We start from the raw sequence: 72,089 nt of genomic DNA, 5'->3' as shown, positions 1-72,089 counted from the left end.
TAGGATACCTATGTTATTATTATTTTATCATATATTTTTACAAATTATATATCGGTCAAAACATTATTTTATGTACTTATTTACGTATATAAATAGTGTCTTGTGGCTCCGAGACTCATGTGGACTCCACATAGTCTTGTGGGCCCCACATATGATACCTATATTATTATTATCTTATTATGTATTTCTACAAATTATGTCTGTCAAAACACTATTTTATGTATATATACTTATTTATGTGTACAAACAGTGTCTATCCTGTTTATCCTATGAAATTCCATTTTGACCAGGCCAACCTCTAGGGAGCGATTGAGCCGCAATGGTCTCTGAGCACTCGTTTAGATAAGGTCTTTCTTAAACATCAAACATGGAATCAAAGATCCTACAGAAAAAAACACTTCTGTATTGATATTAACTTAATGACCATTTTTATTATTTTATTATTATTGTGCTTTAATCGTATATATATTTTTGGGTCATCACACATAATATAATATACTAAACATGATTTCTCTGTATTGTTTAACATAATATTCATAAAATCATGGTTCTTGTACAATTTCCCTGAAAATTATCATATCATGCTTGTTATGGGAAAAACATATTAATCTGATATACATAATTACATGGAATTTAAACTCATGCCACATAGAAATGAGTAACGTTCTGTACATAAAATCTGCTCTAAAAATCATATTTCCTTATAAACATACTTAAATCATATCCCCGTTCATATTTCATAAATGACTCCTTGAAACCGTCGACGATTTGACCCTGTGCCAAAATGATTTGCTTCTTTTCTTTTCTTGGTTCGGGTTCCTACAATATAGATATGATGTTACTATGTCCATAACATGAATACTCAGTTGTTCAGCGACTGCAAGCCAAATTAAGAATTTAAAAGTGATTCCATCCATTACGGGAGAATATGTTTCCTCATAATCAATTTCGGGTTTTTGCAAGAAACCTTGTGCCACAAGCCTTGTTTTATACTGAATAATTTCATTATTTTCATTTCGCTTATGCACAAATACTCATTTGTATTCAACAGGTTGGATATCTTCTGGTGTTTGGACTATAGGTCCAAAAACTATTCTTTTTATAGAGAGTTTAATTCCGATGTGATTGCCTCTTTCCATTTTGGCCAATCACTTCTATATCAACATTCATTAACAGATTTAGGTTCAGGATCTGCATTACTTCTGGTAATGTCATCATTACTTCTGGTAATATTAGTACAGGATCCTCATTACTTCTAGTAATGGTAGTTTGGATCCTTATTACTTTTGGTAATATCAATAGCTATCGCATATTCAAATGTGTTTTGATAACAACTTTATTTCTATCCCACATTTCTCCTGTCTAATGAATTGAGATCTCATTATTATTTTTAGGTACCTGTCCCTTTTCAAGGGATGTCTCTTCGGAGTTTTCTCTTCAGAAGATTCCTCTTCAAGAGGAGTTTTCTCTTCAGGAGGTTCCATAATAGGAATTTCATTTTCAGGAGAAATGAGTTTATGAATGTCGAATGGATTATCCACCTATGTGACCTCTTCTAGAGTGTTTACATATTTCAATTTTCTCCTTCTAAGAGTTTTATCTTTTGCACCAACAGACCTTCTACCCTTAACTTGTGGTTTAAGTTCATTAGCTGGCTGCTGATACGTGTTGGAATATATGCAGTAGGTATATGAGATTTCAATATAGCCTTGGTATTTGCAAAAGAATCTGGTAATTGATTTGCAATCTCTTGCAAATGGATAATCTTCTGAACTTCAAATTCACTTTGATTTGTGCGATAATCTAAATGAATTAAACTCATGGCATTCCATGTGATTTCATGTTGTGCTTCAGGCACTGATTTTGCTCCCCCTAATGTAGGGAATACTGTTTCATTAAAATGACAATTACTTTCTTTAAAAGTAAGTAATACACATGAAATCATTTAATAAAATAATCTTGTTTGTTAGTGGATGACCATGTGAATTTTCAATGATTCTATACATCATTGCATCTTTAGGGATGTCCAAAGATATTCAGGCCAAAGTGTAAATAACTTTGGGTCATTGCACTTCTGGTACAAGACAATATATGATTCAACTGCTTTAATTTTTGTATAATATAAACTAGAAAATAAAGTTGACAATTTTTCTAAAATTTGTTTCTTCCCTATAAATAATATAAGTAATATAAAGAAATTCTTTACTACCTTCATTTCTAGTTTCAATGTAATATCATTGATTATCCTGCTTCTGGGGATATCGCTCTTCTGGGGGTTATTCCTCTTCTGGGGGATCGTAACCTCATGTCTCGATGCTAGTGATTATTTCAATCACAGTCACAACCATGCCCACGATCATACCTTTAACCTTGTCCTTGACCATGAAATATGTTCATATTCACTTCAGGGAACAGGGTCGAACCAGTTGGACGAGTTTAGTAATATGTTATCAAAAGCTTGTTATTTTGCTTAGCAATAAGAAGACATGATATGAATTCAGAAAATTTACTAAATTTCCTATCCTGTATTGCTATTGTAGGAGCATATTAGTGGGATGAAAAGTAGTAAAAATCTTTTCAAGCATGTCTTCGTCAATAATATTTTCACCGCATAGTTTTAGCTTCGAGCTAATTTTATGTAAAGTTGAATGATATTTACTGATTGTTTTAAAATCTAGCAACTTCAAGTGCAACCATTTATATCAAGAGTTTGGTAAAATCTGATGGTCAAATATATCATTTAAAAATTTTCCGTAAGATAAGTGGGTCTTTAGTAGTGAGGTATTCAATATTTAATTCTTCCTCTAATTAGAGATAACAATGATAAGAGAAGAATTATTAATTAGATGGGAAGCTAAATATAAAATACAATAGCCAAATACATTTGAGCCCATGCATGATTAAATATATATAATAATATATAATATTTTCTTAATAAGCCGCCTACTCCATACACCTTCCACACACCATCATACATACATGCATAAAGAAAATCATGACTTTTACGCAATCCTACAAGAATGCGGTATTTCCATCTAAAATAGTATTTTCCAAATTCATTACACTTTGACATCAAGAATATATTATTTATAATTATTGCATTTTGATGTCAAATAGAATAAATTCAATTTTACTTATATTTGACATGTAAATAAATTAACAATAATAATAAGGTAATTTGTAAAAATAGAATGTAAAAGTTGAAATAAAACTATAATAATAATAATATAATATTATTTTCACCCTTCCGAGATTACTTAAATATATTTCTTCCGGAACATTATTTTATTTTTCTCAATTTAGACTCTTGAGGAGTATGATTCCAATGTACAATATTAAATTGGGTAATAAATTATCACCTCTTCCGGAGGTTAAATATACTACCTCATTTGGAGGATAAACGTTTTACTTCTTTAGGAGGTGAATTTTAACATCTTTTCGTGAGGTTAAATATATACCCTCTTCGGGAGGTAAGTATTTACCATATCTTTTAGAGATTAATTATATAGTCTCTTTAAGACATCTATCTTTTCGAGAGATTAAATATGTAGACGAGAAATTTATATATATTACTTTTTCAGGAGAACTATCTCTTCGGGAGATATATATATATATATATATATATATATAAATATATATATATAGGTGGTACAAAAATAAAACTGGCCATTAAGGTTGTATGAATAGAAATAAAACTGTCCATTAAGGCTGTATAGATATATAAAAATGTGTCAGTTGGTTATAGTCTCGTGCTGATAACGTGTTATAAAATGATGCAAGAATTAATAATAAAATAAATAGAGATGAACAGAAAAATAAATGAAGACGACACAGAGATTTTACGTGGTTCGAATATACCTACTCCATGGGTGGATTTGATCAAAGTTTCACTATTTCGGGAGGAATCACAATATGACGTGGATATGACCTTATACAAAATAACTCTCTCCTTATTTATTTTATATCTCTCCCCTTTCTTTCTACTTCTATCTTTCTCTCTTCTTCTTTTTCCTACTCCACTGGCTATGTGGGAGAAGGTATTTATAGCCTTCACAAGTTACCTAATGCTAATTTTATTAGTGCAAACATATAGGGCAGGTTCGTAGGGATATGAATTAGTGCAAACATATACGATAGGTTCATAGGGATATGAAAATGTGGACATGATATGGATGAATGGCAACCACATTCGTCCATTCATAATAACTTTTTTTTTTTATTTTTATTTTTGGCTTTTAAGCTCTTGATTAAAATGTAAATGTTGACTATGTGTCGTGAGTCAAACTTATCGACAAAATCAGGTCACTTGTCGTGTGACACTGATCCTAACGCATGGCATCAACTCTACGACATATAGAGATAATAAAAATTTTATCATATGCATGTGTTTATTGATCTCTCTATTTGAATTTTAGTGTAAAATTATGTAAATTTTATTTCACCTATATTTTGTCTAAAAATTCAAAAACTCTTGAGTCAATATGTATGCTCTTCTAAAAGCAGCATTAGGATTTTCAATGTGCATATACTTTTAATCACATCAATTTCATTTTCATATTTTGCTTATCTTTTTAATTCGTGTTTCCTCCATATTTATGGTCTAATCTTGACATAAGACTTAAGAAATTTCAACATGAGAAAATATTCTTCATTAATTTAATTAGTTCCTCAACCATCAATTCAATCACATCTCCACATTATATATAATAGTAATAGGTAGCTTATCTATTGTTTTAGGGTCCCTCTAGATTATGGACTTCATTTGATGTAAGAAAAATAAGGAATAAATTATTTTTCAATATATTTGTTCACGACATTAAATACTATTAAAAATAAAACTTATTTATAATATGATTCAATTTTTTTTTTAAATGTTAATGATGTGCAAATCAAAATTTTTTTATTAATTTACTATGTATGCTTTATTTTCTTTTCACTTCCTTTGATAACCAAATATGAAAAAATTCATTCATATAAATTTTTGGAATTTCTTAATATTTTTTGAAGTTTCCTTTAGTTTTTTGATATTTTATTTATTTCTTTTTCTTAAAAAAATTATAGTTGGGCTTATTAATCTCAATTAGTATATGTGTGTTTGTTTACTATTGGTAAGATTTTTTGATTGATGAGAATATATATATATATATATATATATATATGAGCTTATGCATGTGGCTTTTGGTAGGTTTTATTTGGAAAGTGTATAAATTATTTGAAACTTAAAATGGTTAAAATAAATCAGTGGTAGAAGATAGTTTTAAAGTGTAGAATTTCTTGTACATGTCATTTTTACTTTTTTTTTAAATTAAATTTAAAAATTATAATTTTATAAATTTTTAACTGGGTTTTTAAAAATGCATAGTTTTTTAATTTTTTTCTAATATTTTTTATTTATTTTCTCATTTAAAAGGGAGATAAGTAGACTGTTTGCGTCTCATTCCAAATGCCAGCCCATGACCAAAAGACCAATCATGTAGCTCAAACTTTTGATTTAGGTTTATATTCATTCAAACAAGAGTGCAATATAAAATTGAATTTAATTTTTTACCAATTTACATAAACTCAAATTCTAAGATCCAAAATGTATTCTCCTAAACACTACTTTTGTATACTTTTGATTGGTATTTTTCTTTTCATTATATTTGGATTAACAAGAATTTTTTATCACCACATAACTTGTTGACCTTAAGAAATTTGAGGTGTCAAATCATGAGCATGAATATATTTGATGAATTTGTGCAAAGGTATTATTTTTATTATTAGGAGTGTATAATGGCCTTGTTAATTATACTCAATTTATTTTTTTGAGTATAACAAGGCGGTTTAAGTTTATTTTTGTTTAAGTGCAACACTTTAGATTTCTTGTAATAAAATGACTGAAAAATATAGTCAAGAAGAAAACTAGGCCTCCATCCAATAAAGTCAAAATACTATACGATTTCTTTTAGTCCATCCCCGCAAAATTTTCAAAATAATTTGTTTGGCAATAATTACATCACTTTTAATCTAAAAAAAAAAAAAATACTTAAAATGCACTTTTCTTAATTTTTATTGCAACAAAATCTAAAAGATAGTCCATTTAAGCTTAGTTTGGCCCCTCCCGACTTTTAAAATAATATTTAAAAAAGAACCAATGAAAAAGAGTTTATTGTTATTATTTTAAAAATATTTACAGAAAAGGAGTTAGTAGAAAGACGAAGTTAACTTTGAGTGTTTGATAAAAAAGTTATAAGGTGCCTAATGTTGCGTTTGAGAGCATGAATTTCAAACCTTAGATTTAGATTTGGATAAATTTTAAAAAAACTGTGTATCACATCTTATATAAACTAAATACAAATTTAAATCCAAAGTCTGTCCAAACATAGGGTAAAAATATTAAAATAACTAAAATGAATTTATATTTTAAAATATATATATAATTAATACTTTGCTAATTTTATAATATTTGAAAAAATTAAGAACAACGATTGAATAAAATAATTTATTGGAGATCCTTTTAAAAATTCCAAATTTTTAACTTTTAAAAATACCCCAAAAAGATAAAAGATGACTTTTAAAAGTTAAAAAAATTAATTACCAAACACTTTAAATCCATTTTTTTGCTTTTAAAAAGGAGAAATTGAGACAAAAGAGGATAACCACACTCTCCCTCAATTCCCTTTTAACAACTAAAATTTTATTCTTTTTTTTTTTTTATTATATAGGAACTTTAGCCACCAACGAGCCCTTTGCACCCCCTGGTAAGACACCAAACCTACAAATTAGCGTCCTCTGCCCCCAGGTCTCGCTGACCAGGGCATTATTCTTTTCATTTTAAACTTATTATGGCACAATATCAACATAGTCTTAGCCCAATTCTAATAAAGTATCATGGGAATCGGTCTATTAAGCCTCGTGATTTCATCGATAAAAGACCTCCCCCATGGTTGCATTACATTTTTTTCCAATTTTATTCGATAGTGTTGTGCTTCCCTTTCCAATTGTACTAATAGATGCTTATATGATGTCTAAATATGTTAGGACTGGAGGAGCTCATGGGTGGGTTTGATATACATGGGTGAACACCAACTTGACCCAAAAGCTCAAGCCATTTAGGTCTTGGGTCGATCCATGTATATAAACACCTATCATCCACTTTAATTTTTCAATGTGGGACAATCTCACAAGTGGAATTCTCAACAATCTCCCCCTTACTTGTGAGTTCCAGTTGCTCCCCCTTGAATGAAAATCCTCTCCCTTTTAGGACAATTCTCCAATAGTTGCTCAAGTGGGCCTTACCACTAGCGCCTTACGTGCGTCAGATTGCATTCCATGTGCCTCCGAACCAATCCTACCTCTCACGTCTTGACCCTATTCGGATCCATCAACAGCCCAGATGATCCTTATTGGCTTCAGCCACACACTTGGTCGTCCAACTGTTAGCACGTCAGGAGAATTAGCTTCCCGTCTCGACTTTTACGATATCGCTCACCCAGAGTTACGAACCGTCAACTCTAATACCACTTGTTAGGACCGGAGGAACCCATGGGTGGGCTTGATACACATGGGTGAACACCAACTTGACCCAAAAGCTCAAGCCATTTGGGTCTTGGGTCCATCAATGTATATAAGCACCTACCATCCACTTTAATTTTCCAATGTGGGACAAGCTCACAAGTGGAATTCTCAACAATTAGCCGGCGGGTCAGATCCATCCGACCCGGTACACACCCATTGTAGTGACCCAAAGAATAATATTATTTTAATAATAAAGAGGGAGGAAAATGGAAACAGGAACAAAAGGAGGTAGTAGACTTCGTTGACGAATACATGGGTTCGTCGACGAGTGCATAAGGAAATTCGTCGACGAATACAGGGTTTCGTTGACGAAGGTCTTCAGCACCTCGTAGACGAAGGTAAGATTTCGTTGACGAGAAACTACCGAGCGAAGAATGGACTACTCTGAATTTCGTCGACGAATACAAGGTTTTGTCGACGAATTTAATTAAAGACTCATTGACAAGGTGACGTGTCTCGTCAACGAATCTGACCCTATAAGTAGTGAAAAATCGGATTTTTATCACATTTCCACAGCTCTCTCTCTCTCTCTCTCTCTCTCTCTCTCTCTCTCTTTCTCTCTCTCTCTCTCTCTCTCTCTCTCTCCTACGGATCCTCTCACTTCTCTCTTCGTTTTCGGCCCCGTCAAACGGCGGATCGATGATCCGAAACCACCACGACGCTCTTGGAGAAATTTTCAACAAGTCTGCCAGAGCGGATCGTTGGTGAAACGAAGTTGGATTTCATCCCAAATTCAGGATAAGACCTTTTAGCTCATTTTTTGCCTTCTGACAGTTATAGGAAATGATATAGCTCAAGAAATATTGATGTTTTGTTCTGGAATTTATGATTTTCAGGATGTTGTGTAGGAGGCCCTGCAGGTGTTAAGCCAGTAAACTATAGGGGCTTTCCAGTAGTCAAGTAAGGAAAATATGTTATACTAAAAAATTTTAAAATATTATACAGTTTATTAAATTATGAAAATGATGTATTTAAGTATGGGGTGACTTGAGAATATGGTTATAGTACAGAGATATGTTTTACGAATTTTAGCATCATGATTTTACGAATTTCAGTACCATAATTATACGAATTCTAGTATCATGATTATACAAATTTCAGTACCATGATTATACGAACTTCAGTATTATGATTATGCAGTTCTCAGTACTATGATGTATAGATTACAGTTATGGTTATTTTAGAATTATGGTAAATCAGATAGTTGTATATAGAAATATATTATATGGTATCAGACCTTATTGGACTATGCAGTTACAAAGCACGGTATCGTTGCTACAGATATTATGTTATGTTATGAGTGCAACCACTTATTTAGATAATACGTGATAGTAGGTCGATCACCTAGGCCCTTAACGTGGACAAGCTCCCCATCAGATATGGGTTGAGGTGGGCAGATCAGACCAATGGAGTATAGTGATTTACCCTGGTCGGTCAACCAGTGTAGATCCCGCCTACAGGCTGCCCAACCCTGTCATGAGGGGTTAAATCATGACACACAGCTATCCATAGGGAAAGTTTTCAGTTAGTATTACGTACATACAGATTTACAGAAACTGGGAACATACTTATATACTTTAGAAGTATTTTGAATAATAACCAACAATACTGTTATGTTAAGCAACATGGAAAGGAGGTGAATTTTATTACTTATACTGTATTTACATAGTCAGTTATACTTGTTTATATGAAAACAAATTTTCATAACATTATAACTCATTTGTCACACACTAGTAATAGCATATTTCGTCTTATGGAGCGTTGGCTCATCCCAGTGTTGAATAATTTTTCAAGTGATCTAGGTAGGCGAGCAGACTAGGCTCGCAGATAATCAGTAGTGCCCTGTCAGTGAAGTGAGTATTGTGGAAGATTTTTGTATATCCCAGCATAGTTGAGGGTATTTTGGGAAACTGATATATGTGTATATTTTGGGGAAACATGTTAGTACGCTGGTATTGGTATTGTATATATATTTACATATGGTTATGTTTAATTAATTTCTGCTTCTCGTTGCTTAGGTTAATGATTGGGTTTACCCCAGTATGGTATTAGAGCATGTAGATTATCATAGTATAAAAATAAAAATAAAAATAAAAATAAAAACTAGTAAATTAAGCAGGTCGTTACACCCATTGTTGTAGTTGGAGCCAGAAGACAGTCAGGAGCTGGAGCTGAGTTGGAGACGCGGTCCATTCATCGAGCTGAGTTGGAAAATGCAGTGCATTAATCTCCATTTTATCTCTCCATTGTAACTTCCCATGTTTTGATTGATTATGTATTAATTGTGTTTTAAATTTCAGCTCTATAAATAAAGAGCTGAGAAATGTAATAGAAACAGTGAGAAGCTCAGAGAGTCGGAGAGCAGAGAGGAGAAAGAGGAGGGAGAGGGAGAGAGAGAGAGTGAGAATTGTAATTTTTCGGCGAAATAATGAATATTTAGTGTGTACTCCGTGGATGTAGGTTGATATTGACCGAACCACGTTAAATCTTTGGTGTCACATCTTTCTGGATGCTCACAAGTTCCTAACAAGAGGTATCAAAGCCAAGTTGGAGCAGAAAAGCCAAATTGGAAGTGATCCCGAAATCAGAGCTCTGTCCAATGGCTCAAAACTAAGTTTTGAGGCCACTATCGCATTCAGCTCGCCGAGACGAAGAGAACGGTGCAAGCCGAAGCTCGAACGGAGTCCAGACGAAGCCTTACATGCCCTCACTCGCCTTGCCGAAGCAAGACGCCTCGCCACGCGCTAGTCACACGCCGCACGCGGTTGCACGCGTCTTCCTTGCCCGGACCGTCTCAACCCGACCCGAAAGATGACTCAGATCGGATTAACTCAATACCCGGTCCACAAGAACCGGATCTGACCCGCGCGGCCACGTTAGCAACGCTGAGTTAGCCGCCGTCAGAGTGCCACATCAGCCAACCGAGTGCCACGTCAGCAGGTGGGCCCCACCCCTGCCATGACAGCAAGTCGACCCCACTGCCATGTGAACAGGTGCCATGTCATCTGCCACGTCAATGGGGTGACACGTCAGCATCTGCCACGTCAATAGAGTTGACCGAGGTTTGACCAAACTTTGATTGAGCTTTTTGAAGTCATTTTGGGTCTATTTTTCGAGCGACTTGAACCATTTCTAGGGTTTTTTATCAATCTGGATCCAACCGCCCTATCCATTTAAGCTAATTCCATCTCTAGATTAGCGAATCGAGATGTCGAATGAAAAGAGCTCAAAAATCGAAATGTTTAATGGCAACAATTTCGGTTTCTGGAAGATGCAGATAGAAGATTATTTGTTTGGGAAGGAATTGCACTTACCGTTGAAGGGTAAGCCAACATCCATGAACGAGGACGAGTGTGAGTTGCTTGATCAAAATTCCCTCGGTACCATTAGAATGACGTTGTCGAAATATGTGGTGTTCAATATCAAGTATATAACATCCACCAAGTCTTTGATGAATGCGCTCTCTAATATGTACGAGCAGCCTTCAGTCACAAACAAGGTACATCTCATGATAAAACTATTTACGATGAGCAAGTCTGCAGGTGAAAGTTTCAGAAGGCATTTAAATAACTTCAATGAGTTGTCTAATCAACTCGCCTCAGTCGGGATAACGTTTGATAATGAGATTCGGATCCTACTAATTCTCAGTCAGTTGCTTGAAAGTTGGAATGGTATCGTTACTGCCATCAGTAGCTCCGCAGGAAAATCGAAACTTGTATATGATGAGGTCGTTAACATGATTTTAACGAAGGAAATCAGAATGTAGTTGAACCATGGCTACACTTCGAGTTTAGCCTTGAACATGGAGAGTTAAGGCAGAGGAAACATGCATGCACAATCAAACAATCGTAGCAAATCTAGGCCCAGGCGGTCTAAATCCAGAAATCCTAGAGGTACTCAAGACACAGGTTCCCAGAGTACAAAAGTTATTAAGTGTTGGAACTATGAAAAAACTGGTAATTACAAGAACTAGTGCAGGAGTCAAAAGAACGAATATGAGACGAGGGCAAAGATAGAAGCAAATATTGTTTCCAAAAATGATGAGATGTTGATCTGCTCTTTGGAAAGCAAGCAGGAGTCTTGGGTCTTAGACTCCGGAGCCTCATTTCATGCCACTTGCTGCAGAGATTGCCTAGAGGAGTACACACCAAGTAATTTTGGTAAGGTGTACCTTGCCAACAATCAACCTTGCGATGTAACCGACAAGGGAGTCGTGAAGATCAATATAAACGGGTCAGTGTGAAAGCTGAAGGATATCAAATATATTCCAGACCTGAGGAAGAATTCGATCTCAGTTGGTCAGCTGGAAGATAAGGGATACACGACGAAATTCATTAGCGATAAATGGAAAGTTTCAAAGGGTGTACTAACGATTGCACGAGGTAAGAAAAGCGGAACACTTTTTCTAACCTCCAATGCCTCCATGTCTATTTCAGTTGCTGCAAGAAATGACGACAACAACATCTGGCACCAACGACTTGGTCACATGAGCGAGAAGGGACTCAAGGTGATGCACTCAAAGGAAAAATTGAGTGATCTACAGTCAGTGCAAATTGACATGTGTGAGGATTGTATAGTCAGGAAACAGAAGAGGGTTAGTTTCCAGATAAACATTCATGCCCCAAAGAAGAAGAGACTAGAACTAGTCCAATCCAGAATGTGTCGGGACACAACAGCAAAATGCCGAGAATCCTCAGGTGGAGGAACTAGTGGAGCAAATCGTCGCACTACCGTCTCCTACTCCAGCTCCGGAGCTTAGGAGATCTACTCGATCTCATGTACCAAACAGAAGGTATATTGATTACTTACTTCCTACAGATGGAGGAGAACCCAAATGCTATGATGAAGCATTTCAGGTGGCAGATACAAGCAAGTGGGAGCTTGCGATGAAGGATGAGATGAAGTCCCTCACCTCCAACAGAAAGTGGGGACTAGCTGAGTTGCCCAAAGGCCTTCACAACAAGTGGGTGTACGGAATCGAAGATGAGCATGACGGCTCTAGAAGGTACAAACCTCGGTTGGTAGTCAAAGGCTTTGAGCAGAAGAAAAGGATTGACTACACCGGCATCTTTACACCAATTGTGAAACTGACAGCCATCAGATTAGTCCGCAGGAATCGAGCAGACAAGAAGATGGTGACTACAGAGAAACTGAAGTTGTGTTCAACTTCAGTTGGTCTTTATGCCTGAAGACATATTTTGAGCACATCACTTATTCATGATACTGATTGAGGAGGCGTCTCTATCTCCAAGTGGGAGATTGTTGTAGTTGGAGCTAGAAGATAGCTAGGAGCTGGAGCTGAGTTGGAGACGCGGTCTATTCATGGAGCTGAGTTGGAAAACACGGTGCATTTATCTCCATTTTATATCTCCATTGTAACTTCCCATGTTTTGAATGATTATGTATTAATTGTGTTTTAAATTTCAGCTCTATAAATGGAGAGCTAAGAAATGTAATAGAAACAATGAGAAGCTCAGAGAATCAGAGACCAGAGAGGAGAAAGAGGAGGGAGAGGGAGAGAAAGAGAGTGAGAATTGTAATTTTTCAGCGAAATCATGAATATTTGGTGTGTGCTCTGTGGACGTAGGTCGATATTAACCGAACCACGTTAAATCTTTGGTGTCACATCTTTCTGGATGCTCACAGGTTCCTAACAAAATAGAGATGTTTATGGGTCAGATTGAGCCTAAAATTTCAATCAATTCAATCTTATCAGTTTTACAAGAAATCAATCCTTAATCGAACCGTCAAGGATGTGGTTTAGTCGGTTTGGGTCAAACTGAATATTGGTGGGTTGGTTTGGGTTGACAGTTTAATTTGTATTAAAGCAAAGTAGAAAAAATATATAAAGGAATATGTGTAAGAATTTTTGTCAAACATAATAACATATATTACATTGAAAATACTACTTAAACTAATGGGATTAAATATATTAAATTAATAAACTTATTATAGGAAGAAAAAAAAAAAAAACAATAGTATCAATGTAACAGTATAACAAACTAACTACTTGTCAATTTTCAATTTTCATTGATAATATAATATAAAGAAGGTTTGAAACTAGTAAAAAATAAACTGTCTATTTTCTAACACACATACCATTAACAACATAAAATTCATAAAGTACAAAATATATCTATTATGTTCTAAAATGACTAAAACATCATATCCATAAACATTTCTACAATAAAAATAAAATTAAAAATATAAGAGTTAAAACATTCCAAAATACATGTGCCAATTTCATAGTTTATCTCATTCATTATTTCTCAAGTCTTGAATACTTGTAGACATATATATATATATATATATATATATATACATAAAGAGACGATTCGGGTCGGGTTGGGTGGATTAGACACTAAACTCGCAAGCCAACCCATACGATCCAGTTATGCAAAATAGGAAACAGCCAAACGACCCACAAACCATTTGAAAAACCAATTTTTTGGGCCGATTCAATTTGGATTGGTCGGGTTAGGCAGGTTGGTCGGCTTGTTGAACACCCCCACTATGTCTGAGATTTCAGAAACATGCTTGTACCGGCACTTAAGGTTTCTCAAGCCAACATACCAAATGCTTTTCAAAGTAAAATCTTCAATGGATCAAAAACAACATCGTCAAGATCAAGTATCATCTAAATTTCATCTCCATTTGTAGCATTCTCTATTGTATCAATACAGAAACCAACTGACCTTCCAGATGCCATGGCATCTGCCAGCCTTGTTCTAGCTGCATGATTACAATGCAAAATTAATATGGCATTCTGTACAGCCCATTTCACTCGAGAATCCATTTCTCCCTCTGCGAGGCCTGACAATTTCAGCATTCTGTCCAACTGTGTCATCAGAGAAGAATTAGCAGTTAATACTTCTAGCTAATTTTGGGCAACAATGTTTCAGAAAGCACATCTTAAGTTCCCAACCTCTCGAACATCAGAATGAAATCCCTTGGAGAAGCCAAATACCAGATGCTCTGCCACCAGTCCTCCTAAGATTATGCAACAAACCCTGTTTAATGCCTGAAGAGGAAGAAATACGATGTCCATAATTATCATAAAGCAACTTGAGTTTATAAGGATGCATTTGGTAAATTAAGAGTAAGTGCTGAACATTGAATTTGAACTTGATTTTATGAACTAATTCTAAAAATTAAACCTGAGTCAGTCACTGAATCTAAATACTACATAAGTATCTAATATCTTAATATGTGTTGTTTTTCAATTTTAGCTTTCTCAAACTGTCAAGGGCATAACCATTTCGTTAAAAAATTTAATATGCAATAACATAAATCATAGTTTTTAATTTAATAAAAAACAATATTTTCGTGTCATATACTTAATTAATGATTATAAATAAAAATATAATTTAATGTTAAGAAAAATAAAATGTGTTATTTTAAAAAATTTAACCACTTAGGTGTTTTTTTTTTTTTTTGGTTATTTTCAGTTTTCATTAAAGATAAATTAGAAAAGAGACCTTTTGAGTTTTCTACTTATCAACCATTTTTTATTCAGTCTGATGAATTAATAGAAAGGAGCTGTCCTCAGATGATACTGAACCAGTTTAAGTATTTAATGATCTGGTCAGACATAGCCATTTAGAAGTAACAAATGCCCCATAAAAGCTCAAAGTAAAAGTGAATAAATAATAGAAAATATTTTCAATTTAGAAAGCTTACCGTTAATGATTTTTTGTCTTTATTGACCTGCATGGTATACAAGTAAATTATAAATAGGAGGTCAAGTTTAGCTTCAAAATAACTCAATGTATTCCGCATTCACATCAAGAAAACACAAATCAATAACATTTAGTATTCCTCCAAGCTTACTGCATTTGTCTTTGCAATATGGTAATAGATGATTGCTATGTAGCAAACTAATTTTAAATTAATCCTATCCCTGTACTGGGAAAGACTAATAATTTTTTTTTTTCACAATTAACTGATTCAACAGTTGCTTTGCACCAAAACCAAAAAATTTCTTGAGTTTCCCAATGATGTATAGACACTTAGGCGACATTTGATTTGCAAAATGGAATTGGCTAGAGAAGGAATACCCATAGGAAGATGATAGTTTACAAAAAGAACCATTCTATGGCAAATGAACGTACAAAAGTTTCTATTCTTCTAAAATAGACAAGGAATGTCTATTCCCAAATCTCGCCATGGGAATAACTATTTTTATCATATTCCAAAACCAGCTTTTATATGTTTATTTGCTCAAGAAAATTATTGTTTTGTTCTCTTTGTAAACTATTATATTCCCATATAATATTTAGTCCATTCTCACCGTATTCATTTTTGCAAACCAAACATAACATTTCAAGAGAAAATCCATGACACTTGAGGCAAATTTTTGGGCCACTACTTAGTGTCTTTTGTCTTCCAAATTTGGACCTTAATGCTCTTGTTGGTCAACTGTACAGCCTACTGCTCCAGCAGTGCCTTAAGGTGATGATTTGTTATGAACAGCATTTTCTTTGGTTACAGGTAAGTGCAAAGCACACTGGTATGCGGTGAGTCCAACCCAATACCTCAGGAAAATAGCCCACCAGTGAACAGCATTTCTCCTTCTCCTTCTCCTTCTCCTTCTCTTGTTGGTTGACCATGCGAAGTTGTGTACGGAAGCTAGGTACTCATAACTCACGCTTCTTGTTTCTGAATTTCTTGGTTTTATTGTCCAAGATTCTAAGATGTCCTTTTGTAACATAAACCAGATGGCACTTAATAGGGCAAAAATGATCCAGGCTGACATATAAACAACTCTGTATCATGATTTCCATCTTAGTTTCAATCCTTTCTCCTGGCCCAGATTTTCTCTTTATAAATAAGAGGTTTCAGTTAATTAAAAAAAAAAAAACACAACATGTGTAAACTAATATTTATTATATCATAAATTGGAACTGGTAAACATAATTAGTTTGCAAGTTGTGGGAAAATTGCGCATATATAAAATAAATAGAAGTAAGAAGAATTATTGAAGTGCCCCACTCAGCTTATTGCTCATTAATCATTCACACGCTCTTCTCTATCAGTCCAAACCCTTTTTCCATGACCTGTCCATGCACGCGCACACACCTAAGAACACACACTACAACTTCACAAAGGAGACCTGATGCAGGACATGTCCCGCAACTTTGATTCTCAATTCAAGTGAATAATTAATACATAGGTGCCTTTTGTAGACTTATAGTTCTTGGCAGTTAGGTAAACTACTTTTAGAAACCTAAATAAACTAAAATACCAATTTCCTAAATAAAACTATCCTGAAATTTTATAGCTATGATCATAATAAATACCATAACTGAAAAAAAAAAAAAATGGACATGCACTCTAGCTAACATTATCCTCCTCATATTCATCCCCATAATACTCAAATTAATTTGCAATCATATCATCATGGGAGCTCTCTCTAGGCTTCGACTCAGTTTCTGAATATCAAAGTCTCCACAAGGGCAACCTGAGTCTTTGTTGGAGAATTGCAATAAGAGAATCTTTTTGTCCACAATAATAAGTCACCTGGAAAGCATCAGGCAGCTTGGTAGGGGCAGGAGGTGGCTCACATAGAGTAGACATTTCATACAAGTATCTTTCCAGTATTTATTCTTTTTCTCTGCATTCCAAGCAAAGGAGAATTTAATGAAATTTGGGGCTTGCGAGAACTGTCCGCTCCATCTCCACCCCATCTGCTACAGCAACACGGGTGCTGCTTCTTCAACTTCTGCAAGTCAAAGATGACTTTTGAAGCTTCTTTGAAGGCCAATAATGACCATTGAGTCTAGATCAAAATCATCGGTTGCATACACGTCACAGATGATCTGCTAGTGCTAGAACAAGAACGAGAAATCATAGATGATGGAATGGGCTGCAAATGAAGACAAGGTCTAAAGTCTGAGGTTGACAACTAGGAACATCAGTTAATTGACAATGAAAGGGAAGGACTTTCGATCCAGCGATCCTTGCAAACAATGGCAACTTTCAGTCAAGATGGAGGCAAATTTGAAAAAATTTGGGGCCGAACTTGGATTTGGTTAGGATTCAGAGTCTAATTGTAAAGAAGGATGAAACCTTGTTGGCTGTGTTGATCAGGAAGGGACGGCTGCTGAAGAACATGAGCCATGTAAGCCATGGAGGCTTTTTGCCATTAGGGGATACAGGCTACTAGGTGATGCGGGAACAGCATCAAGGATGTGCAGCCATGAGAGAATGTAAGAGAGAGAAGGGAAGAAGAAGAAGGAAGGAAGAGGGAAGAGAGGAGAAAGGAGATAAAGGAGGGAAAACACACGTTCACTTTCAAATTCAAATTCAACTACCTACTTCTACTGTTCTACATGGCTTTCACACACTATTTGTAAAAAAGTCTCTTAACATATGAAATTACACATATACCCCTAAAACTACATGAGATTGCACACGCCCAATATACACAAATATACAAACAAGCCCCCAAATACACATAATCCTCTACTAATTATACAAAACACACATAACAAACTAATTAATTAAACACAACACTCGTCCAATTCTTCTCCATTATTCTCCAACAAGGGTCAACCAATGGTTTGTCTTACTGTGCTACATCAAATCTCCCTCAGTTAGAAAAAATCGGCCATGAATATTGGAAAATGTTGCAGGATCAGAAGCAAGAGGCAAACTTGGATTCTTTGAAATCCAGCACTTGAGAAATACAAGAAACCACGTTCCACTAGCAGCACCATAAACTTGAGTTGAGAATTAGCGTCAATGAACATATTGAGGATGATAGACTCAACAATAGGAATGTCTAAAGGACTCTGATGTCTTCAAACGCATTCATTTCCTTGCTTGTATCTCTTCAAGTTGAGTAACTCTGACTGATTCTTTGTCTTGGTTGGTTGGTTGGTAGAGAGGGCTTCAAAATGATCTTCTTACCATTGTAGTGGAAGACAAACATGTTCTCATATCCTTGAGTCACACCTAAATCATCTAACCAAGGAGGACCAAGGAGCAAATGGCCAATATTCATGGGTATGATCACACTAGACATTATCAAAATAGTCACCCATTTGGGTTGGAAGTTGAGAACCAAACATCTTTTATAAACATGTAAGGTAGTGTTATTAATCCAAGACATCTAATAAGGCTCTGGGCGAGTTCTGCATGAAGTTGCATATGAATGACCCATTTATAGAAACCACAACTCATAGGGCATCTTCCACCAATGATCATTTTTGTAAACATTTTCTCCACATTTGAGAAAGGTGTGAAAAAGCTTGAATTTGTGCCCTAAGTATGACAAATGGAGTTCCTTTTTCCAACAATTTGTCACCATGTTGCTGGATTTATGCAAGTGTATTGCAACAAATGCTTAACACAATTTTCTAACCATCCTCAATCTAATTATGCAAACCACAAACAACTCCCAAATTTTCAACAACCATCTTCAATTCACCTTTGATCTTGAATGTCACGCAGAAACAGAACAAATTCACTTTGAAAATTTACAAAATGCAGCAACAGAACCTGATTTTTTATGCTGGCAGCAACAGTTTCTCGGCTCTTGCTTTTCATATCAAATTATCGGGCTTGCAAATATCAGGTCCAACTCAAAATATCACTCTGCAGATAAAGGATCGTGGAAGAAACCCAAAATATCGTGGCTGGAACAATTTTTCGTGAGTCTGGCAAATACAGAGGAAACTGGGAAATTTCCTCACGCACGTCGCTGGTGCATGGGGGATTTGAGCCTCCGGTGAGGGGCCTCCAGCAATGGGATTTCAGAAAAAGTTAGATTTGAGGGTGGGTATTACAGTGTTGGTGATGATGTGACAAGAAAAGAAAAACACCGGAAGTTCAGTAGGTGCATGGAACACGTGAACCTTCGTTGAGGGGCATCTAGCGATGGGATTTCAGACAAAGGTGTATTAGGGGGTGGGTATTACAGTGGTAGTGGCGGTGTGACGAGAAAATAAAAACACCGGGAGTTCGGCTTCCTTACTGATTAATTAAACACAACAAGCCTTGTCCAATTCTTCTCCGTCAATCTCCAACAAGGGTCAACCCATGGTTTGGCTTCTTTACCTACACAACTAGGATTTCAATATGGGGCTTATAAGGTTTGTTGGATCTGGACTACAGACCTAAAAAAAAAAAGAAATGGTGATTACTGCTGTTGTGAAAGATGGATTGAGTGGAGAGATAGCAGAGGCAGTTCCGCAAAGCGATTCAAGATAAAATCATGAACCGTCTGTTGAATTCCGCAGGTGTGGAGCCGCAGACAGCCGCACCAAAACCAGCAACCATCTTTGACACTGGAGATGGACGGCCACCTGCTCTGCAGGCTTTGCTGAAATTGCAAGCCACCATATTTGAATATTGCTCCCCCCTCTTGTATATATATATGTGTGTGCAGCAGAGAGTTGTTAGAGTGTGTGTATTGCAGAGTGCAGAGAGCAGAGAGTTGTGGTGAGAGAGAGAGTTGAGCAGTGGCTCCTCCGTGTGTTATTTCTCCCAGATTATAGTGCAGTGGTGTGCTCCCGTGGACGTAGGTCAGTTTGGACCGAACCACGTAAATCCGGTGTTCCTTGTGGATGTGTATGATTTTTTTTGTGCGTGATTATTACTCCAGGTCGGTTTATTCCCCAACAACTGGTATCAGAGCTTTGGTCGGAGTAAAAATAGCCAGATCAAGAAAAATTTCGGTTTTTTGAGCCTCTGTCCAGTACCTCAAAATTTAATTTTGAGGCTACCATCGAAGTCCCCTCGCCGAGACGAAGCCAACGGCAGTAACCGGAGCTCAAACAGAGCTCAGACGAAGCCGCACGCGCCCACACGCGCCGCCAACGTCCAAAGGACGTTCCCACACGCCCTCACGCGCTCCCACGCGCCGGCGACAGGAAGGGAGTGGTCCTCACGCGCCCCCACGCGCCGGCGAACGTCCGGCGACCAGAAGAAGCTTGAAGACGCTGACGTCAGCGTCCACGTCAGCGCCGCGTTAGCCAGGCCCGCCACGTCAGCGCTGCTGCGTCAGCGCCACGTCAGCTCCAGTCAGCGCCACGTCAGCGCCAGTCATCTGCCACGTCAGCCGCCACGTCCACGCCACGTCAGCACCACGTCAGCGGTGGGCCCCAGTGCCACATCAGCAGTGGACCCCACAGTGCCACGTCAGCAGTGGGCCCCACAGTGCCACGTCAGCAGTGGGTCCCACGTGCCACGTCAGCAGGGTTGACCAGGTTTGACCAAAAGTTTGACCGGGTTTTTTGAAGCCATTTCGGGTCCGTTTTTCGAGCGGCTTAAGCCATTCCTAGGGTTTTTCGACCGTTCCGGATCCAACCGTGCTGTCCGATTGAGCTAATTCCATCTCTAGATCAGTGAATCGAGATGTCGAACCAGAAAAGCTCTCACATCGAGATGTTTGACGGCACGAACTTCGGTTTCTGGAAAATGCAGATCGAGGATTTCTTGTTTGGTAAGGAGTTACACTTACCACTGATGGAGAAGCCAGAATCCATGAAGGAGAGCGAGTGGGAGTTGCTTGACCGAAAAGCCCTCGGAGTTGTGAGGATGACGTTGGCAAAGTCTGTTGCCTTCAACATCAAGCACTTGACAACCACCAAGTCCCTTATGGATGCGCTATCGAACATGTATGAGCAGCCATCAGCCGCAAATAAGGTACATCTAATGAAGAGACTTTTTACCATGAGCATGTCTGCAGGTGAAAGCTTCAACAGACACTTGAATAATTTCAACGAGTTGTCGGATCAACTCGCCTCGGTCGGGATTACCTTTGACAGTGAGATCCGTGCTCTATTAATTCTCAGCCAGCTGCCTGAGAGTTGGAAAGGTATTGTAACTGCGATCAGTAGCTCTGCAGGAAAATCAAAGCTGAAATACGACGAGGTTATCAGCATGATTTTGACAGAGGAGATCAGAATGCAATCGAACAATGCCTCCACTTCAAGTTCAGCTTTGAATGTGGAAAGCCGAGGAAAGGGAAGCGGGCATGGAAGATCTAACAATCGTGGCAGATCCAGGACTAGGAGGTCCAAATCCAGAGATTCCAGAGGTACTCAGGACACAGGTTCTCAGAGCAGAAAAGTTATTGAGTGCTGGAACTGTGGAAAGACTGGTCATTACAAGAACCAGTGCAGAAGTCAGAAGAAAGATACGAGGGCAAAGATAGAAGCAAATATTGCTTCCGAGAACGATGATTTGTTGATCTGCTCTTTGGAGAGCAAAAGGGAGTCTTGGGTGTTAGACTCTGGAGCTTCATTCCATGCCACTTGCAGCAGAGATTGCCTGGAGGAGTATACATCAGGTAATTTCGGTAAAGTATATCTGGGCAATGATCATCCTTGCGACATTGCCGGGAAGGGGACAGTAAAGATCAAAATGAACGGGTCAGTATGGAAGCTGAAGGATGTCAGACATATTCCAGACCTGAGGAAGAATTTGATCTCAGTCGGTCAATTGGCAGATGAAGGTTATAACACATCTTTCATTGGTGATGAATGGAAGATTTCGAAGGGTGCATTGACAATTGCTCGAGGTAAGAAAAGTGGCACTCTTTATGTAACTCCTGATACATGTATGTCTATTACAGTTGCTACAGAAAATGATGATAGCAACCTATGGCATCAACGACTTGGACACCTGAGTGAGAAGGGACTTAGGGTGATGCACTCAAAGGGTAAGTTGAGTGATTTACAGTCGGTGAAGATTGACACATGTGAGGACTGCATATTTGGGAAACAGAAAAGAGTTAGTTTCCAGGCAAATATCAGTACCCCGAAGAAGGAGAAACTTGAGCTAGTCCATTCAGATGTATGGGGACCAACAACCGTTTCGTCTACAGGAGGAAAGCATTACTTCGTCACGTTTATCGATGATCATTCACGGAAGGTATGGGTTTACTTCCTGAAGTATAAATCTGATGTTTTCAATGCTTTTAAAAATTGGAAAGCGATGGTAGAAAACGAAACTGGTTTGAAAGTCAAAAGGCTGAGAACTGATAACGGTGGAGAATATGTTGACACCGAGTTCAAGAATTTCTGCTATGAGCACGGCATCAGAATGGAAAGAACTGTGCCAGGTACGCCTCAACACAACGGCGTAGCCGAGCGGATGAACAGAACGTTGACAGAAAAAGCCAGAAGCATGCGTATGCAGTCAGGCTTGCCAAAGATGTTTTGGGCACATGCAGTCAACACAGCAGCTTATTTGATTAATAGAAGTCCTTCAGTACCATTGGACTATTGCCTACCAGAAGAAGTTTGGAGTAACAAAGAGGTAAGACTTTCACATTTGAAAGTTTTTGGTTGTGTTGCATATGTACATATCAATGATCATGTCAGGGATAAGCTGGATCCGAAATCCCGGAAATGCACTTTCATCGGTTATGGTGGAGATGAATTTGGATACCGCATTTGGGATGATGAAAACAAAAGGGTGATCAGAAGCAGAGATGTGATTTTTGATGAAAAGGTGATGTACAAAGATAGGCACACAGCTGAATCCACCGAACCAGTTCAGAGAGAACCAACCTGTGTAGATACGGATAATGTCCCAGAATGTATGGGAACACAACAGCAGAATGCCGAGAATCCTCAGGCAGAGGAACCAGTGGAGCAATTCGTCACACCACCGCCTCCTACTCCAGCTCCGGAGCTTAGGAGATCTACTCGGCCTCATATACCAAACAGAAGGTATATAGATTATTTACTTCTTACAGATGGAGGAGAGCCCGAATGCTATGATGAAGCATGTCAGGCAGGAGATGCGAGCAAGTGGGAGCTTGCAATGAAGGACGAGATGAAGTCCCTCACCTCCAACAGAACGTGGGAACTAGCTGAGTTGCCCAAAGGTAAGAAGGCCCTTCGCAACAAGTGGGTGTACAGAATCAAAGAGGAGCATGATGGCTCCAGAAGATACAAGGCTCGGTTAGTAGTTAAAGGCTTCGAGCAGAAGGAAGGAATTGACTACACCGACATTTTTGCACCAGTTGTGAAGTTGACAACCATCAGATCTGTTCTGAGTATTGTTGCCTCGGAGGGCTTACATCTTGAGCAGTTAGATGTGAAGACGGCATTTCTTCAGGGTGATCTTGAAGAGGAAATCTACATGCATCAACCAGAAGGATTCTCAGAGAAAGGTAAAGAGAATTTGGTGTGCAGGTTAAAGAAGAGCTTGTACGGTCTCAAACAAGCTCCCAGACAATGGTACCGGAAATTTGACGGCTTTATGCACAGGAATGATTTTACAAAGTGTAACGCCGACCACTGCTGCTACTTCAAGAGGTATCAGTCTAGCTATATCATTCTGTTGTTATATGTGGATGACATGTTGATCGCAGGACCAGATATAGAAGAGATCAGGAAATTGAAGCAGCAATTGTCAATGGAATTTGACATGAAGGACTTAGGCTCAGCGAAGCAGATACTTGGGATGCGAATCTCCAGAGATAAGCGACAGGGAACATTGCAGCTATCTCAGTCGGAATACATTGGCCGTGTTCTACAGAGGTTTAACATGAGCAACGCCAAAGCAGTAAATACACCTTTGGCAGGACACTTTCGCCTCTCCAAGGATCAGGTTCCCCAGACTGATGAAGAGAAGGACTTCATGGCTAAGGTACCTTATGCCTCAGCCATTGGAAGTCTCATGTACGCTATGGTTTGTACGAGACCGGACATTGGCCAAGCAGTGGGAGCAGTCAGTAGATTCATGTCTAATCCAGGGAAGACTCATTGGGAAGCAGTGAAATGGATCTTCAGGTACCTCAAAGGCACTATTGATAAATGCTTATGTTTCGGCAAAGGAGACTTGAAAGTCAAAGGATATGTAGATGCCGATTTTGCTGGTGAAATTGATCACCGCAGGAGCACCACCGGATACATATTCACTGTTGGCACAACAGCTGTTAGTTGGATGTCGCAGATACAAAAGATTGTTGCCCTATCCACTACAGAAGCTGAGTACGTAGCAGTGACAGAAGCTAGCAAAGAGATGATTTGGCTTCAGGGTTTGTTGACAGAGCTTGGGTTGAAGCAGGAGAGGAATGTTTTGTACAGCGACAGTCAGAGTGCGATACATCTGGCAAAGAACTCAGCATTTCATTCCAGAACCAAACATATCGGATTGCGTTATCACTTCATCAGATCTCTATTAGAGGATGGAGTACTGGCACTTGAAAAGATTCAAGGCAGCAGAAATCCAGCTGACATGTTGACAAAGGTGGTAACTACAGAGAAACTGAAGTTATGCTCAACTTCAGTTGGTCTTCATGATTGAAGACATACATGAGCACAACATTTGCATATACACTGGTTGAGATGCTGTCTCCACCTCCAAGTGGGAGATTGTTGAATTCCGCAGTGGAGCCGCAGACAGCCGCACCAAAACCAGCAACCATCTTTGACACTGGAGATGGACGGCCACCTGCTCTGCAGGCTTTGCTGAAATTGCAAGCCACCATATTTGAATATTGCTCCCCCCTCTTGTATATATATATGTGTGTGCAGCAGAGAGTTGTTAGAGTGTGTGTATTGCAGAGTGCAGAGAGCAGAGAGTTGTGGTGAGAGAGAGAGTTGAGCAGTGGCTCCTCCGTGTGTTATTTCTCCCAGATTATAGTGCAGTGGTGTGCTCCCGTGGACGTAGGTCAGTTTGGACCGAACCACGTAAATCCGGTGTTCCTTGTGGATGTGTATGATTTTTTTTGTGCGTGATTATTACTCCAGGTCGGTTTATTCCCCAACACCGTCGAGTTCAAATTGAAACTCTTGGACAACCCTATCAAGCATTGAGAGCTGTGGAAATTGAGTTGAAATCATGAACCTCGTCAAAAAAACCAACAGCCATGTTGGAGCAGGACCAATGCTTAACAACTTTGATTCTCAATTCAAGTCTTTGAATAAAACTAATATATAGGGCCTTTTATAGGCTTACAATGCATGGAAGATAAGAAAGTATTTTTAAAAACCTTAATTAAAACTAAAATTACTAATTTTTCTAACAAATGTCCCAAATTGTTAGAGATACGAACCTAAGAAAATACCATAAATGTATAAAATTGGAATGTAAAAAATCTTACGAACCTAAGAAAATACCATAAATGTATAAAATTGGAATGTAAAAAATCTTCTTCATATCGGTTGCATCAAGACCTCTCACAACATGCTTCTCTTCCTCTCATAACTCTACACATAACCATATTTATAGACATCCAAAACCCTAATCTTGATGAGGTAGGCCACTTTGTCCTTTACGGTGCATTTATTTCATAGAAGGGTGGCATCCTTATTCCTTGCACAGAGTCTAGAGCTGGCCAGTCATCCCCCACCCCCCCACCTCCCAATTTAGAGATTGAGGTATTTTGTAGGTATAAAAACAAAAAAAGGAACAAAAAACGTCCACTTATGTTCTTATCCTGTTCCTAACAGTGGCAGGTCACAGACATAATTGTATAGCTATCATTACCAGTTCACTTCACTTCTATTCAATCTAATCCAGTCCAGTCAAATCTTGAGAAACAAAGCACCTTTTAGCCCAAGCATACTCCAGATAGAAAACCAATAAAAGGAAACATAGAATAAACCCACAAGGAACCAATGTCTAAATCAGAAAAATCTTGAGAACAAAGCACCTTTTAGCCCAAGCATACTCCAAATAGAAAACCAAAAAAAGGAAACATAGAATAACCCACAAGGAGCCAATGACTAATTTAGAACAGGAAAGAGAATCCAGCAAAAATCAGTCATTTGATCCCTAAGGTCGCTCGAATGAACTTCAGCAAAAACTTGATCTTCACCATGTTATGGTTTGATCAATACTCCACCATCAGTCATCCAGCCTTTCCTAAATCTCCATCTCCGAAAAAACCAAGCCCAATTTCACCAAAGTCGTAGCATAATATATTATAATTTGTGTCTAAAGTGTGTGAAAGTGCCAGATGAATATCTAAAAAGTGTCTGAAGTTATAAAAAAACAAAACTATTTTGTAACTTGTTGACATATCGAGGGAACACTGAACGTGTGCCAAGTGTATCCAAGCAGTGTCATTGTCTGACATGGACATGACATAAACACAACTCCTTTAAGTACTCATGTGAAATAGGATCCTACCAAGCCCCAATGATGGATCCTCTGTCAAAGATAGTTAAACGATAAAAAAGAATAAACTTAAACGAATGTAACAAAAAGAAAACAATAGGAAGTACAATTGGTCATAAAAACAAAGAATAATTCACGCTGAACAAAACCCCCTGTTCTTCACCTGGTATCAAACACAAATGAAAGCCAACTCATTCTCTGCTTGTCTTTTCTTGAAAAACTTTTTTCATGGTTTAAGGCTAGCATTATAGAGGATAATGCAAGTTAAGATTTGTTGCAAGACTGCTTTAGCTCATGACATTTTGTAGTTGGACATTTCTAGTTTACTGATGGGGACCAGCAGCCCTTACCCTTGTCCTTTGCCAACATGGTGACATGTGTCCGCCACCCAATGTCCACAAGGCCACCAATCCATCATTTCATTTGTTGCATACATATCCATATTTCAAAGTGTGCACGAAGAACTTCAGACGAGTTCTAACTATCTTCCAACGCATCCACACAGCCACGCCAAAATACCCCCCACATGGCCACTTCCCCTCCATTACATTGTTGCGTTCATCTCTGTGTTTCAAAGCTTGTTCCAAGGAATTTTCTGGCGTGGTCTAAGACACGTGTTGAACAACGTCGAGTCATCCAAACAATTCTCTTGGTAATCTCAGCACTTATTTGAACCCTTATTTTATATTGTAGGCCTTTGCTAGAAATCTGAAACTCCTTATTTAATAAGCACATTTGAGCCATAAGATTACAATATTGATACTTGCTAGCTTTAAATCAATTCTGGGAATATTGTTGTGCTAAACATAGAACTTTCATTCTTGAAATATTGAAATAGCATCTTTTCCGCGTTTAACTTGATTCCTTTGTGAAAGAACTCTTGGGACTTATTTCCGAACAGCATCATACACCTTTTCAAAATCCTTGAACATGTTAAATATAGCATGATTTATTGTATTAATGTTTGAGTAATCAAATTCTTAATTTAAAGTGTTTCGAATGTATGTGCTTATGAGGATTGAACCATAGGACTAGGTCACCCTTCCCCGTCCAACATCTTTTACATTATAGCAACATTTAGATATGCCTTCAAAAAAAAAATTATAGTGACATTTAGACGTGAAACATGAAGATGAGATGCCACCTGCTTCTTTGCATGATTCAAAATATGTCAATAGTATCCAACTGTGAGTATTTTGTTTAATTCACAGTGCATTGTAACAAAAGTTTTGAAGTTTCTAAAATATAATAGCATCAAATGTTTCCATGAAATGACCGTGCTAACAAGGATACTTCAAGCCAAATACAACAGTTTTTATGCAATTCAACTTAACTAAGCCTTAATAATTGTTTGAACCGAATAAAAATAGTGCAACTGTATTTTAAGTGTTTTGGTCTCAATTCTTTAGAAGGGGAAATAAGTAAAGTTTATGATGAAGTACACTTACGTCATTAAGAAACTCAAAGTCTACAAACTCTACCCTCCCCCCTGTAAAGTTGTCCTGCATCAAATCTTCCATGCTTGGTATCTTATATGCTCTTGGAAGAACCCCCAACAAGTAAGCCACTAGAAAATGGCCAGCCTCATGCTGCACAAAGATATTTTTGGAATTATTTAAGTATTTCATTGTGAAAGAACTACTATTTAAAATGAAGCCAGCATTTTCTAAAGGAAACAGTGAGCATTAGTTGGCAGCCAGACAAATGACTTGCACAAAGAACTAGGTTCTCATCCTAGGAATCATATTTGTGGCATCCAGACACACCCAAGAAAATTGCTACAAAAAAAATAATAGTTTAGGGTGGTTGAAATTTTAGTAATTTCATACTTGGATGTATTTGTTGAAGCATTTGATGAATTGAAAGACCTAACCTCAATGATAGGCCTCTCCCTTTATTTACAATATATGTCATGTACAAACCAATGATAATAATACCCTTACTAACTCACACTAACATAACTTTATCACATACTAATAATGCTAAATGACCAAAATAACCATTAACACTCTCCCTCAAGCTGGAGCATATATGCCATATGATCCCAGCTTGATATAAATGAATTTCACACAAACATCTCCCAAGGCTTTAGTGAATAATCAGCAAGTTTCAAATCAGACTTCACATGAGTGATTGAAATGAGCTTCTGCACAAGTTTCTCCAAAAAAAAAAAAAAGGCAATCAACTTTAGTGTGCTTTGTTCGCTCATGGAAGATTGGGTTGGAGGCAATATGAATAGAAACTCCATTATCACACATCAATGCCAAGGCTGAGAATGTGGAAAACCCAATTCTTCCAACATGTTCTTCAACTTAACCAATTCACATGTGGTTAGAACCATAACCCTATATTTTGACTTAGCACTTGATATGGCCACCATATTTTGTTTCTTACTCTTTTACCACCTACAAAGGTACAATACCCAACTGTGGATCTTTTCCGACCCAATCAGAATCTGTATATCCCTTAATATGAGTGTGACCTAGATATAAGAGGCCTCTCCTAGGTGAAACTATAAGATATCTCAATATTCGAATTATTGCATCCTAGTGTCTTGTCCTCGGATAACCAAGAAACTGACTTACAACACTTGTTCAAGAGATATTTACAGTCAAGTGACTGTGAGATAATTCAACTTTTCAACAAATCTCTAGTACCATCCTGAGTTAGGCAACAACTCACCCATATCTAGCACTAACTTATTGTTGGGATCCATGGGTGTACCAATAGGTTTGGATCCAACAGCTCAATCTCATATAAAAGTTCAAGAACATACCTTTCTATGAAAAGACGGTTCTCGTACGAGATATAAATACTTTTATACTCAAGAAGTATTTCTATGGTCCTGAGTCTTTGGTTTGAAATTTAGTCTGTAGGAAAACCTTTAGATCCTAGATGCCTTAATCATCATCTCTAGTAATCATAATATCATCCATATACACAATAAGAAAAATCTTGCCGAATGGAGTATGATGATAAAATACAGAGTGATCTACTACACACCATTGCAGGCCAAACTTAAGTCGATGATACCATGCTCTGGAAGATTGTTTTAAGCCATATAATGATTTCTTGAGTTAATGAATCACCCTAACTAACAAACCCAAGTGGCCGCTCTATATAGACCTCCTCCTAAAGATAATCATGCAAGAAAGCATTCTTCACCTCAAACTAATGTAGAGGCCAATGACAAGTTGTGGCTAAGGAGATGAACAAACGTACTATGGCAAGTTTAATGACTGGAGAAAATGTGTGAATAGTCCAGACTATACACCTGAGTCTATCCCTTAGCAACAAGATGGGCCTTCAAATGAGCCACAAAACCACCAGGATTGACTTTCATATTATACACCCAACAAGAAACTTATCAAGAGGAATTGGTACTAAATCCCACAAATCATTATCATGTAGGGCATGCATCTCTTCAACCATTGCAGTCCTCCGCTTAGAATGAGATAGGGCTTTTGACTTTGGAAGATAAACAAAAAACAAAATACTAACAAAACAGTAATATAAGAGTGAAAGAAATCATAACAAACAAAATTAGGGATTGGATATCAAGTACAAGCGTGTTTACCTTTCTAAACAACTATAGGAGGATCAACATCATCGTAAATGAGATCGTTTGATGAGAACTAAAGGCGCAAAAGTAGAAGTTGGAGGAGGTTCTCCTCCCTTGAGTCGTCTTGTGTATACTTGCATATTGGGATGATCCAAGCGACGAGAAGAACTCAAAGTTGATGAAGAAGTAGGAATATTGAGTAGAAAAGTAGGTTAGGATCGAGAAGGCAAGGTAGAGGAAGGGACTCATCAAGGTCAATGAACTCAACAAATCTAGACTCAAGAAAGGTGAATCAGCAAAGAAAAAGAATCAATGTAAAGTAGTGCTATAACATTGCTATCCCTTTTGAGTATAGGAATATCCTAGAAAAATACAATTGATAGCACGAGGATCCAACTTATCTGTTCTTGGAATTAACTAATGGATAAAAGACACACAATTTATTATACAAGGAGGAATGGAGAACAAAGGTTAGGGAAGATATCTGAATATAAGACTTTACCACCAATGGATAGAAAATTACATTTTATTGATGAGATAGCAAGTAGTGAACATGTGTCACCCCAAAAAATTTTGGGGTCATTCATTTGATATAATAGGGTACGAGTGACTTTGAGAATATGCCTATTATTTTGCTTTGCAACTCCATTTTGTTGTGCAGTGTGGGCACAAGATGATAGATGGATCATACCATAATTAGTCATATAGGTAGTGAATTGGGTATTAATGTACTCCTCAGCATTATCACTACGAAATACTAGCATATCAAATTGAATCTTTATTTGACAAAAAAGGCACAAAAGATATTAAACAACTCAGAATAATCTTTTATTAAAAATACAACCAAGTTATCCTAGAGCATTGAAAAATGTAACAAAGTACCGAAACTATAATTTTGAAGTGACATGATTAGGACCCAAAACATTGGAATGGAGTAGCATAAAAGGACTAACCACCCGTTTGTTGACCAAGGAAGCAAAGGGAACAATACGTTGTTTTCCAAATTAACAAGACTGATACTCAAGATTAGACACAAAACTCAAGGTAGGAACTAGTTGTTTCAACTTATCGAAGGATGATGCCAAGGCGACAACATATTTGAATTAGCGTAGCAGCAAATGTGTAGGCAATGGGAGGAGAAAGCAAATCAAACTAGTAAAGTTTGCAAGGCTCACGTCCTGTGCCAATTGTCTTCCTTATCTTTAGATCATAAATAACAAGTTAACAACAGAATCAGGAAAGAAGGTTACAAAACAATTTAGTGACTTTGTAAGCTTACTAACTAGCATGAGATTGAAAGGGGATCTAGGAATGTACAACACAAAAGAAAGAAAGATGAAGGGAGTAGGATTTACTATTCCTATCCCCTTAACTATAGTACAGTAGTAGTGGTCCCATCAGCAAGGGTAACTTGAGGTGGATTTTTAGGATGCCAGAAAGCAGAAAAGAAGTTGGATACACTTGTCATATGGTCATTGGTAGAAGAGTTGATAACCCAAAGACTAATGGGAAAGACATCAAATGACATACAAGTTGTAGGATTACCCCTTTGAGCAAAAGATGCAATGTGATGAGATGCTTGTTGGGCAGCAGAGTTTATAACCCAAGGACTAGTGCGAGAGACATCAAATGACACATAGGTTGTAGGATTACCCTTCTAAGCAAAATATGCAATGTGATGAGATGCTTGTTGGGATGCCTAATGCTATAAGAACCTTGAATACTCTTCCTTTGAGATGGTTATAATATGTTCTCACTTGAACAAGTACCTGACGAAGGAAACACACTTTTGGGATTTGGCGTTGTCATCTGTCAATAGTACAGATGACTCTTAACAGAAAATCTTCTTCTTCCCAAATCCTAAGCGATCCACAATCCTTCCATTACCAGCCACAGAAAAAGTAAAAAAAGAAAAAAGGAAAAGAACATCTTCCAAAAATGCTTGCAGTGCAGTCCCATTTTCGGTTCATCATCTCTAGGCCGTCACCAAAAGAATTGCCTATACTACAAAAATAAAAAGATACTGATCAGCCAGAACCCAAACCCCAGGCAGAAATCCCCCCCCCCCCCCCCCCCCCCCCCAACATGCCTTCAGACTCTACTTGAAAACCATCCCACCACTGCCACTCTCGCTAGCCCATCTTGCCAAAGTTAGTGACTCGCACTGCCAACATTGTTCAATTCACCATCCTCTGATCTGCCAAACCACCAAAATTCATAGCTCGAAAAGGATTTCCACAGCCACCCATGTGCCGGCAACGCATATGGTCCTTGCAGTCAACACCCGCCCAGGTTTCATTCCTTCCCTTCCCTTCATTTCTGCTTCTTGCTTCAACTGGTGTTCCTGCCTCTCATCATGCGATCTGTACGTTTCTTCTTATTCCATAAATCTATCACGAATTACAGGGAGCTTATATGGGTTAAATCATTTGTACAGGAAATGGATTCCAATGATGCATGTATGAAGTTGTTTTTTGATAATCAATTATTCAAGTTACCATGTGATTGCCAATGACGCAGTCTTTCACAAGAGCACTAATATATTGAAGTTGATTGCCATTTTGTAAGGAAGGGAGTGTTGATGAACTGATAATTATCTCTTATGTTAGGCCAGAGGATCAATTTAGAGACCCGTTTACTCTTTGGCCAAGGGTCAGTTTTCTCATATATGTAACAAGTTGGCTATGATTGATATCTGTACTCCAGCTTGAGGGAGAGTGTTGGGGTATTTCTGTACCATCAACCACACACACACACACATGGCTGGCCGTAGAAGTTGAATGGTAAGATCTTAGCATGCAGCTGGAAACAATAAAGTGATAAACACATTGAGTCTGACAAACTCAACAATGGGAATGTCCTCAAAACTTTGTATGTCCTCAATCACAAGCATGCCCTTGTTTATAGTGTCTGTGTCTTCATGTATTAGAGTTTCATATTGTTGATATTCTTTGGACTCCTTTCCCTACCAATCCCAAATCCTAACTCCAAGAACTTCCCCATAACCAGTACATGACTACAATTTGAATACTCAGGCAACCTGACCTAATGTTCCAAACACAGATGATGACGTACCCTCCAGGAACCACTTCGTCAGCGATAAACATAATTTCATCCATTTTTTACCATTAGTTACACTCAGGCACAAATAGAGAGGGGGGGTGGCGGGGAAGACTGCGAAGGGGAAAGGTCCCACAAGACCATTTCACTGTCAGTGATACAATATATATTTAATATTTTTTTATATATTTATACATGTATATAATATTATTTTATAATCTACTCAAGCTTAATTAAGTCAAGCTTGAGTTTTGAGAACTTGCAGCCGAGCCAAGCTTGAGTTTAACCAACTTTGGGATTGATCAAATTTGAGTCGAGTTTTCAGCTCCAAATTTTCACATTGAGTCAAATTCAAGTATCCCATTGTCAATTCCGCTCGACTCAAATATACCCCTATACCCCTATGCTATAGTGAACATGTTTTGGCTATAAACTCTGGTGGTTTGGCAGATCAGAGGATGAAGAGTTTAATGATGCCATCTGTGTGAGCAAATAACTACTGCCAGCACCTGGAGGATATTCAGATAGCGAGTGAAGTAGCATGGGCTGCTTGCAGGCAGTGAGGCAGGCCCACTAGGGGTTTGGGCTTCGGCCAATTGAGAATAACAATAATTTAGGGTTCTCAATACTCAATTATGCAAGCTATTTGACACATTAATAAAGAAACCACTATTAGGGCTTCCCCCTAAATCTAAACAAGGAAACAAGTAAATAGAGAATAATATTAAATGCATTAATATATTAAAAATAAATCATAAAATCCATAAACAAAATTAAAAATTTAGTATAAATAAATTCAAAATTGTCTTCTTTCCTTGAACATTACCCCCTCATAACACCACCCTAGCTAATTACTTTAGCATAATCCAATTGAGCTTATGAACCAACAAAATCTTGATTCCGCTATTTTGAATCAATCTCCAAAGAGGGTCAAGTTGACCCTCCAATTTCCAGATGCCCATCCTACATCAAACATACAGCCATTTATTCTGTGCAGATGCTTCTAAAATCAGCAGCCCTCTATCTATAACACATATCACTTTTTATTGAATGTCGTGGGAATTGATGAGACAGACAGCCCATCAGAGAAATTTAGTGATAGTGAAAAAAAAAAAAATCAAACAGAGAGCAGAAAAGACATACATAATGTCTAAAGATGGATTATAGGCATGAGATTCATGTCCCATGATCATGAAATCTCAGCTATAAAAATGGTCATTATTGGATGCTAACTATTTACAGCCAGAAAAATGAGTCTGGTAAAGTCCAATCAACCAAATTCAGAAAAAGCATATGCATTCAGAATTTTCTTACCCAAGCCATTCATGCTAGTTGCTGGCTGCACCTTCCCATTTTAAGACAATGTAGCATTGCCATGAGTGATATGGTAATCACTAGCATACAAATCCAAACCATTTGAATTGACCAATTGACCCACTTTTGCTTTATAATTTAATGATACTATAGGAACTTGTCAGCTTATTTGCAGCCTCCAACATAATCAGACTGCTATTTTTTCTATGAACCCATTCTCCTTAATCAACTAAATATACATAGAATATAAGCAATATGTATGACCTACAAATACTTAACAACCCATCGGCAATCATACACACATTTGGAAAAAAATAAAAAGCCACCTAAAACGTGAAGAATTTGTAGATTAACTAGTTGATATGATCGCTGTATATATTTCATCTTTTTTTATGAAAAAGCAGAAGAACTTCCACGCATCCAAGAGGAAATACTTGACAAAGGGTAACAAAAATTCTTGGCACATATGATGACCAAGCAATAAATTAAAAAAGTGAGGGCGGGGCTACAGTTAGTGTGCACAACATATGGGTTCATTCTAAAATTTAAACAAATGAAAGGGCCCTCAGCCTTCATGAAGAGCACTTCTCCCTCTCTAGCTTTTTGGGTAATAATCATGCTAAGGAAGGAGGATAAAGGATTTCTTACTTGCATACATCTTTGATAATATTTTTCATAAAATGACTCTTTGCTCTCTCTAGGTGTTAAACTCTCCATTTCTTCAAGCGACACCTACAAAAGAAGTTGACATAGTCATCCTTGTAGCAGAAGTTATTAATTTTAACCAACAAGTTATCAGAAGCAGACATTCAAATAAATTAATGCATTAGAACCTGCAAAGAAATAAAAATAACAGTTGTATTTTACAAACAGCAGTATCGCGAGAATATTTTCCAAAAGTGCAGGCATATTTGAAATTAACAGCAATATGACTAGAGTGGCTGTGTCTGTATCCAAACATATATAGACCGAAGAATTGATGAAGATCATTCAAGTAAAGGAGCGGCATAGTTCTTGTTAATACAAATTTTTCAACATACTATGGGATACATGATGAAATAGGCATACTGCTAGACTTATATTTTACGACTAAAATATAGCAACCAATAGAATGTAGTTTAGCATCACCCAAAATTGCATTTAAGCTTTTAAAAAAGGACTTCAAATGTGGTTATAGGAATAATTTATAGGGAAAAAGTGTCCCATGAAGTTTGATGAAAAATACGTGGACCTCACTGAGGATTTAAAAATTGCATAGTCCTGCCATGACGTTGGGCAAGAAGATGCAGATCTTCTGTGAGCTTTTGAAAATCCCAAGGGCATTTCCTGAGGTTTGGCAAAAAGACAGGCGTACAAGACAAGCCCAAGAAGGAATATAAGTGCCCCAAGGGGTTCATGGGATTTTTAAAACCTCAGGGAGTTCTGCGTCTTTGATCCAAACCTTAGGGAATTCACTGTCTTTTGCCCTAATTTATATTTCGATGTTGATTATGCGTTACATGCTCTTTTAGCCTGTATATACGTATGAAGGCATAAACTAGAAGTAATATGCCAATTTTAGCAGCACACATCAATGCACGTCGCAGCACAAAGAACAGCAGAACAGTATCAAATTGAACAAATATTAAAATACATCAGTGTCCAGTAAAATTAGCTTGGATGCACTATCATTCAAGGTTTATTCCCTCCTTGATCAAGCACCCAAAAAAAAAAAAACCTTCTTATAACATATGTTTCTTGCCCTAATTACCATGATTTTTGTCTTCCAATACAATCATATGTTTATGCTGCCACATCAACACAAAAGGCTGGCTAGTCTTTGCCATCGTTATACTTTCTTTATAAATTCTCATTTTCTTGGTGACATAGTGCCATCAATGAATTTTTAATCATATTACAAACCCAGAAGAATTGGAATAAAATAAGCATTTTAAACAGATTACAATATTCACAGCTAAAGGATGAGTAAGATGGTCAGTATTGTCAAGGCCTTTTTATAAAATAAGCAACTAATGTTTTTCCTGTGACATTTTTGTAATTTTTTTTTCTCACTCATGTTTTCAAATTTAAACAAAACACAGTGACTATTTTGTTTAGATGAAGGCCATGGGGAAATGGCATCTGAATATTTGACAGAAAAGCAAAAAATTGATAATAATTAGGCAAAGGAATAAGGCATGTCTAGTCATCCATGAAAAAATTGAGTGGCTCCATCCAATTTTACTAGAGCATTAGGAATGACAACAATCATCTAGAATGAGGCCATCAAAGAGAAGAAAAGCTACCAACAGGCAACAGAATGTTCGTTGGAACCAATGTTACCCAGAGAGTGGAATGTTCTGGCTCATGGAATGGGAATGGGATCATGATATGGCACCTGCTCTAAAAATATGGAAGGTGAGGGGTATTCTTAATTAGATATATTGGTGAAAAGAGTGTAATGGCACTTGTATATTTTGGAGAGGATGTTGAGCTGTTTCTAAATCTAGACGAGATTGTTTGTTGTGGAATAAGTTAACAATGATAGAAATAGAATTAAAATGTAATGGTTCCCCACTTTTACCTAATAAAAATTTCTGTCAAAATATTGAATTAAAACTTTGGATCATTAGATTTAGCATTCTAGAATGAAAATATACCACATTTTGGAATGTTTGTACTAATATTTGGTTCGTTAGGGTGCTAGCATTTTTCTGGTAGCTATGGCTGGAACTAGTTTTAGGATATCATCAGATGTCACTAATTCAAAATTTCTTTAATGACTGATAATTTCACTGAAACACAGAAAAGCCAAAAAAATAGTTGAAAAATAAAATGGAAAGTAGCACAACAAGTTCCATAAATGGCAACAATGTAACTATTGCATCTTTAAAACGGTTTAGAAGTTGATTTCATGATGAATGAGTCAGCGAGTTTGCTGTACAAAATAAGGACACACCTCATCCAGAAATCCAAACTGAATGCTTTTTCTTATTGAATCAAATATTGAGTCAACCAAAGGCTGTAGGAAAGATAAATCCATTTTGCCGAACTTCGATTCATCCATGGATGTGGTTCTTTGAAGTATCTGAACAACAATATGTCAAGAGCATACAAAACAATACCATTAAGGGCCAAATGACTATTGTCAGCTAAAACATAACAGATAAAATATAATTCTTTGATTACGAAATGTATATTCCTAGGAATAGAATGATTATAATTGAATAATTGGGTAGTTCATCAAAAAAAGTTATTTATCAGTTATCACAAAACCAAGAACAGTGAAAATTTTTATGAATTCACAGTAAGGAATAGATTCAAATTCTATCAATTCCCTGTGTATTTTTCATTAGGTGAAATAAATAAACCTTTACACTGAGTAGCTTTTTTTAGATTATTACATTCTATTACAATATTCAAATACATTTGCACTGTGTTTCATCCTAAGTAGGTGTTATAAGAACCCAATACTCGTGATCTATACAAATTATAATATAGATATGCATATGACTCGTTTTAATTTTTTTCTCGGGAGCTGAATAAAACTCAAAAATCAAAATTCATAACACATTATAGATATATAGAATAAAAAAGGGAGGGCTGAAAGTAGACCTGCTTGGCGGCTCCAAAGGCACGGAGACCACCAGGCTTACCCTGCAACTGCTTGACCAAAGAGAGCGCAGATTTGTGGTTTCGCCGCGAGAGCTGTCTGTCTAGTCTTCTCAGGGCATGACGACGGCTTATACTGTCGGTCGCCCGGAGCCCGGCCGAAACTAATGCTTCGACGGCCGGAGAGCCTAGCCGGAGGGGACCGGCGGAGAGGGCGTTGTTATGAACAGCCAAAGGCATTTTTATTATATTTTTTGATTCCAATCTTTTGGTGGAAATGCTCCGATATCTCTGCCTAAAATTTTTTACAAAAAAAAAAATAGAAATAAAAAACAAAATTCTTTTGGTAAAATTAAAATTTGAAAATTGAAAAACATCCACCTGTTCGATTAATATTTTAAAAATAGAACAAAAAATTAAAAATTTTGTATTGAATTTCTCTTATCCTTAACTATTGTTCTTTTGTCCGTCAATTGATTTTTGTTATTTAGAGACAAAAAAATTATTGAAACAGTAAATAATTTTTTTTCGCAGCGGCAATAAATGTTGAGAAATACTTACAATATTTATATACGTTCGGATAAGATAATGGTTTCATAAGAATTCTCACGTTCATTCATTTTGATTTTTATCCTCTTCCTTATTTTATGTGTTGCGGCGGGGCAATGTCGCTATTCCTGAAGAGCTCCAGAGAAATGCGGAGCTGGGGTTTCATTGAATGGGGGGTGTGATCCGTCATGTGGGGTTTCCACCCCGTCCATGGCAGAGACTTCCCGGCGCCGGCGGCGGAATCGTAAGTTCATACAACAGCGCCAATGGGGTCTCGAGACGGCAAGCTCTGGAGCAAGTGGATAAGGAGCTGGCCAAGGGAGATGAGAGGGCCGCACTCTCTCTTGTCAAGGATTTGCAGGGCAAGCCCGGCGGGCTCCGATGCTTCGGCGCTGCTAGGCAGGTTCTTCGCTCATCTCTCTCTCTCGCGCATCCATACTATATGATAGTGATTTTGTTTGTATTGGGTGATGGGAGTTTGGAAAGAAGAATGGGTCCTTTACCCAGAACCGGAGAAGGCTCATTTTGGCCAAGAGTGAAGAACTTGGGATATCTGGCATATCTGTGGGCTCTGGTTGGATTGAACAAAATATATATATTTTTTCAACCAGCACTAGGAAAACTATTTTCCTGGAAAAAATATTTGGGACATAGAATTCTTTCTTTCTCTCATGTGTTTTTTAAATGAAGCACCAAATACAGAGAAACAGAAAACCTGTTTTTCAGAAAGATGTGTTTTGCCCAAATGGAGCTTAGAAGTAGAGATTTTTTTTGTCTGAGTATTGTGAAATTCTGGGCGGTAGTGTTTGGGAGCATGGATTTTAAGGCTTAGATTTGGATTTGTATGGATTTTGAAGAAACTCAACATACTTGTATGCTCTGTTTTGTCCAAATTTATATAAATCGAAATCCTATTTCTGACATCCATGCCCCCAAGTGTTGGGGGATATGTATTTTTGATTGAGTCCACTTGGTGTTTTATATATATCTATATCTATACAAAGGGAATTCTCCTACTTTGGTGTCTATTTTTATTTTATATATATAAAATATTAATTGAATAAATATGTAATATAAAAAATGTTAGATATTTCACATCGAAACAATAGTTACTTTCAACTAACTCATCTGTATTCCATGACAAGCCCATGGCTACTTACGGGAGCGGCTCTTCATAATATGGGCCCCTAGGCGAATGATTTAATTAGGAATCTTTAATATTTTATTTTATTTTTTTATTTAAAATTAATTTCACAAAACACAATGATTTAATTAGGAGTCCTTAATATTTTATTTAATTTTTAACCAAACAGAATTCCATAAATAATATTAATATTATTATATTAAAAAAAAATTTGAGAGCCCCAAAAATGGCAAGCACCTTAGTTGCCTAAATGTTGAGCCGGCCCAGGCTACTTATAAGTTATAACTCATTCCTTGATGTCCATTTCCTATCATGGTAAAATATCCCCTGTGCAAAACTTCTAAATTTTAGTAAAAAAATTACCATTGTTTGAACATGTTTTGCCAGCAACTTGCAATAATTTATAGTAAAATAAATAGAGAGTAAAAATATTAGAAACGTAAAAAGGTAATTTAGCTACATTAGAAAAATACATAAAATAAAAATATTAAGAATTAATTAATTTTATGAACAAAATAATCTCGTGTGTCCAATGAACTGCACATATTAAAAGGGGACACCCTCACTTTGGTGTCTACTTTTCATCCCCTAAAATATCTTCATACAAATATTGTTTGAATATAAAAATTAATGCAATGTAAAAAAAAAAAAAAAAAAAGTTACCTTATAACTAACCCAAAATATTTATAACTAATACATAAATTTCACAACTAACTCGCAAGTCACAACTAATTCATGACTAAAATCATATTTTTTTTCATGTGTATACACACACACACACACACACACGAAACATTTGAAAGTATTCAATACAGATTCTAAATTTCGAGAAGAAAAAATCATTATCACTTGACGACAATTTGTAGTGAGATAGTAATGTTAGACACTGACACATAAAAATAACTTAATCAAACTATAGAAATGAACAAAAGTAAAATCCTAAAAATTAATTAATTATATAAAAAAATAAAAATAAACATATTAGACAAGCATAGCATGTGTCGAAGCACCATTATACATATAGATTGTCAAGGACGAATTGAGAAAATCTGTTCTAATATCATGTGATGCTGTTTAGTTGGTCCACTTCATCATGTTCTTTCATTTGAACATTTTCACCTCTGTTGCTGATAAGAGATGGCGTCGAGTTATGTTTTATTTTCCATTTATTTTACGTATGTTTGTGTTACTAATGTTTATTTGGTGGATATTATACTCTTTGAGTGTAGAAAAACTGGCATTTTCTCTGTAAGTATTAACTATTGTTGGATAGCCACAATCAGGTACCTCAAAGACTCTTTACCTTGGACGAACTGAAGCTGAATGGAATAGAAACATCGTCTCTTTTGGCACCAGTTGATGCAACATTGGGTTCTATAGAAAGAAATCTGCAGCTTGCTGCCATTGTAGGAGGAATTTCAGCATGGAATGTGTTTGGATTTAATGCCCAACAAATCCTATATTTGTCATTAGGATTGTTATTTCTATGGACACTAGACTCAGTAAGTTATTTGTCATATATTCTGTCTAATTGATTATTTTGTTTCATGATTATGTTTTGTTACTTTAGGCAATTGTTAAGATATATGTTTGCTTCCTTGACATTGTTGTAGTTATAATATGCATTTTTTCCCCTTTGTACATGATACAATGCACAGCAAGCAAAACAGAAAGCACAGAGAACAAGAGGACAAATCTTGAAAATGTGACAAGAATTGAACATGACTCACCAAAATAGTGCCATGTCCATGGATAAGAGAGAGATGTGCCATAACATAGAGAAACAACACAACAAAGGGAATGGCATCTTAAAAGTGCACCCTAACTTGGAGTTCCAAACAGATGAGAACCAATGGCATTCCCATAGTGTATTCCTTGTGGATAGGTGCTTGTGTAATTAGGAAAGGGCACTAATAGAAAATTTTCCTAAGCGCAACTCCTTGTGACCTAAGGAATTCCTAAATTATATAGTTTATAAATTTAAGAACTTATTAGCAATTCACCTCATAATAAATATTTGAATATTCATCTGCTTTGTGTATGGCGGGCCTAGAAGTTAATGTCCTGCATTGTGCATTGGTCAATATCCTTCCCCTAATTACTATAGAGTCTAAGCTGATTAGTTTCCCTTTGCCTGTGACTCTGATTATTGGGCTGTTTATGATCCTCTTGCCCTCTGCAACTTGCTTGAGCCCTGTAGTTGGATATAGGTGCGTGAGTGTTCCCATTTCTCTCTCAATTGTTGACAGCTCAATCCTCTTCTTCTATACCCTTGTTAACTTGTTCCAAAACTGTGCAAGGATTCTGCCTAAACTGTAGAGAAAACCCACATCAAAGCAAAGAAAACAATCGTGTCCCTGATCAAATTGACAGACCGGAATGCAGTCTTGATGAACAAAAGCATTTGTCTCAAGTCAAGTATTCTTTAAACAACAAAAACTGTGCAACGCCACAAAGTCCTTGTGTTCTTAACTCTCCCCAAGTGTCTAAATCAATCAGCCCAAAAGCAAAGAGGGATTTTTTTCTTTTTTTTACTCAATTAAAAAAAGTGGGGGGGGGGGGTTAGGAGTTGAGAGAAAAAGGGGATGCATTGAGCTTGGACACAAGACCTCAGGATTTGAGGCGACATGAGCTCAAGAAAAATTTAGCCCTAACAAGATGAGTCCCTAACCCTTTTTTTTTTGTCTAGAAAACCCTTAATTCTTTGAAATCGCACCCCTCTCAACCTACCCGTTTGAGTTAATCACCGAGAATAATAAGCGACTCATTTGAACCGTAGATTTAAAATCTAGACTGGTGACTAGTGACCGGTGAAGTCACTGGTTGGTTGAACCAGCTGAATCAATGGTTCAAATCAGTGATCACCAGTCACTGTTTTTAGTCCACACACGCACACAATACTAAAAAATGTTCACAATCACCTACTAATAAAGCATACCAAAAATAATTAGTAGTTACAACTAGAACTGTTTTCTGCGACTTTAATTTCTATTACTTCTTAAATATTCTTGGAGTTTACTATTTAGGATTATTATTTGTAAAAAGATTGAATGTAGTAATGAAGAGGGTTGTATTTTATTAATTTAAAAAATATTTAAATTGTAAAAAAAAAAAAAAAAGTTTTAATTGTTTAGCTATATGTATGTGTATAATAGTATGTATATGTATAGTTTGTACAATTCTTAACACAAAAACACGGCAGCTCCACCAGTGAGTTAATCCTCATTTCCCAATGTGCAAGATTCACTTTTTCCACCTTGCTGCAGTTTTAGAATAATTTTTAGATCTTTTGGGCGTACACAGATTGGGTCAACATGGCCAGTCTGCTGGGATTGACAGAGTTATGGCGAGTTCCCTAGTTCTGGGGGGTTTGCCTGAGTTAGATACATTTATGACGTTCGGAGGCAGCTTGAACTGGTCTTTGCTGGTTCTCGTCCATCTTGGCGCTGACTCTGATCTGAGTTTTAAAACCATGATTTGAAAAATGATACCTTACGTTGCTCATGGGGTCTTCTTTATCATGGGGTCTACTTGTTAAAGATGAAATATAGTTCTTCTTCATAACCTGTTTATTCTATTGTAAGGATTGGAGAGTGCCATGTTTTATTATTCTGTTTTGACAACATTGGCAGAATTAGTGTACATGTGTCTGTAATTTCATGTTTTTTGTCTATATGTAAGGAATTTTGTAAGTATAACATGGTAGACTCCTCATATGATTATATGAAATACATAAATATAAACAACTCAATCAAAGAAAAAATTTTCATCAAACATCTAACAAGTACATTAAAATACTCAAAAATTCATGTAATAGAAAAATGTCTTTTAATCACAATTGTTTGATTGTCTACTACTAATTCAATTATAAGAGTATTAGTAATAACCATAAAACTTTTCAAGTTAGGCAAAAACATAATCAAATACTAACAATATACACTTTACCTCTAAGGCTCTAACATAATGTCGAAATTCATCTTCCAATCATTTTAGGATACAACATATCCACTTGTTGGGCCATTAAGTTATGCATGGTGCTCTAAGAAAAAAATGTAACGATTCATTGTACAAAGTGATAAGTGGTCAAAAAAGAAAAGTACCAATATAGTCCTAAATTGAATAAATAAAATTATATTAATTAACGTAATGAATATTTTAAATATAGTGTGACAATTTTTTTTTAAAGATACTTACAGTTGCAATTTTTTGTTTGAATTCAGAAATTGGGTACTATAATAAAAACTCAACCTGTTTGTAAGAAATTGTGACTGTAGCTGTACAAATGGCGAAGGCAATGGTGCTGGTGGTGGTAGCGGAAATGGCTTGGAAATGGTGTACAGTACTTGGCATTTAACAACTACACTAAATGAGTTTAAAATTTTGTTATGATCTCATTTTCAATTGCTTGAATTTTATTTTATACTTTTGAACCTTTACCCAATTTCTTTTGTTTTTTTTGCAGTATATTTGGAGGAAATTATTTTTTATGTTTCTTTTTCTTCATTTTTATTATGTCTTGGTTCTCATTTTCTTTATTTTCATTCATACTAATCCTAGCATACATGTTTGGAACTGTTTATTGAGTTCTTTTCAGTTTCATATTTGCATTTGGAACCATAAATACTTCTCAATATGATTTCATTCAAATTAAGCTTTTGCATTAATTAGGCTTTTGTGGACTGATTTCATGCATGTAATGTTGTGTACAAAAATTGAACTATTCTGGTAGATGTTCTTTAACTTATTAACTTTTTTTTTTTTTTTTACTCATGCTATCAAATGATACTAAATCTTTTCTTTTTGATTTTATGAAATTTAATGTTTCGGGAGTGATATCTAGTGCTAAGAGTGCTTCTAAGTTTGTATACAGAAAAACATTCTCTATTAATAATTGAATCAATAATTTCGGTAACCACTAATAATTGAATTAAATGTTTTTAAAAATTTAAATTTGTAATTTAAATTTTAAACTACTATTAATAATTGATTTGATAAATTATAATTGAATTAATTATTTCTATAATTGTTATTAATAAATGAATTAATTTATGAAAAAATAAATAAAATAATTAATATTTTGAAAACCCCCATTGGTTGAATTATTATTGGCACTTGGCAGTTACAAAAATATTATTCAATTATTATGAAAGGTTACAAAAATTAAATCATAAACTTATGGGGAGGTTACAAAATACTAATCATTTTATTTGTGGGATTTTCAAAATGTTAATTATTTTATAACAACAAATTAATTCATTTATCACCAAATATTATAGAAATTGTTAATTCAATTATTATTTATTGACTCAATTATTAATAGAAGTTAAAAATTTTAATTGCAAATTTAAATTACAAAAATATTTAATTTAATTATTAGCAGGTACCAAAACTATTGATTCAATTACTAATAGAGAGTGTTTTTCTATATAGAAACTCATAAGCACTCTTAGCACTAGATATCACTCTTAAAACAGGAAATTCTTAGGAAATCAAAAAATAATGATAATATTTAATAGCATTTGATAGCATCAGTGAACCCAAAAAAAAATCAATTAGTTAAAGAACATTGATTAGACTAATTCAATTTTTATACGCAACATTACATGCATGAAATTAGACAACAAAGTCTAATTAATGCAAAAAGCTTAATTTGTATGCAAACACTAGTCAAACTAGCATATTGAGCGCTATTTATGATTCTAAATGCAAATATGAAACTGAAAAAAAACTCAATAAATAGTTCAAACTATCTATGCTAGGACCAATATGAACAAAAATAAAGAAAATAAGAACCAAGAGATAATAAAAATGAGAAAAAATATAGAAATTTTTCTCTAAATACACTATGAAAAATAACAAATTGGGCAAAGGTTCAAAAGTATAAAATAAAATGCCAAGTATTGTACTCTATTTTCTATTAGATGGGCTACTTCCCAGCCATCACCATCTATACTATTCTAGTCACAATTTTTACAAACACACTAAGTTTTTCACAGTATTCATTTTTTGAATTCAAACAAAAAATTGCAACTATAAGCATCTTTAAGAGTAAATTGTCACGCTACATTGAAAATATTCATTTCATTAATTAATGTAATTTTACTTATTCAAATCAGGATTGTATTGGTACTTTCTTTTTGACCACTTATCAATATGTACAATGAACTGTTATATTTTTTTTCTTAGAGCGTCATGTAGAACTTGACGGCCCAACATGTGAATATGTTTTTTCCTTAATTACACATGTTGATTGGGAAGATGAATGTTGACATTATTTTAGAGGTAAAGTGTATATTGTTAGTATTTGATTAGATTTTTGGCTAACTTAGAAAGTTTTATGGATATTAATAGTACTCTTACAATTAAATTAGAAGTAGATGACCAAACAATTGTGATTGTAAGAATTTTTTTTTTTACATGAATTTTGGAATATTTTGATGTATTTGTAAGATGTGCTATAAAATTTTTTTGTTTGATTTTGAGCTGCTTATATTTATGTTGTTAGATTACCACTTTACGTAAAAGCTTAAGCTATTAGCTTGTGGGCCAACAATGTATATCGAGCTTTAACATTTGCCTGCATGTGTAGCCCGACAACACATGGAGAAATAAACACACAATAGATAACACCCATTACAGGGAATATAGTAATTTTTTAAAACACCACACAATACACGTGGGCGACAAGACTGGGACCCAAGACCTCCTAGTAACTAGCTCTAATACCATGTTAGATGACCACTTTACCTAAAAGCTTAAGCTATTAGGTTGTGGGCCAATAATGTACATCAAGCTTTAACGTATGTAATTTCATATAATCATATGAGAAGTCTATCATGCTATACTTATGAAATTTCTTATATATAGACAAAAAGACATCAAATTATAGACACATATACACTAATTCTCCTAATGTTATCGAAGTATTAGAATCATTTGATAATTTGACTCACAATTTAAATTGGTTGTTGAACTCTGAAAATTTTAAAAACCAACTGCGTGTATAACGTGGGGTCACTGCTAGTAGATATACATATATTGTATGTTTGAGGAAAAGCAACCTATTTTAGCTATTGCTACACTGTCGTTGACTTTCTATATTTTATGGAATCCAAGGTATGCATGCAGTTGCATAGTCATTATGAATTACAGCAATGAAATTAATGCCTACTGCAATACTTGAACTGTGCTCGATTGACATGCTTCTGGGTTTGTTCTCTTAAGCTGAGAACTTATCATCTTTAGATGTGTCTATTCAAACTTTATTATCCTTACTCAGGCTGGCAGAGTGCTCTTGTATGCATGATAGTCATTCTATATTGAAGAAAATATGCCTTATGCTATTTACATTTTGTATGAAATACTGTTTCTATGTTATTATGCTTCCTTTCCTAGCTGAAACTTTCTCTTTGAAGCATGATTTCCTTCTTTCTTGTGTATGCATTTCTTATTTGGTGTTTTGAGCACTGCACAGAAATGGAATAGTTCATCTTATATAAATAACTAAATGAGTCATCACAAAAATGTTAAAACAAGAAAAATGTAAGAATAAATTTCCTTTTTTTTTTAAGCAAAAAAAGGCCATTTGAATTGAGATCCAAGAATTGTCATGTTTTTAGTGAGTGCGGAGATAACATAAGATGCAGACTCACCTGGCTGACAAAAATGACCTACAGAAACATATTCACTAGTTAGGCTAGAAAAGTAAGATTAGAATATTTTCAAACTTCAGTAGGGTGCAAATGCTCCAGTCATAAATTGACACATTTGATCAGCATCTTACCAATTGGTGACTTAAAGGCATTTAATGTACATGGGAGGTGGACATGTTATCATGTTCCCTGAACTCTTCCAAGTTTTATTAAGACCAAATGATTCTTGCAAAAGTTTTTGAAGGGCCAAATAGCGTTTGCCTTTTTTTTTTTGAATAATTGGCCAACTTGCTTTGGTGGTTCCATTTGGCAAAAGCTACTACACTATCTTCTTAAATTGCAGGGGTCATTGGACTATTTAATTCTATAGCTATCTTTTAAAGGAGCTTCAGCAAATTGCTTATTGCATAGGTGTCCTTTAATGGAGGAGTTGGGAGCTTGGTTTTGGATACAATTGGCCACACTTTTAGTCGAAAGTACCATAACAGAGTTATTCAAGTGAGCTCTCTCTCTCTTTCTCCAAAAGAAATATATATTTAACACATTGATGCATGAAGCCCCCCCATGCCTCCTCTCCCAAAAAAAAAAAAAACCCTGCTTTGTGGAATGGATGCTTCTTGTTAAAGTTTTTTATCTTTATTTCCCTTGCATGCCTGCAACATGCTTCCACTGGAATGTGAAATAAAACCAAATATGGAGCTATGAAATTGACTTCTATGCAATTTCCAATGTTTCAAAAAACATGACTTTCTGGTTTTTTAGCAGGTGATCTTTTAGGTGAAATTTGATTTCATCAAATGGATCCATCTTCTATCACGAATGAACTTCCAGGGTAGTTAACAAGGATGCCATCTTCTTTTTCCATTTCATTGCCTCTACTTGGTCAGCCAATATTCTTCTGTCAACCGGCCAGAAATATCTTATTTCTAATGGGGCCAAAAGAGACATATATTGGCCTCTTTTATGCTGAAAGCAATAAAGCCAAATGATAGGCATGTAAAAATTGCGCATTTTCCCTGATTCTGAATCTCTGATATGACGGATATTGGAGAATAATTCTCCAAGCGAGGGGAAAATGAAATGCCAAGAGAATTGAGAAGTTTGATAGTGAGCCTAGTTTTGCCACCTTATACTTTGAAGCTGCCTCTTCAGATGGTTAAGGTTATTTAATTAGCACTTTCTTTATTAGGAAATGACTTACAGTTCAAGCCCGCCGTCTGTGGATCCAACCTCACATATGTTTGTGTATGCTTCATGAAGAATACATGTTTCTGAACTGTCTTGATCTTTGTTGCTATAATTCTTGCTTATTTGCTTTGTGCTTCATGCCTGTTTATTTGTGATCACATATGCTCTCAATAAATCCTGACCTGTTAGAAAAATATTAATCACTTCAATTTAAATGTGAAGTCTCTATCAATGTAATGCAAACTTGTTTATGAAACATTGAAGTACAAATTCCTTGCAATTATAATGATTCTCTCTCTCTCTCTCTCTCTCTCTTCCCCCTGTATTGAGTTTTAAGATTTCTTCATTTTATGTCTCTTAGCTATTAGAGTTTAGTTCTTTATTTTTAGCACCTACCAAGTCATGTAATCCCTGCTTTTTCAATTTATCCTCTTATTTTGTTACACCATAAACATGATATCTGATATATATATATATATTATTGTGTGAGTGTGTGTGTGTGTGTGTCTTTTCTGTTCAAGTACAAAGATGCGTTCTAGGAGGTGTTGGAACTTGGATGTAGCCCTGTCATTATCACTTGTCATATTGTAGTTTTCCTACTGTTCATCTACTCATACATTTGAGTACGTTATCCCAACTGGATGAGTGTTTTCTTGTCTCCTCAACTAATTAGTATGCATAACTTTTATGCAGCATGAAGCTGGTCATTTTTTAATTGCCTACTTGCTCGGTGTTCTGCCAAAGAGTTACACATTATCTAGTTTAGAAGCTTTGAAGAAGGAAGGATCTCTCAACGTTCAAGCAGGAACTGCTTTTGTGGATTTTGAGTTTCTTGAAGAAGTATATATTTTACTTCAAATGTATAGTATTTTCGTTTGTTATTCATTTCTAGGTGCTCTGTCCTTTGTGCTGCAGCTGTGTCTCATCACATGTTAAAACTAATTCCTTGCGCCTAAAAGTAGAAGCAGCCAACACTATTTCCATTTTACACATCTTTCCGTTCTTTCAGTGGCAATGTTTAGACTAGACAACTAGACTGCACCACTGCCCATACACTTGAAAGTCCTTGTTTTTTTCTGTTTTTTGGGCAAATGGACTTACACACAAATGTAGGACAAGAAGCAAGATCTTTGTAAGATCGTTGTTGGAGAATAATTAAGAAGAATTGGGTCAAGGGATTGTTGTGTTTAGTTAGTAATGTATTATGTGTGTTTGGGGGCTTGTTTGTGCTATTTGTGTATTTTAGGGTTGTGTTTGTAATTTCATGTTGTTTTAGGGGTATGTGTGTAATTTCATGTGAAGAGGCTTTCTTATAGATAGTGTGTGAAAGCCATGTCATAGGCAGTTGTTGAATTTGAAATTGAAGTGAACATGAGATTCCCCCTCGTATCTCCTTTCTCCTCTCTTCCCCGGTTCAATTTCTTATCTCTCCCTTGGCTGCAGATTCTTGATGCTGCCCCTGCATCACTCACTCCATCACCCAAAAGTGTACACAACTTCTTGAGACACAGAACGCCACCCATAAACTGAACTCAAACACACACAGCCACTTGAAAATCATAGTTGGAATATTATCGTTTCCTAAATATTCTACTACTTAGTTCTTATATAATTTCAAGGCAGCTCAATTCTTTTGGGACTGCTATTAGGATTGGAGTAGTCTATGGGTGGGTTTGATACATAGGTGAACACCAACTTGACCCAAAAGTTTAAACCTATCAGGTCTTGGGTCCAACCATGTATATAAGCACCCATCATCCATTCAATTTTTCCAATGTGAGACAAACTCATAAGTGGAATTCTCAACAATCTTCCTCTTATTTGTGAGTTTCAACTACTTCCCCTTGAACAGAAACCATCTCCCTCATGGGAGTAAGCCCAACTCTCCAATAGTTGCTCAAGTGGGCTTTACCACCGTGCCTTATTGTCACACACTAAGTCCTTAACTATTAGCACGTTAGGAGAATTAGCTTTATGCATTGGACTTTTGAACCGTCGGCTCTGATACCACTTGTTAGTCTATAGGTGGGCTTAATACACATGAGTAAACACCAACTTGATCTAAAGGCTTGTGTTGCGCGGTCCAGGGTCTTCTCAACCCTAAAAGTTAACTCATGGGGTGAGGCTTTCCTTCACACTTAATAACTGACCACCAGCCCCTTCCACAACCGATGTGGGATAACCCCAACAATCTCCCCCTCACACATTGGGCTCCAAATTGGCGGCACCACGTACCCAGTATCCCAAGGAGGATGTTGAACCATGGCTCTGATACCAGTGTTGGGCGGTCCAGGGTCCTCTCAATCCCAAAAGCTAACTCATGGGGTGAGACTTTCCCTCACACTTATAACTAACCACCAGCCTCTTCCACAACCGATGTGGGATAACCCTAACAATTACCTTGCAAGAACTAACAAACCTTTTAAATTTCCATATTTTTTGGCTTAATTTCACTTTCCCACCAATCTTTCAAATCATTTTCAACATTCTCCCTAAAGTTACAATTGAAGCAATGTCCACCCTAATAAGTTGTCAAATTGCTTCTTGCCAATCGGGATTAACTTTAACAGCTCAAAGATGTTTAATTTCACTTTGCCCCCAAAAGTTCAGGATCATTTTCCAAAATTTCCCATTTAGGGGCTAGTTAAATTTCCATATATCTGGTCATTCTCATAATTGTTTTTTTAAAAAAGTTCTCTTATCAATGCAATTGGCTGCACATGGAAAAATCAGGTCAAGAAAAAACTTCATCAAATAGTTGCTTGCTCTTTCACAGAGGAGGAGGCTTATGCAGACTATGAGAGCTTAGATATCTGGAAATCAAACTGGCATAGAATGACAAGTTTGGATTTGCATTTTTAGGGGCAAAGTGAAAGTGAACTCAAAGTTTGGGGCTAACGTGAAATTAAATACCTTTGAAATGTTTAAAGTTATCCCCAATTTAAATGGTGGGAGCAATTTTTCAACTAATTTAAAATTGGTATGGACATTGCCTTGATTGTAACTTTAGGGGTGGGGGACATGGGACATCCGTTACCAGTTACCTTGGGGACAAAATGAAACTAACCTTTATTTTTATTGTGTCTTTCAAAAGAAATCTCTAATCCTTTCTTTTTCCTTTATGAGGCTCTAGACTTCTTTTTCCCTTGTTTTTGTCACCTATTTTATGATACATCTAGCCTGGATTAATGCTTTCTATCTTTGCCCCTTTAAACTTTCTTCATTTCCAATTTGATGCACCCATGTATTTTACTATTGGTGCATAACAAAAGGAAGTTAGAGGCTTAATTGAGATGTCTTCATATTACAAAATTATAGTAATATGCTTCTGATTTGTGGCCATTGGCTGTCCTCATGTCATGCAGGTTAATGCTGGGAAAGTGTCAGCTGTGGTGAGATTTCTGTTTTTTACATTTAAAGATGATGGAGGGTTCTGAGTTGTTTTTGACATTATTGAGTTGTTCCTATTGAGGAAGTAAAAAATTCATGGGGAATTACTTTTTTTTAGATGTTGAACAGGTTCTCTTGCATAGCACTGGCAGGTGTGGCTACCGAGTATCTTCTTTACGGATACTCTGAGGGAGGCCTTGCTGATATTGACAAGGTTTTCATAGTTCCCATGCTTGGTTTGTCTTTCCTTTTGTATGACCTGAAAAGAATGCATATTTCAGGAATTGAACAGGAAATATTGCAGAAATATGAACATATTTTCCTTCCTGACAACCCCTCCTATACCATCCAACTAGTAAATCTTCTGTTTTACATTTTTGTTGATGGGACAGTTGGATAGCTTACTCAAAAGTTTGGGCTTCACACAGAAGAAGGCAAATTCTCAAGTCAGATGGGCTGTACTTAATACATTCCTAATACTGCGTCGGCATGAGAAGGCACGAGCAAAGCTTGCAGCAGCCATGATGTTGGCAATGTCTGTAGGCACTTGCATTGACATTGTAGAGGAAACCATGGATGATACAGATATCTAGCTGCAATTCAGCTGTTGTTGATGCCTACGGTTCAATTTGACTTCAATTCTCACTCTCTGCGAGTGCACATGCTTCTGGAAGTCCATCATCAAGCAAGATGAATTCCAAGGTTGTGTACAAATGTGCAATGCTCAGAACATATTCTTGTATGGTAGTGATTAAAACAAAGGTGATGAACCCTGATGGTCATCCATATAAATTTTTGGGAAGTTTCCCATGGGGGTTAAAAAATCAGCTGTTAATAAAATTAAGGTTGACTCATGCATCTGTGCATGTGTTTCTCAAAGGGAAACTAACAATGAAATTAAGTCTGACATTAGAAGTTTTGCCTAATTGCAATTATATCTGTACTATTGAGTTTCATGAACATTATTACATGTCAAATTTGTTGCAAGAAGTTAGCAAATGCATAGTCCTAATTGCATCAAGTAAAGTTAAGAATGACCAATACATGTTATATTTAAGAAGATAGGGATTAACCTATAATTTAATGCTTATATTTGGTAGAAGGTTACCCCAATTTTCTTATTTCAAACACAATGGAACGAACTGTGTGGGATCAATGGTGTCATTTTAAGGTTCAAATTAACAAGTAATGAAAGTCCGATTTGGGATTTGTTTGTTTCCTTGTTTGATAATTAGCTTACATTTGGGGGAGATCTTGAATTTGAATTTGTATGGATTTGAACAAGATATGACATAAAATTATATTCATTTTTGTCTAAATTCATATGTTCTGTAACATAGTGTTTGTGTGTGAAGTTTGCTAGCTTCAAGTGACAATTTGTTATGAAAGATTTGTTTGATTAACACTAATTAATTTGGGTTGGAACCCAAGGTTTAGAAAAGTTGAGGACATGTGAAAAATAGTTGTTTAATATTTATATAGAAAAGTTGAAAATAGTTTTTTCGTTATTTTTTAATCTTATTATATTTATATAAGAAAATTTAAAAATTATAATGTTTTGTAATTATTTAAAAAATTAAAATTAAAGTTATTTTCTACAACTAAATTTATCTAAGTTTTGTTGCATTGCCTGAGTCGCTATTAAACAATTGTGTGACTAAAGACAAATCTACTTGAAAACTTACATGAAAAAATAAGTCTATTTTTTATTATATATATCTATATATGCTTTGAGTTACGAGGATTAGAATCTAGAGCACACATCCTGTTCCATCCTCCCATCACCTTGCCTAATTTACTTTTTAAAAGAACATTATCATTCCCTCTTTCATCAATATGCATTTTGGCAAAGCAAGTTTAGATTTGCTATATGTTAGAAGAATTAGCTAAATCTGAATGATGATAAGGGGAAAAACATATATACGTTGGTATTAATCAAAATATTTACACGTAGAATTTGCTCGAGCATAGAAAATGGGTTTTGATCAAATTAAAGTTTCCAAGTTTGAATTTTGTTGGATTGTTAACTTCCAAAAACCTAAAATGCAAGTTTAATTGCAAACCACGGTCAAATTTGTCAAAATATTATGTTTCAAATATTGTGGTCTTAGTTTCAATTGCAATTTTTAAAATTTTTTATTAGACTATAATTAAGTTTTATAATTCCTACTCCAAAATAAAGGAGATAAATATTTTGTTTTTTTTAAAGAAAAGAAAAAGCAACACAAGAATCATCATTGCGGAGCATATATAAGGCTATATGAAGTCACTCATTACGAACTACACAAAGATATTCACATTTAATAAATATATAATTACATTTTATAAAATTTTAATTTGTGAAGAATAAACAAGATTTCGTGTTCAACTATGTATTATAAGTTTTTTAATGATTAATGCTTGAGTTATGAATTAAAGGGTGGAGCAATTTTTTTAAATAAATCAAGTTTTGAAATAGTAGTTATTGTTATAAACTAAAATGGAAAAAATTATTTATTTAAATGTTAACACCCTTGTTTGTCATTTTATTTTTAGAGAGTAACTTTAACTACAATTCAATCAAGCACTCTTTTTACTCTTGGAAAACAACAACAATAGTAATGTCAAATAGATCCAAACTCACTCTATCAATTTTATAACGAAGAAGAATGTTGAAGCCAACATGATGCTTCACATTAGATTATTGCCCATTCACTCATAAATTCATAATGTATTTGTTAAGAAGGATGAAGTGAAAGAAAAAAAGAAAGAAAGATCAAAAGTTTTTAATATCGATCTAATGGTTATATTAATACACAACTTTTGTTCTCGTAGATATTATTGAGCCATTGGATGGAAAATTGTACTAGATTAAACAAAATTAGTTGCGAGACCCATAAACAACAAGCTACTTTTTTCTTAGAGTTCCAGAAGGAGCAAATAATGATTACAAAGAGAAGAAACAAGGCTAAATATCTTGTGTTAACATAATGATTGAAAATTAAGGTTTACAGGTTGATTACCTTGAAATCTTGTTCCATTTGTGTTTGTTTAGAATATATATATATATATATATATATATATATATATATGAAAGTGGTTTGAAACTCAAAGAAGTTAGCGAGGGATTTTTTGTGGTATGGGCTGGAGGATAACAGAAGAGACTATCATGCGAGTTGGAATGACATTTATAAGCTTATAAAGGAAAGATGGGTCATGGTAATTTGGTATACTAAAGTCACCTTATTAATGAGAACATGACTATGCTGGTTCCTCTTTTTGGAATCTATTCCCTTTCGATATAGGGTTATTAGTATTAAGTAGGTGTTTTATCAGAATAGAGTGATCTTAGATCCAAAGGAAATGTTATTTATTTGGCTTCCTCGAAAATTTATTTTTTAGATTTCTTACCTTTTTTTCTAATATAAGATACATAATTGTTGGTAGAATTAATCATTGGGTTCGGGATTCTTGTTTGCTTCGAGTTTTGTTCTTTTTATTTCTTGTCTAATTTTAATAATGCTAGTGTTTTTATTAAAAAGAAAAAAATTCTTACATGTGGGAGCATGCTTTGTGGAATTTCTATTTGCTAGCATCCAGATGAGTGGAAGGTCAATGATTTGATACTTTTGTGAAATATGTTGGTTCTTTTCATTTTTCTTTGAGGATGCAAGGAAGGAGTTGGACTTAAACGTGATTCTATGTGTTTCTCTTATCAATCTTTCTTCAATACATGTTCTTAGTGTTTTTTCTTTTCTCTTGCATCCATCCATCTAAAAATAAATGATTTCATATGGATTGATTCTCTTAATATAAAACTATTAATACTAATGATTAGTTTTAGAAAAGACACCAAATAAAGTATTATCTTCTTATGCATGCCCTTTACTTTTGGACTATGGAGTCTTGCTAGCATTTTTTTTTTTTTTTCATTACTCTCATTCTTGGGGTATTTAAAACAATTTATTTGGTATTTTTAAGAGTATTGAGTCCATCCTTATTCATTGGAGAGTTTATGCCTCCTTTCATTCAAGGGTTTTTAGCTAAACTAAAGAAAGAAAGGAATATTCTTTTGAAATTTAATGCAGATATGTCTTCATAATAATTTGGCGTACTTAGTTAATGCACGGTGTTGGAATCTTCAAAGGCTCTAATACTTTATTTGTTTAGTTTGGAGTAGGGTTGTCTTTGTTACTTCACTCTAGTATTTTGTTCAACACTTCTAGATGAGTAAGTTCAATTGGTTTGTGAAGTAAATGGAGTACTTTGCTGCATAAATTTCATAATAATGTTCAATTATTCTCTTGTATTTTTTGTTTGCTCAAAAAATGTCATTTACTCTTCTTTGTTTCTCCTATCTTTCTTTTCTTAATAATTTTCTTTGATTAATAATTAAAAAAAATCAGAATCCATCTAGTTTATATTGCGTCCACAGCCATATTATATATTCTATATAAGCATGCATGCATGCATGCACACATTAGCAGAGACTGTATTATATATGAGTGGACATGTTATACATGAACTTGCTGTTGGGTCACACATGTGATTGCAATAAATGAGAAGATTATATCTCCATAATCAAGGATTTGCAGCTTGTAAATCTTGGTTCAATAAATGCTATGCATGCTCTTGGCTCAAGAAATGCTGCGCTATTTCCATGTCTCTTCTTCTCCCCTATAAAATGGGTTGTGTGTTGTAGAAAAAAAATACACAAGAGTAATCGGTGGTGTAAACAAGTGAGTTGTGTGTTGTAAACTGTGATTGAGAGGCAGAGAGGTTGAGTTGAGAGTTGAGTTTGAGTGTGGTACTCCTCCTTCACTGTATTTCCTATTGATATAGTGAAGTTCCCTCTCTCCCGTGAACGTAGGCCGAGTTTGGCTTAACCACGTAACTGTGGTGTTCCTTGTGATTAGTTGCTTGTATTTGTGTTCTAGACCATCCCCAATCCCTAGCATTTGCACATACATAATTTTATGTTAAAATTAAAAATAAACTTATCGGGCACACTAACCAATATAAAATTTCAGTATATTAATCTGTATCCTTGTGTTGTGTACGTGATTAGAAAAAACATACCTAACATAGAAACTAAGTTAGAAAATTTTGTTCCAAAAAATTGTAAATATATTTAAGTATAAAAAAGTATTAGAAGAAAATTATGAAAGGAATTTTTTTCGAAAAAAATAAATAAATTCTTGTGTTGAATCATAATGTCCTCACTCTTTGGTGTATGCCCAAATCTTGACAGAATTTTCTCTACTTTTCAAGCATTTCATATATTTTATAACTTGTAAAAAGATCCAAGTTCACTTTAATAAGCACGAGCTACATTTCTATATCATTCAATGTAATTATCTATAATTTGTTAATTGATATACAAAATTATCTAACAACACCACGTTTCAATGTCTTCCAATGGAACATCTAATAATATGAAATCATGGAGAAAATAATCACCAACAAACCATGCAAATTTTTTCATTTTGATGCCAAAAGGGCATAAAATGAAATTGAACTTCTAATAATTTAAAATTTGTGCAATAAATACTGAGCTAAAGTCGCATCGACTAAACATAACATTTCTACTTATATTCATTTCCCATCCCGATATCATAAATTTTTCCCAATGCATTAATGAAAATTTTCAAATAAAAATAATAAATTCAAAATCTTAAAATGAAAAATCAAACAAAGTAAGGGGGGATGAACAATTCACATGAACGAGACTATACATTAAAAAATATGCAAGCACATGGATGCACACGTTCAATGAAGGAATAATAATTAACTTTTTATGTATTAACACATTAACTTTAAGGAACAACATGTTATTGTGGGAGATAGATGAATGATGTGAGTGTCTTCCCTATTGTTGCTCATAAGTAATTTATTATTGATAATTTTTAATTATTAGGGAGTGGCCAAACACCATTTGGTCCATTTATATGAACCAACATGTAGGGTTGCAAAAGCCGTTCGGCTCAATAAGGGCTCATTCGAATTCATTTATTATCTAAATAAGCGATTCTTGAGCTCAATTTTTTGACTCGTTTAATAAACGAGCCGAGCCTGAACACATTTAGACTTGACTCATTAAGGCTCGTAAGTAGCTCATTTAGGCTCGTGAGCAACTCAATTAGGGTCGGTAATGAGCTTGATTTTATATTTAATTCTTAAAATATATTTTTTTTATTTAAATTTATTTAAATATTGATTCACATAAGTCAACAACATAAACTTAAAAGATAACTATTAATTATTAGTTTATTTTTCAACTAGTTCATTTATTTGCTAATTAAACAATTGTGAAACAAAGAAGGCAAGTGTTGAAGAGGCTTCACCCAGGAAGATTTTCAATCTTTCGATGTGGGATATGGGGTCAAAATGGGGAGATAGAGAAAGCATTAAGGAGGGAAGCAAAAGTTGCACCTAAATGTGGGGAGAAAGAGAAAGCATGGGGAGAGAAGCAAGAGTTGTACCTAAACGTTCTTTAGCTTTTGTCCTACATCTAAACAACAACAACAACAAAACCAAGTTTTAGTACCACTAAGTGGGGTCGGCTAATATAAAGAAGGAATTTTTGCCTACATCTAAAACCTATAAAAATTTTGCCTCCTCAACAGCTTATAAATTCTTGCACCTTGCCCATGGCTATGAGCTAGCTACATTGTGGACCTATACAATATTTTATTATATTAAAGCTTTGGACTTTCTTTCCTTATGGTCATTCTTGGGTATTTGGGCCTATTTATAGATGCCCTTTAATATTCCATTTTAAGTCTAGATGGTCATTAGTGGCTTTTAAAATTTAAGTTTGTTGGGCTTGATTTGTGTTTGGTTTGTTGTTTGAATTGAGCTAAGCTCGAATCGAGTCCAAGCTTGAACAGGTCTATATATTAACATGCACATGAGATAAAAGGAAAATGGAAGTTAGAAGGACCTCAAGATCATATATCCTGGCGTATTTCATAAAGTTTGAAGAGCAAGACAAAAGAAGAAGACGTCTATTTTCAATTGTATTGCATTTTATTTTATATTTTGACCTGTAATAATGCATTGCATGCATGGAATAGATGATAAACTCAGATGACGATAGATAGACCCTAGGGACCAACACACTTTACAGAAAACCTTTTTCTTAATAACTATAATCATACCAAAAAAAAAAAAAAGAAGTTTAAATTTGTTAGGGTCAAAATTAGGGCAAAAGCAAAGTCGGTCGACCAACGTCGGTTTTTTAAGCTTAATTAAAAAGTCTCGGTCGGCCAAACCCTTCTAGTTATAATCAGCTCAGTCGACCGAACTCACCGTAGGCCAAAAGTCAAATGTTTGATAAAGCCTCGGTTGACTGATCCTATTTTGAACTAAGCTTCCACGGTCGACCGACCAATGAATTTACACTTTTTCTACTTGCCCCAGCCAACCAAACTTTCAGTTCAAAAACTCCTCGGTCGACCGAACTTACCCACTCGACATATTGACCTAAGCCACGATCGACCGAACCTACTAAGGTTCGGGAAAGCACCCTGACTCGGTTAACCGACCCCTTGCTTCAGTCAACCAAACCTCTCAGGTCAGCCATTTTTTAAAATGCCTAAACACGCTTAAAAATTAATTAATCTTCTCTAAAAGTACCCAGCGTGTCCCAAACGGTTATATCTTTTCCCAACTCTATATATACCCCTTCATTACTCATTATTAGCATGTAGATTAGCCCAAAAATCCTTTCAAATTATATCCTTAATTTTTACTCTCTTTTATTATTTCTTTGATAAATCTTTCAAGAGAGCATAGTTTTAAACTTTGTTTTGGGCATTCGTTTTACAAATTAAAATCGTTTTCACTCTCATCTTGCATATATTTTTTATATCTTATTTTGAGAGTATTATTTTAGTTTCTCCCACATATTTCATTTGATAAATATTCTTGGGAGCTAATATTATTTGCTTGTGAATCTTGCACATCCATTGCAAGATTCAAAGACTCATTTGCTTGTACTTGCGAAAATATTTTTGAGTCATAAACCCTAAATTTTCCAGCACCTTATTTAGAAAAATATTTTTGGAGAAATTTCTTATTTGGGCATAAAATTTTTTAGTACTCATTGTACACATTTTTATTCAAAGATTATTTTTTGTGAAAATCACATACTCACATTGAACTTATTTGCATATCATGCGTGAGTGTATTTATAAGTTTATCGTTGTACACATCTGCTTTCTTAGAAGCCTATTTTCATTGTCCAAAATATTCATTTATTGTATTCCTGACAAGTTGTCGGAAGAGGGAGAGTAGCCCTGTGAATAGTCCCGAATTGCTCAAACTTGGTTAGGTGAGCACCAGACTGGTTCAGACCCGGTTAGAAGAACTAGGTGCACCATCCTGTAAGGTGTTGTAATCGGTGTCGCTCCACCTGCAAGTGAGTAATTTAGTGAATCCTCTTGCTTGTGAGCTTGAGGCAAGGACTTAGGCAGTTTTAGTCGAACCCCGATAACATATCGTGTGTGCACTGCTTTATATTTCCGCATTTTATTTTCTTGCACATATATGTTATATATGATATATTGTGTTTGTAGAGACCCGAAAAAATAATAACAATTAAATAATAGAAAGAAAGGAAAATTCGAAAGAGACAAAGCAAGGTTCGTCGACAAACGTCCTGGTTTCATTGACGAACTCCCTTGTATGGTTCATGGACGAGTCTCAGTGTCTCGTCGACGAAGAGATACCAAGAGGGGGAAATTCATATCCTTTGGTTCATCGATGAGTTTATCACCTTCTTCAACGAACTACCTTCTTTGGTTCGTCGACGAGTCGACGTGTCTCGTCGAAGAAGCCACGTGGCCATCCGTCTATATAAGCGCAAAAATCACATTTTCAGCGAGGAAAATACTTCTCTCTCTATTTTCTCTCTCTACCTACGGTTTCTCTCACTTCTCTCTAAGATTTCGGCCCTATTTTTCCTCAATTAGATGATCAAAAGCTACCACGATGATCCTAGGGAGATTCTCTACAACTTAACCGAAACAAAATTTTGGTTTGAGAAGTTTAGGCACCATCCCAAAATCAGAGTAAGTAGGTTATTTTAGGGTTTTTATAGTTATCAGACTTTTCTAAACTCTGATTTTGTATAAGATGGAAATATACTGAAGTTTGAGTTGATTAAACTAGGGTGTTGTGATTTCAGGGTTTGGGTTTCCAAACACCTCAGGCATAGGTTGAGGAACCCAACGGGTATTGACTCAAAAACTCATGCAATATTGACAAATAATTAGTAGTTTAGAATTTTATGGATAAAGAAATATGTAAGCCTAGAGAAAAGCCGAATATAGTTATTATCTGAGTTTGGATTGATTAAATTTGGGAATATATATTATTTCAGGATTTTGTGTTTGATACACTGTAACCGTGAGGATAGAGTTGGAGTTAGGCCTCCTAGTCAATTAGGTAAGGGAAATATGCTATGCTAGTAATTTTAGAATTTTTACCAGTAAAACATGTGTATTTTGGGATATGATTTCTGGTTGGTTTATAGTATGAAATTATATGTTTTCAAGAAAATTTTACAGATTATAGATTATTTTTATTAGGGAAAATAAAGATTTCAGTACAGGGGTTTTTATTTATTTAGTTGTGTGACATGAGTTAATAGCAAATCAGTACTGAATTTATACAACTTTCAAAAAATTATGATTTACAGTATACACACAGAAATATATATTTTATAGCATTTTCAAAATACCATGATATGCAGACTTTAAAACTATAACATTTAGATATTTCAGTTATTCAGATATACATTTTTCACTATACCATGATATACATATTATAAAACCATGATATACAGATATTACAGAACCATAACATATAGATATTTCAGTTTATATAGATTAGTTTATTACAGCATTATGGTTAACACAATTTCATAGTATCATGGTTATTACAGTTGAATTGAATCATGGTAAAACAATAAGATATATTAAACAGTATTATATATTATCATACCCTAATGGGACAGTTCAGATTTCAAAACATGGTACTGTAGCTATTCAGATTAGAGTGCAACCACATATCTCAGATAGTGTGTGGATTATATGAGCATTCAACCATGCCTTGGGAGAAATTGCAAGCTCCCCAGTAGTTTGGGTTGAAGTGACTAGTCTGACGACAGAGGTTTCAGTTGACTTATCCTAATAGGCCAACTATTGTTAAATCCCGCCTACGGGCCGCACAATCCCGTCATGAGGGGTTAAATCATTACATACAATCATTCGTGGAAGTTTTCACAGTTATGTATATTATTTTACATGCTACCTTAGTTTCAGTTGTTTAACAGTATATTAGTCATGTAAATTCAGCTGTCACACACTGGTAATAGCATATTTCGTCTTATTGAATGTTGTCTCATCCTAGTAATTTAACGTTTTTTAGGTGATCCAACTAGATGAGCAGGTCAATCTCAGAGATAGAGAGGATATTTATACTGCCCTGTCAAGAGGGTAAGTATTTTGGGGAGTGTATTTATTAGTAGTTTTTAGGAAGTCTGGTGGAGGATTTTTGGAAAAATGTATATATATATATATATATATATATATATATATGTGTGTGTGTGTGTGTGTGTGTGTGTGTGTGTGTGTGTGTGTGTGGTTTGGGAAAATACTAGAATTCTGGTATTGTAATTATTGTTTTAAGATTTTGTGTATATACTGCTGCTGGTTAGTCAAACCTAGGAAGAAAACTTTAAAAGTTCAGTTCACACCCTCTTGAGAATACACCAATTTCAACAGAACTTATTGTTGATATGTCTTTATATGAACATGCAACACCATTGAAAAATTGGTATTGTAAGGACCCGACCCAAGAAATGTGAAATAAATAAATAAGAAAAGGGGAATGAATTTAAAAAGGTGAAAACAGTAGGGTTCGTCGACGAGGCTCCTTCTCTCGTCGACGAAGTCTCTTATGTGGTCCGTCGGCGAGGTTCAAAGGATCGTCGATGAGAGTATACCAAGAGATTTTGGGAATTTTGGAATCTTAAGCTCGTCAACGAGACCAACTCCGTCATCAACGAATGCCCTTCTTCTGCTCGTCAACGAGTGCTCCACTTCGTCAACGAGTCTAGCCGGGTCAACTAAATTATAAATATCTATTTCATTACTTCAAGGTTAAGAAACACAAAAAGCTCTCTCTATCTCTCTCTCTCTAGAACCAGTGAACTCTCTCTCTCTTTGATCTTTTGCTGTTCATCACCCGAATCCACGATCCAATGTTACTACGTGGGTCAGGGGGAAAACCTCTACGGTTATAGCAGATCGAATCTTCATTTTAAGGATTTCCAAATTTTATCTCGAAATCGAGGTAAGGGTTTATGTTCGTTTTGGGTTCTGTAGATCTGTAGTAATTAGGATTGTGTTGAAGTACTGTTTTGTGGTTTATAAGTTCTAAGAACTCGGTTCGCTATTTTGGAGCCTTATAGTTTGTGTTCCATGTTCGGGGAAATAGGTAAGGGGATTTGTTTACATCAGTCTTTTTAGAAAACTAAACCTCTAGAAAGTTAGTTTATGTTTATATGCATGTATTGACTGCTTATTTGCAAAGTTTCACCAGGTAAAAATGTCAGTTCTACGATTTTACGGTTTTAGTAAAAATGAGGGTTTTGGCGTATGTTCTCCAAACTTTTCAAAAACTTTGTTATTTGTATTAAACTCAATGTAGGAGATGCTTGAACCCCTCGTTTTCCGTTTAAATGTTATTTTTCCAGTTATATATTATATAGCGGATTTTGATCAAACAAGTGTGGCATATGATATGAAATGGAATCTACTAAACTGTTATACACGTATATGATGTAGACACCCCGAATAATTATCATAATTTAATAACAGAAGAATGAGAGGAAGGAAAAATTAAAGAAAGAATTTAACAGGGTCTCATCGACGAACACAAGGGATTCTTCGACGAGGGTACATGAGGGTCTCATTGATGAGGACTCATCTTGTCGACGAAAAGATACCAAGAGGGGGGTTTTAGAAATCTGAAATTCATCGATGAGGGGTTTATGTTCGTCGACGAACTTTCTTTAGGGACTTGTCGACGAGATGATGTGTCTCGTTGACGAATCTGAGACCATAAAGAGCTAAAACCCGAATTTTTCAATAGAAAATTGGTGCAAGAAATCCTCCCTCTCTCTCTCTCTAAAACATCCCTCTCCCCTTCTCTCTTCGATTCCGACCCCGTTTCTTGCTGGATTGACGATCCGAGGCTACCATATAATGCTTCTGGGGAAGTTCTCTGTAAATCTACCGGAGTGGATCGTTGGTGGAAGTGGTTGAACTCCATCCCAATTTCAGGGTAAGACATTTTATTCAGTTTTTGCCTATCCCATAGTTATATAAAATGTTTTATATGGAAAAATAAAGATATTTTATTCTGAGAGATATTGTTTTTAGGGTATTGAGTGGGGAACCCTGCGAGTGCAGGACCAGTCACAACCCTGGCTTTTGCAGAAACCAAGTAAGGGAAATATGCTATGCTAGTTAAAATAGGGATGTTTACCAGTAACATATAGTATATGTTCATGGGTTTCCAGAGCAGGAATTTATACAGTTTATTAATTATGTTTAATGTGCTTTAATTATTGTGTGGCATGAGAATATTGATATAGTACAGAATTTTACACAACTCTTTACAGAATTATGATTATATAGTTTTTACAATATCATGATATACAGTTTATACAGATATTACAAAGTTATGGGTATATAATACTTATAGAATCATGTTTTACAGTATATATAGATAGGAAAACATTTTTACAATTTTTCATAGCAACGTGATTATACAGTTTTACAGAGCCATGATTTACAGATCATAGAACCATGACATACAGAAATACAGATAATACAGAAATACAATTAATACAGAAATACAGTTGATACAGGAATACAGTTTATTACAGCATCATGGTTATTACAGTTGATACATAATCATGGTAAAACAAATAGATTTTATATATAGAAATGTATAATATGGTATCAGACCCTGATGGACCATTATAGATCAATTTACAGAGCATGGTACCTTAACTATTTACAATTCAAAGTGCAACCACATAACTCAGATCCAGTTATCTATAGTATTTTTAAATCAGGTTTTACGAATATGTAACTCATCTGCCACACACTAGCAATAGCATATTTCATCTTACTGAGCGTTGTCTTATCCTAGTGATTTAATATTTTTCAGGTGATCCAGTTAGGCGAGCAAATCCGGCTCGCAGGTAGAGGGGCTACAGTTCTACCCTATTTGAGGGTGAGTATTTGGGAAGTTATTTTGTATAGCCCTAGTTTCAATTAAGAGTATTTTTGGGGAATGGTTGTGTATGTACAGTTTGGGGAATACTTTGACACTCTGGTCTTGTGAATATATGTGGATATGTTTTATGTATACAGCTTCTCGCTACTTAGGTTGTTTGTGACATATATTAATAGGTATCAGAGAAATGAACTTTCATAATATATATATATATATATATATATATATATATATATATATACATAGAGTAAAAAAAATTAAAAATTATTAGCAGTTCCTTACATATAAACTATGGGAACTGGAGTTCCATTTTGCTATCTGAAAATGTGGAAAACAGGTGTCGGTTATATACCGAGCTTTATATGTGAAAATGGTTAAACCGAGAGGGTGTGTGTCGGTTTATACCACAATATGAATGAATGAGTTTGTGAATATGTTGGAGCTGTACAGGTGATTTGTGAGTTGGAAACAAGTTAATTTGTTTTATTGTAAATTATATATATGATATTGGGACCACAGCTTGTTACTATGAGAGCCTTAAAAAGTTCAACGTTATATGAAGCCTTAAAAAGCTTAAGCGCAATTCCATTGCTATATTTAGGTACAGTGCAACTACACATCTATTTTCAGTGTGGGTACTGAGATAGTCGGCTGGGTAAGAAGGGCCACTGGTGAATTAATGGACCAGGGGGAGGAGGTTCAGTCGGACTATAATAACGGTGAAGACTGACAAGTGCATGCGTAAGGTAAAGCTTGAGCAGTGCTTTATCATCACAAAACCCATGCCAACGGCTAGTGTTGGCATTAGTAATGATGTTTCTAAGTTGGATGGTGTTCTATATATGCATATACATGATTTAAAAACTAAAATGGGTAAAGTCACAAGTTTGAGTATTAGGTAGAGGGATTGTACAATGTATGGGCCTATACCCTACCCTAACCTTGAGAACTCTCGCTTGCAATGATGCTAAATTATCTATTGAGGGAAATATATGTAAATACATCATATATTATAGTATTGAGAATATGTTATATATGTAACTGCTTTCTATTGGTCTGAATATGTATTGTCACACACTGATGTAATATCTTCCACTTTACTGAGAAGTGTCTCACCCCAACATAAAACCTTTGTTTCAGGTCCTGCAGGATGTTGGTCCTAGCTATTAGAAGGGCATCGAAGCTTAGTACTATTTTTAGCTTACGTAAGTGTTTTGTATATGTAATAAACTTAGTTCAAAATATCTTTTTGGAGATTGAAAGAACAGGTTATGTTTTAAGCACGATTGTATGTATATGAGAATACAGTTGGAAACTCTTATTTGTCTTTTAGATTTCCATATGGATGTTTATTTTTTCTGTTGTGCATGAGATTACAGATCAGTATGAAACACCCTTATGTCCCTATTCAGGGCGGGTTGTATATGTATGTTTATTAGACACAGGTGTAGTAGCACTCAGGGGCAGTATAAAGGGTCGGGGCGTTATAGGTATCTTGGAATCTATTGTTGAAATTAATTATAAAATGTTGGATTGTTACCCATTTAAGTCATCGAAATCTATGCTAGTTCTACTTGTGTTTCGAAATGTGAAATTATGATTCTTGTTCAAAGTTATTTGTTGAAATGTACTTTTATACGAATATATGACATCAATTGTGAATTGGTATATTGGACTATATTCTTAAAATCAACTGTGAAATCTAGTTTGGACTGTTACCTATTTGAGTTGTTGGAATCAATTGTGAATTCAAATTGCTATGCAATTTATTGGTGTGGAAATATCATGCTATAAACTAATTTCAATTGGAATAATTAGTCCCAATGTTTAATGGCTTGATTTTGATGATAACAGTTGTTTGATCCTTTCCTTTCTTGTGATTCTCGATGCCTGATTCTGTACACAAGTGCTAACGAAGAGGGATTGGCAGTCCCCAAACGAGAAAAAAAGGGAGTCTTTTGAAAAGGGGTAAAACATTTGAAAACGGAGTTGCCACCTTTTTTTTTTTTGAAAAATACAGGAAAAATAGAGAAAAATCCTACAAAAGTTAAACAAAACCCAGATTTAGAGTACAGGGGTATACTTATGCGTAGGAAAGGTATCAACCAATCATCTTAATGATGATCAGCCTCTCAGCATCCCTAACGACGCCCATTCATAAAACAATTACTGCAATTATGTGAGTGTTGCCTTCAAATTAAAAATAAAATAAAATAAAATAAAAGAGGAAAACCCCTTTAGGTCGTCCTGTGACGAAGTCACTGTTTGAGCACTGTAGCATAGCTTCGAGAAGCCCAGAGTATTGCTCTAAAAGGGGTTAACCTTAGAACCCTAAATTTTCTTTTAAGATATGAGGTGGTGGTGGTGGTGGTGATTGATGAAAAGAAAACTGTTGGTTTGAAAAATGTTGGATTTATATTATCAACTTAGGAAACCAAAGGTTTGAGAAAAAGGAGATCGGGCTTGTATTATTGGTATTTGAAAAATTTTGAGTTTGGAAATGATAAAGTTTGAAATGAATGTGCTGTCAAATGTGAAAGTTTTAAAAAATCCAGGACTTTGTCATTAGCCTCACTAAAAATCAAGAAAATACTGTAAAAACACATATTTTTGAGATTTTTGGAAAGTATATTTGAAAAAAAAAAAAAAAGAAGAAGAAGACTCTAACACAAAATAAAATAAAAATAGTTCGTTTGATCTAATTTTTTTGGTTGGAGTCTTAACTCTTCTCAAATCATACAATTCTTGAAGATTCAAACTCCTACCATACCTATGGATAAAGGGGAAGGAAACACTATATAGTATAATTCTCCCTATTATCCCTTCATCAGTTAGAAATAGTCTTCAGGAACCATGCGACAAAAAACTCATATTATTATATTTTCAACATTTTCTAATTTTCTTTGTATGAAATAAGAGGAAGTACACACATTAATACGCATACTTACACACACACACCAACACGCATATATCATACATACACTAATACACACACTAGAACACATACACATTTATATATGTGTCTATATATATATATATTTATATATGTGTCTATATATATATATATATATATAAAATATTTACACATACCATCACACATACTCACACACACACACACACACACACACACACACACACATATATATACTATTACATATATACCACACATGTGCGCACACACAAATACACATAAACATTTGTGCATACATATATATTAGCCTCAGTGGCTATATTGGTTATTATGTTTTGATGATATTAACCTATTTGTTGTTCCTAATGTTTTCCCATCTTTGCAGATCATGTTTAGTACAGGTTCAAGTGGCAATTACATGAAGTACTAAATCAAAGACAAACATCAAACCAAGTAGACGTCAAGAAGGAAAGATTAAATAGACACTCACTCAGAAAGGACTCAAGCACACAAAAGGAAGCTTATTGTAGAATTATTTGTATTAGAGAGTGTTTGAGATAGTTTATTTTGTATATCTTGCGGTTTTGTTTCTTGCATGATTTCTGAGCAAGAGTTAAGCAATTTGCATATGCATATTAAGATACTTGAGTTTATAGGTTTTCACTGAATCACAAACTCAATACTCATGGTTTTCAAAGATAAAATAAAAAATTTGACAAAACATCCTACACTCTAATATGTTTTCAAATAGGACAAGTGTTAAGTGGTATTTGTGTTATAATCTTTTATATACTTAATCCAAAACAAGTTTTATGTCCTAAAGTCTCAAGAAAATTAAGTATATATTCATAAGGACAAGTTTTAAATCATATGAGTGTTATAATCTTTTACAAGTTTGGTCGTGGTTGGGTTTAAAACCTTAATTATGCACCTATCAAATTTCCTGAATACCCTTCGGCATTTCGGGCATCAATTTTGCTAGAAAAATTCAAAAAGGACAATCTTGGTGTCTATGGAAAGCTAAGAAAAAATCACATAACTTTCACATTGATGACTTTTTCTGATTTGAGGCACTCATCGACGATTAGGTGCAACTCCTCGACGAATCCAGGCATAATGTCAATGATTGCTAGCAAAGTACTACTAGTCGACAAATGGAGGCCACTAGTCGACGAGTGGGGGCCACTAGTTGACTAATGGGGGTCAATAGTCAATGAGTGACGTCGAGATTCAGTCCCCAACAGCTAATTCTCGAGCCAATCAAAGGGGAATCACTCCCAATAGTTAGATAACGTCTATAATGGCTTTTTGGCTATAAATACAAGTTCTTAGACTTGTTTAAAAAGGTTTTTGATCATTCTTAGTGAAAAACATCTTTGAATCCAAAACCTAAACACTTTGCACTTTGTATTTTAGTTATTCATTTAAAGTGCTCATTATCTCTTACTCTCTAATATAGTGTGATTCAATCCTTGAGAGAATTGTGTGAGGTTTGATTTGTATTCAATATTAGCTCATTTGAGGAGCATCTCTTTGTATTTCCATCATCTTGTTGTAAGGTTCTTTGTGAACCGTTTGGTGAAGGCTCTTGGTGAGCGTGGTAGGGATTTGTTCCTGAGTGTAGGGATTTGTTCCTAAGTTGTAAGGCTTCTCCGTCGGTGAAGGAGTTTATAATGGAATCCTTGGGTTGGTCCCAAGACGTGGACATAGGCTTGGTGCCGAACCACGTAAAAATACCGGTGTTGATCTTCCTCTCCCTATACTCTTTATTATTTGTCTTGTGCATGATTTACATTCCATATACTGTGATATAATTGCTTGAATCTTGCCAAGTAGTTTGTTTTGTAGAGAAAATTTTAAAAACGCGAAAAAAGTTCATTCACCCCCTCTCTAACTCTATACTCCTGGGTTGGGACGTTTAACAATATATATGTTGGACGTCCTAGACAGGAGTATATAGTCTAAAGGGGGGTGAATAGACTCTTTTCATGTATAAATGATTTTTTCTGCAAAACAAAAGTCTTGGCAAAATGCAAGCAATTATAACACAATATGTGAAATTTAAATCATGCACAAAATAAATAATAAAGAGTATAGGGAGAGAAAAACAACACCGGTATTTTTACGTAGTTCGGCACCAAGCCTACGTCCACGCCTTAGCACCAAGCCAAGGATTCCACAATCCACTATGAATACTCTTTCACTGGCGGAGCAAGCCTTACATCTCAGGAACAAATCCCTACCGCACTCACCAAGAGCCTTCACCAAACGATTCACTAAGAACCTTACAACTTGGTTCACAAAGAACCTTTTTAAGAAGATGATTAAATACAGCTCCTTTAATTTGAGCTGATAATAAATACAAAACAAACCTCACATTTAATCTCTCAAGGATTGAATCACCTTACAACTTGGTTCACAAAGAACCTTACAACTTGGTTCACAAAGAACCTTTTTAAGAAGATGATTAAATACAGATGATGCTCCTTTAATTTGAGCTGATAATAAATACAAAACAAACCTTACACTTAATCTCTCAAGGATTGAATCAAACACAATTTAGAGAGTAAGAGAGATTGAACACTTTGAAATGAATAACTAGAATGCAAGAGTGCCTAGGTTTTGGATTCAAAGAAATCTTTCACTAAATGCTTTTATAAATCATCAAAACTATGCTAAACAAGTCTATGGAATTGCATTTATAGCCAAAAAGCCCTTATAGCCGTTAACTAGCTGTTGGGAGCAACTCACAAACAAAACTAGTCATTTTCTAGCCATTACAAGGCTGGGCACGAGGCATTGGTCAACCATTCACTTTCTATGGTCGACCATTCCCCCAATGGTCGACCATTGCCCTGCACTAGTCAACTATTCACCTAGTATGTAAGGAAAAAATGGCTACTAGAATTGCTGGTCGACCATTCCCCTATTTTGGTCAACTGTAACCCTAAATTAGAAAATGTCATCAATACAAAAGTTGTGGGATTTTTTCTTAGCTTTCCATAGATACCAAGATCGTACTTTTTAGACTCTTCTATAAAAAGTTATGTCTGAAATATAGAAGGGTATCCATGACTCAAGGTTGCACTACGTTAGTCGATGAATGCTCTATTTTTTGTTTTTTTTTTTAACAAAAAGCCTTTTAATGATTTAAAAAATTCTTGGACAAAATTTTATGAAATATATAAAGTCTAATGAAGATTAAAACTTGTCCAAGTGATCTTTTCCTCAAATATAAGATATCTTGATTTATGAAAACACATTTAAAGGATCATTTGATATCTTATATACTTAGAATGTCATTTTACAAAAATATACTTAACTTTCTTAAAGTTTTAAGACATTAACCATGCTTTGACAAAACCGAGACCAAGTATAAAAATGTTCTTAAAATTAGGATGTTAAAAACTTGTTCCTTTGGAAACATTTTCTGAGTTTAGGATTGTTTTTGACAAACTCTGTGAATTTAACTTTGAAAATCATGAATGTGAGTTTGTGACTTTAATGCAATTCTATAAACTCAAGTGTCCTAGTATGCATATGCAATGCTCAACTCTTGCTCAAAAATCATGTACGAAGCACAACGCAAGAGTTACAAAAAGTTCCTACCACACACACAACCCTTATTACAAATAATTCTACAATGAAGCTTCCGGTTGTGCTTGGGTCCTTCCGAATACGTGTTTTTTTAATCTTCCAATTCGCACGCCAACTCAGGCTGATCTTTGCATTCGATCCAATACTTCATGAACGAGTACCTGTACTAAATATGATCTGTAAAGATAGGAA

At 35.4% G+C, this 72,089-nt stretch overlaps 2 protein-coding genes across 12 annotated transcripts; one reads left to right on the top strand and one right to left on the bottom strand.

The window, feature by feature from the left end:
* Nucleotides 1–13,672: 13,672 nt before the first annotated feature.
* LOC131153339 (uncharacterized) lies at nucleotides 13,673–38,441 on the bottom strand. Of its 4 annotated transcripts, XM_058105582.1 has the most exons (8): nucleotides 38,174–38,410; nucleotides 37,518–37,646; nucleotides 35,228–35,311; nucleotides 28,092–28,232; nucleotides 15,238–15,264; nucleotides 14,483–14,578; nucleotides 14,253–14,395; nucleotides 13,673–14,152 (listed from the first exon to the last, which is right to left on the bottom strand). In XM_058105582.1, exons 1-8 carry the CDS (start codon nucleotides 38,408–38,410, stop codon nucleotides 14,107–14,109), a joined length of 903 nt encoding a protein of 300 aa, XP_057961565.1. In that variant the 3' UTR covers nucleotides 13,673–14,106. The 4 variants fall into 4 exon arrangements, with proteins under 4 accessions (XP_057961565.1, XP_057961564.1, XP_057961568.1 ...); XM_058105581.1 differs by having other exon boundaries at nucleotides 13,673–14,395; nucleotides 38,174–38,423; XM_058105585.1 differs by lacking the exon at nucleotides 28,092–28,232.
* Nucleotides 38,442–38,761: 320 nt separating this feature from the next.
* LOC131153338 (uncharacterized) lies at nucleotides 38,762–52,947 on the top strand. 8 transcript variants are annotated; one of them, XM_058105573.1, is made up of 7 exons: nucleotides 38,762–39,118; nucleotides 41,137–41,365; nucleotides 47,927–48,013; nucleotides 49,397–49,543; nucleotides 52,069–52,095; nucleotides 52,212–52,307; nucleotides 52,486–52,947. In XM_058105573.1, exons 1-7 carry the CDS (start codon nucleotides 38,889–38,891, stop codon nucleotides 52,684–52,686), a joined length of 1,017 nt encoding a protein of 338 aa, XP_057961556.1. In that variant the 5' UTR covers nucleotides 38,762–38,888; the 3' UTR covers nucleotides 52,687–52,947. The 8 variants fall into 8 exon arrangements, with proteins under 8 accessions (XP_057961556.1, XP_057961558.1, XP_057961561.1 ...); XM_058105577.1 differs by having other exon boundaries at nucleotides 38,801–39,122; XM_058105574.1 differs by having other exon boundaries at nucleotides 38,844–39,122; nucleotides 41,147–41,365.
* Nucleotides 52,948–72,089: the final 19,142 nt, after the last annotated feature.

Source organism: Malania oleifera, chromosome 4 (genome assembly GCF_029873635.1).
Source record: "Malania oleifera isolate guangnan ecotype guangnan chromosome 4, ASM2987363v1, whole genome shotgun sequence".
NCBI classification, from domain to species: domain Eukaryota; kingdom Viridiplantae; phylum Streptophyta; class Magnoliopsida; order Santalales; family Ximeniaceae; genus Malania; species Malania oleifera.
The sequence above is the reverse complement of the archived record's forward strand: the minus strand, read 5'-3'. Positions and strand labels throughout refer to the sequence as shown.

What these genes read in the sequence shown, in the direction of transcription:
- LOC131153338 (XM_058105573.1), top strand. Translation starts at nt 38,889, where the DNA reads ATGGGGGGTGTGATCCGTCATGTGGGGTTTCCACCCCGTCCATGGCAG. An exon ending in ACCATAACAGAGTTATTCAA is followed by an intron (nt 48,014 to 49,396) that starts GTGAGCTCTCTC and finishes ACTTTTATGCAG; the next exon opens with CATGAAGCTGGTCATTTTTT. An exon ending in GCCTTGCTGATATTGACAAG is followed by an intron (nt 52,308 to 52,485) that starts GTTTTCATAGTT and finishes TTGATGGGACAG; the next exon opens with TTGGATAGCTTACTCAAAAG.
- LOC131153339 (XM_058105581.1), bottom strand. Translation starts at nt 38,410, where the DNA reads ATGCCTTTGGCTGTTCATAACAACGCCCTCTCCGCCGGTCCCCTCCGG. An exon ending in ACTTTGAGTTTCTTAATGAC is followed by an intron (nt 15,265 to 28,091) that starts GTAAGTGTACTT and finishes TATACCATGCAG; the next exon opens with GTCAATAAAGACAAAAAATC. An exon ending in AAGACAAAAAATCATTAACG is followed by an intron (nt 14,579 to 15,237) that starts GTAAGCTTTCTA and finishes CTTCCTCTTCAG; the next exon opens with GCATTAAACAGGGTTTGTTG.